Here is a 72,089-nt window from a genome sequence, read left to right as displayed (position 1 = left end):
AAAGCACCGCAACCACGAGGTAAGAACAATGCATTCTCTTAAAAAGATATAAATGGTTATTTCATTTTTCCCGACCAGATCATTGTGGTTTGAAAGCGGCACGCAGACGCGCTATACTCCTTGGAAAAAAATACAAAAGGAACAAAAAAACTCTTGTTGTAAAAAAAAAAACCATTGCTCTGTGGAGATTATGTTTCGAAAATAGCGTACAATCGACACGAAGCGAAATAATGCGATGAAACATTCCGAACAATTGACTTCCCGTTTTGACCGACTATACGAGAAGACCGTTAGAACAATGCGTTGTTTCATCTCGCCAGAGACGGCACTTTTAAAAAGCTTCCTGCTTTTATCTTGAATCTGAAACGACCGTCGACGTGAAAGGAATCTGCGAGCAAATAACCTGCGACGGAATTTTCCACCCGACGAGTTTGTTCCCAAAGGACGTGCTTTGCGGGCGAGGCGGCACTTGTGCGCATGTGCAGCTGCGCCCACTGCAGGACCTGCAATTCGCCCTGTCCCCCGCAAGCTGCGATCCCCGCAAACTTCCTCATCCGATAAATGAATCCACCTGCCGAAACCCGATAGTCGGAGCAAAATTGGACCCGACCCGGTGTTCGGAACCGGGACCACTGTTAGGCCTGAACAGCTGCCTGCACCCACTCAGCTCGCTCAGCAAGACCGCTAGCAGCAGGCAAGAGGCCGGAGCGATCAATTCGAAGCAGACGTGATGTTTGGTCGATAGTACTAAAGGGGGAATTCCTCCAATGTGTAGTGTAATCCAAATGACAATTTCACAATCGCTACACACGACATCTATCAATACGAAAGTCGTCCTAAGTGTGTACTGTGCAATGTCAGTGCACGTAAAAGAACACCAGGTGGTCAAAATTTCCGGAGCCTTTCACTACGGCGTCCCCCATAGCCTGAGTCGCCTCGGGACGTTAAGCCCCCATAAACCACAAACCAAGTCGTTTTAACTGGCAATTAATCCGTAGTTTGAGTTCCACTGCACATACCCTGAATTATAACGTTCAGCCCTGCAGGAACCGGCGCAATAGTCCCCGGCGATCATGTCCCAGCTTGTGTTCCTCATGGCACAAGCTCCTCTCCCCTTCCCCTGCACCCCTGAGCCGTGGAACAAACGAGCCAGAGATGGAAGTGAACGAAGCCAGGGAGCAAAGAGAGCGGAAGTGGCGTGGAAACGGAAGCGGAACTACGATAAAAAATAAGACGAGAGCAGAGGCAGAAAGCAAGGACACGGTGACAAAGTCCACTGGCAATTCGAGGCACAAAAGAGAGGAGAGGAAAAAGGAAAACCCACGCGGACTCTATGCCGAGCCGACAAACCAAACAGGAGAGCTGAACCAAGCGGAAGTGGAGGAAGAGGAGGAGGAGGAGGACGAGGAGGAGGAGGAGAGAGAGAGAGAGTGAGGGGGGTAGAAAGAGAACCAGCCTTCACGTAAACCAGATGACGGATGGAAAGGTGGGGGGGGGGGGGGGGGGGGGGGGGGGGCTGCAAAATAAAGGAAGCTCCCGAAATTCAGCGGAAATTTAATCGTACCTATCAGGAAATGGAAGGCGGGGAGACGAATCTGTTTGGAAAAAAAGGAGAAAGAAGATGCGCTGGTAGAAATTGAAGAGCAGGTAGGATAGCCAAGGGCTGCGTAATTGGGGCTCACGGCAAACGACAAAGCAAAAGGGGTCAAGTAAGAACCAGAGGGAAAGAATGAATGCCCGCGGCTGCTTGCATGGCTTTTCTTTTTGTCGTTTCTTTCTTTCCTTCTTTGTCTCTTTCTTTCTCCCTTTCTTCCTTCCTTTCTTTCTTCCTTCCTTTCTTTCTATCCCGGCGTCGTCAAGAAAAGAAAAACAACAGGCAATTGGGCGGTAGTTTCGTCACACCCGCGCGGAGAGGTGACGGGGATAAACGGATTAAAGCAGAGCTGCAACAAAGCTTCCGCCAGAGGGATATCTCTAAAGCAGACACGATGAGAAAACGCAGCTTATTACACACGACAACCGAGTTAACCCCCGTCCTCCCTCTTTCCCCGCCCTTCCCAACCCGCTTCCCGCTCCCTTCATTTTTCTTGGCTCGGGATAACCCTACCTTGGAAAGCGAGCTAACAAGACGAGGCACCCAAACGGCGGGACGCCAGTGTCCGCAGTTTCTCTCGATGGTGCTTTCCAGCCAGGAAATGCGCTCGAAGAAAAAAAACATAATAAAATAATAATCACTCAGAACTTGCGATAGCAGACGCGCACGTAAGCACGGTCTGGAACGAATTTAGACCGAAATAACCCGCCACGGGCGAAGGAAGAATGGACACGGCGAGGAGAAGTGCTCAAACATAAGTGCGAGAAAAAACAATAAAAAGGCGGCACCAGTTCTATGCCAAGCGCGGCACACTTGGCACAACGCGGAGCACGTCAGCAGATATATAGAGCAGGCCAGCCCCGCAGCGTCGACGTGGTGGGAAGGAATTCAGACTTGAGCGGGAATGAAATTGCGCTCTGCGCGAGGCTGCGGATGGACATATATTCTCGGCGGAATGCGAGCGCCCTCTTTGTTTTCTCACTATACCGCACGAGCTTTCATTAAATAAAAAGGGGGGGGGGGGGGGGGTGAGGAAAAGACTTCTCTCTTCTAAGTTTCGACAGAGTGCCTCACTCGGCTAAACCAGCCGTCCTGGTTCGAAACAATCTCACAGTATAGACAGCCTTGCGTACTTAAGAAACCTCGCAACGCCATGGAGGCTGTGAGCTGTGACCTCAGGTATTGAGAGGCCAAACACAACAAGGTTGTGCAGTCTCTTTCAAAAATATACAGCCCAAGGGGTATTATGATTTATTATCTCAGAATACTGCAGGCCACTGCTTGGTCCAAGCAGGAATGAATTTACATTGTTACATAACCAAAAGAATAAAATTTACAATGTTAGCAGCACGTGGATACCAAAAGAATAAATTTATACAATATTAGCAACACACGGGTACAAAAAATACATAAAACAATATTAGCAAGTAAGTAGACGATGTAACGCATCTGAAAAATTTTGTGAGGAAAAAACAGATGCCGGTAACGAATTCCAATCTTGCACTGTTCTAGGGAAAAAACTGTATTTAAAACTGTTAGTTTTGGCGAAAAGGGGAGCAAGTGGATGCTCATGAACGCCCCGAGTCCTTCTCACTAGAGGACGCCTAATGAACTCTGGAAGCTTGAGTTTATTTTTTCGTGTTAAACTATTATACAAGAATATGAATCTATTACTCTTTCTGCGTCATGTAGCGGGGCTCTTATTAAGCAAATCTGACAGTCATAAGATTGGGAGGGTTGGGGACTTAAGTTTCTCCCGCCTTCGTGCGATTAGGGTCCCTGAGTATGCAAGATGAGTCGCACTGCAGGGCTCAGAAGCAGACCCCTGGACTGTATAGTTTTGGCAAAGGCTGTACAGTAGAGCGTGAGCATTCCTACGCGCAACTGGCCTGTGCAGTCCAATACACTCTCACCAATCACAGCAGCAGATGGAGACCCTGCAACCAGCTCGTCAGCCAATCACAAGAGGGTTTATTTATACCAAAAAATAAATACGGAGCGAGGACGGTATGGTCCAACATTTCACTCTGAAAGACGGCTAGGGTTAGATTGAAAAGAAGTTGCTGATACGCTGAAACGAGGTTGTGCACAAGACAGAGGTGACGATATAAGGAGCCATTCCAGACCACAGAACCCACCTAGAGTCATGAGCCGCAGAATATCGCAAGCACTCGAAAGTAGTTTAGTCATTAGTGACAAAAACAATGTTAATGGTTCGTAATACAAAAAGCAAGCTACACCACCCATAACAAAAAAGATATGCTTTACCAAGACCGAATGCTGGCAATCCGGTCAGACGTGAAGGAATCAGCGCAGATGTGAACGGGAGCAAAAGGGAAGGAGTTCTAAGGCGAAAGACTGAAACTCATTACAGAACCCACCTAGAGTCATGAGCCGCAGAATATCGCAAGCACTCGAAAGTAGTTTTAGTCATTAGTGACAAAAACAATGTTAATGGTTCGTAATACAAAAAGCCAGCTACACCACCCATAACAAAAAAGATATGCTTTACCAAGACCGAATGCTGGCAATCCGGTCAGACGTGAAGGAATCAGCGCAGATGTGAACGGGAGCAAAAGGGAAGGAGTTCTAAGGCGAAAGACTGAAACTCATTACAGTTATTGAAGAGTTAGACATTAAGTGGCGCGCTGTTGTTGCCAACAGCGGTCCAGAACGTATCGAGCAAGGCCAACTCGCGAAACGTCATTAGCAACCAACCGCTTCGTCCATTCGGTCCCCAAGTCAGCCGGCGCCGAATTTAGGTCCGATGTTGCAGCCCGGTTTCAGCAGGAACGTTAGTAACCGCCTCCGCTACGAAATTTCCAGCAGCCCAGTTCCATTGCAGTAAAGCGGTTTTCATTTTTGATTTCCCCCGGTCAGCTTAAGGCGGTTATACCGGTGCCTGTGCATTGCAGAAACCGAGCGAGACCTGTAATCGGAATAAGGCGGTGGTCAGACGGAGAGGAAATAAGGTTGGGGCCGTATAATTAAATGCGCTGGCGAAGGCCGCTCACGCGCGAGATGCGGAGGCGGAACCCCCCCCCCCCCCTTCTACCAGACAGCGGGGAAATTGAAGAGAGAATACTTTACACTGGAACTGCAGCGGCTGTGGCAATGTGAAAGGGGGCTTTTCAGTCATTCTATTGCTTTCTCTTTTCTTTTTGTTCAACAAAGCTGATTCTTGGTCATTTCGTCGAAGCTTATTTTTTGTGCATTCTTTTAAAAAAAATGCAGTTGGTTCACTGCTTCGCTTTTTCTGCGAGACTTTTCTGGTGCATTTCTTTATGTAGACGATTGGTGAAGGATTAGTTAGATAAACAAAACTAGCTGTATATATGTATACAAATATAAGTTGTTATACGAATATATAAATCTTGCCCCCTGACTGCGTCGGTAGGAACAAACCAATGCATAAGTTAACTATAACTACTCCATTTTATTTTATCATTGTCTTGTTTACTCATGACCCTCGCGCAGTGCGCGTATTAAAAGCAAGGCCAGCGACATATATTACAGCGGTAAAAACCAAGTGTAACCTCCCTTACCGTCCCGCAGAGTGACACCTGTGTACCCGCACTGATATACGAAGTATTTACAGGTATGTTTAGCAGCGAATTGTGAAGATTTACGCGGATTTAGCGGAAATGTTTTCACAAGCAGTAGCATCGGTCGTTTCTGCGAAGTGCTTCTCGTAGGAAGGTCGCAGTGTTGAAATAAATTTACGAACACGTGAATGGTGCCCCGTATGAACGTAGAACTTTTCACTTGCGATAGTAGCCGTATTTTCTTTTTTATCAGAAACTTCCGACAGTTAGGAGGCACACTCTTCTCACACTTACGCGTGCATATGCCATAGATGAATTACACTTACTGAGAGCCTCTGTTCAACTATACGGCTGTATTCTTACACCTCAAAGAAGATCACTTCATTTTTCATTAAGCGCCGATTCAGTGGCACAGCTATTTTCCAAGAGATGCACGTCACGGATAGCATTATACAAGCAAAGAAAATTAAACCATTCTAAAACTCATTTTACTCAATGAGGGAGTACACAGACGGCTGTACTCCCTCTACTACCCTCTAAAAAGGCATTTCACTCCTTAGGCCACTTTGGCAGAGTAAACAGCTGCTAAAGAGAGTACAGCAGCCGGTTTACACCTTTCATGAGAGAGTGCGCGCCAGTTATTAAGAGTGTACGTGAAGTCACAAAATGCCTACTGATGCAACAGAGGCCCCAGCGGATGGCACGGGAGTGAGGAAAGCCCGCCAGAAAGCCGGCGTAGAAATGTTCCATGACACCCCTACCCCTCTTCCTTCCACCCTTCTTGAGAAGGTGGCGAAACACCCTTCCTGGCCCAAAACGCGCTCTCCTTCTCACTGCTCGCATTGCTCCCCTGGCCGTTCTGTGGCGTCACTGACAAACCCTATACTGCCTCGTTCCCGCGTAAAAGTGGATATGCATAGAGAGCGGAACATACACAAACAATAGATAGCAAAAACAAAACTTAGTGCATGGATAACTGACACGCTCGATGATCGCGGGCTTTGCCCACACTGAGCCCGGCCAGTGATGGTCACGCCGCAACCGAAAATTCTAACAAATGAATAATAATAATAATAATAATAATAATAATAATAATAATAATAATAATTAGTTTTTGGGCAAAGGAAATGGCGCAGTATCTGTCTCATATATCGTGGACACCTGAACCACGCCGTAAGGGAAGGGATAAGGGAGGGAGTGAAAGAAGAAAGGAAGAAGGAGATGCCGTAGTGGAGGGCTAAGGAATAATTTCGACCACCTGGGGATCTTTAACGTGCACTGACGTCGCACAGCACACGGCGCCTTAGCGTTTCGCCTCCATAAAAACGCCGCCGCCGCGGTCGGGTTCGAACCCGGGAACTCCGGATCAGTAGTCGAGCGCCGTAACCATTGAGCCATCGCGGCGGGGAACAAATGAACCCAAAGTCCCTATTTCAGACCCTTAATTTTCTTCCCTGCCGCACCCTGGCGACTCGGTCAATCTGAAAAAAAAAGTGAGGCAATTTCGGTTGTAAAAGTTCCCTGAAACTGCGTAAAAATACCCTTTCCTCGAAATTTGGCCCTCAAGTTCCCCGTCAGCCATGGGTTGATGGCCATCTAGCACGGAATCGTCCGCACACGTGTTCCGACGAAAATAAAGTTTTCCCATCCATCGATCCATCCCTGAAGACGGAAAAATTCCTCGAATGAAACATCACTGAGCCTGGCCCATGACTGTATAACGGAGAGGGGGCTGCTATACGTAAAGAAAAGGGGAAAAGACCCCGGCACAGTGAAACTGCGCCACTGTTTTAAAAAAGAACGACTATTACGCATTCTTTTAATCTCACAACCAGGGCTGCGACACATGTTCTGGACGGCTATTAAGACAACCGCGACTTACACGCACGATAAACCCAACGCTGCCGGCGTCGGGCCAAAAATCAGAACGCGCCGTGCTTCTACACGGGTACGGAGGGGGGGGGGGGGGGGGCGGTTCCCGGCGCCCACGGCTTCCCTGTTGATGTTATTTCGGCGAGAGAGCGCGTGGCGAGGCAGATGCGGGCTGTGCCAGACCGCGCGGGACGTCCCGCTGACGTCGCTCAACCACACGCTCGCCGCGCCCGGCTTCACGTGAGCGCGCGCCCCGTCATCGTGGCTGAAGGGCTGCCATCCACCTCGGCACATACCCACGTTGGCCCATCCCCCAGTGTGGGTATGTGCCATCTTTTGATAGGCTAACAACAACAGCAACCTCGGTTGAGAAGCGGTAGCAGTGGGACGGCGGCCACTGGGACGCGTATCCGTCTCGTTGTGGACAAGCGGGCGCCAGTCGGCTTTGACACCGGCGCCAGCCAGCGCTGATGGAAGAGCGGAGGAGGAAGGGAAAGGGGTATGCGAGGAGAACGAGAGAGACTGAGTGACACACTCTCAACCTTTCGAAAGCCTCGTCACCGAGGGCCCGGAAAAATAGACCGGAAAGTAAAACGGGACACGCTGTTTTGCACAATATTCCTGCACATCACCTGTTTACACTTACAGGAGGGGGGGGGGGGGGGGGGGGGGGGGGTTGATGTCCCGAAGCGACTCAGGCTATGAGACACGCCGTAGTGAACGGCTCCGGAAATTTCGACTACCTGGGGTTCTTTAACGTGCACTGACATCGCACAGTACACGGGCCTCTATAATTTCGCTTCCACCGAAATTCGACCGCTGCGGCCGGGATCGAACCCGCGTCTTTCGGGTCAGCAGCCGACCGCCGTAATCACTGAGCCACCGCGGAGGCTTTAATTCCAGCGCATCATCATCACCATGCCTTACTACATGTACTGTATTGCAGGACAAAGACTTCTCCCATATCCGTTCCTTTAACCCGGTCCTGTAGCTGCACCAGCATAAAAACCAGTAGTATACCTCTCTGCCAAGATTACAGTTATTGTGCTCCATGTTATAACTCTCTAACGGACATTTTTAATGCATTAAAAGCCACATTTGGAAAAAAAATGTGGCGATCATAAAATTCGGCCACTGGCTGGAGAGCAGTGACGTCACCATAGCGGATAGTTCCCATTGGCTGGAGGGAGGTAACGTCACTTACGGAGATGGCATCAACATATAAGTATTTATATGTCCCTTTCAATGTTTACTGATTGATCGATCGATCGATTGTTTAATTAATCGATAGATCGATCGATTGTTTTGATTGATCGATCGATCGATTTAAAGGGTGTGTTCGCCCTACAGCAAAGCGCTAAGGCTTCACTGGCAGAGAGCTGCTGGGATACATGCGCACCACCAGCCTTCTTCCAAGCCGCGGCACACCCTGCAAAACGATGTGGCCGCGGAAGCTGTTACGAGGCTTGCGGCTGCCCGCAGGCGAGATGAACGGGCAAAGCCGGCTGCCAGTCTAGGCCCACCACCGCCGTAGCCAACCAAGAACACCATTAAAAGGGGCCCTGGAGCGATAATACGACATCGCAAAAAAAAAGGAGGGCAGCCTCCCTCCCCTTCGCCTGTCTTCTCCGGGATAATTTTCCTTCATTATTTCTTCCTGCCAGAACAAGAAATGGGAACACCGTTATACACACATAGCACACGTAAACCCTTTCGGGAATGGTCCCTCGGATACAGGGTATTTACATGCAATGTGCGAAAAAGTTCGGAGGACACCAAACGGCGAGTTGGCTACCACAGAGACAGAAAAAAATGGTAAAGTGGTTGGCATACGTAACTAGGAGACGGGAAAGCACTAAGTGAAAGAAGAAATGCAATTATAACTAGAAAAAAATTGCGGAAGTTTACGAGCTTTGGGTGCGAGCTATACGCCGGGAACAACAAAAAGGTGCGTGGTTATGCGTGACCGACGACCGTTACTAACGCACTAATAATATGACTGAAAAAAGGCCGCTTATATCCGCTATTCTATGCTGGGAAGAAAAAAACTGCAACGGCCATGTCCTGGACATAATGCAGGGACGCCCACCGCGTGTTGCCTAAGAGTGGCTAGCCACTGAATGACAGCGTCGCAACGCCTATCATGGAAGGCCGACCAGAGATGATGCAGGCACCAATGAGCGTCACGGAGTTGTGTCCCGAAGCGAAGGCGTCACCGTGCGACGGAGTTTAGAAGTTACAAGCGGTATCGACACAATGTAGGCAACACACAGGCCTAACAACCAACAGGCCGCTCGAAGGACGTGTCCACAAAGGCGCTATAAACCATAAACGCCAATAATGGAACGGTTATAGAAGGCAATCGCTTCATTCGTGATCTACGACCGGTGGCACTAAACATCGCTGAATGGCCACTTATATCCGTAGTTTTATGGCGAAACGAAAGCGCAGGCATACTATGTTATGCCCAAATGAAAGGCGTATACGCAAACTTGCCGCTCATAACTCTATATTTATTCCCAAACTAAAGCGTGCACAAACTGGCGGATTATAACCCTGCATTTATGCCCGAACTAAAGCGTACAGAAAATGGCACCTTATAACCTAGTTTTTTCGCCCGAACGAAAGCGTAGAAAAACATGCCGCTTATAACCCTAGTTTTTTTGCCCAAACTAAAGCGCAGGCGTACCATGTTATGCCCCAACGAAAGCGTACCAAAAATTGGCCGCTTATATCCCACGTTTTTCTCCGAAAGGAGGACGTATACTGGCAATGCTCGTTCCTGCACACAGAAGCGGCAAAATAGATCATGTCTGCCCGTTCGTGAACGATCGCCCGGGGACCGGGCAGCGACGACGCGAATGCTATAAAGGACCGAAGACGAGGGCAAAAAATCCGTTTTGATGATCGTCCTCTGGCCGGCCACGCAGAAAGGGTGACGACGAGGGAGGACCATTAAATGACATTCCGCCGAGAATTGGCGAGACAGGCAGGAAGCCCGTTAAACGAAGCCTCCGACGACAAAAGCAGAAAAAAAGAATAAAATAAAGAAATCTGGTCTGCGTGTATTTGCCGACGCGCGTCAAGCTAAGGCGATGACGGCGAGAAGGATCTGAAAAGCATGCCGCGGAGCATGACGCGACCCTGTTCCGAAAGGATGTACGCATTAGTGACGGTAGAGGAATGGCAGTATGCCTCTTTCATGTGGGAGCAGTTCGCTATAAGTTTATAACCTGTTGTTACGTGTTGATGCGAATGGCCATGAGCTGCCCAGCCACGCACACTCGTGAGAGATGCGAGACAGAGCATTCTTTGCACAAAATTGCGAATTCCCTGTTTATTTCTTCATTAAATTTGAGAACGACTTCTGGATGTCCTTCTCCACAAGGAAATGGCTTATAGGGGTTTAACGTCCCAAAGCAACTCAGGCTGAGAGACGCCGTAGTGAAGGGCTCCTGAAATTTCGACCACCTGGGGTTCTTTAACGTGCACTGACATCGCACAGTACACGGGCCTCTAGAATTTCGACTCCATCGAAATTCGACCGCCGCGGCCGGGTTCGAACCCGCGTCATTCGGGCCGGCAACCGAGCGCCATAACCGCTCAGCCACAGCGGCGGCGCTCCACAAGGAAAACTAGTTAGAAAACAGGTGGAATAAACTGCGCTTGTCAGACATAATTACGGAGTAATCAATAAATGCATCCTGAAATTTTGTCCCCTTTCATATTTCTCATGATTGTACGTAGCTGCGAGGTCGCGAGCTTAGGAAAGTAAACGCGCGAACGACACACGTCCGCTCCCTCCGGAGTCCCCAGCGAGAATCTCATACAATCTGCAGAACGCGGCCGCAGCTGTGATACAGCCGCTCTCTCATTGGCTGCAGCTTTGCGACCACGCCGCCTCCTCATTGGCTAAGCCGCGTGACGCGCGCGTCACACCATATGCTTATTTCTCGCGCTTCAAGGTCACAGCGCGGCTTCGGACAGACACCGGCGAGATCCGTGACTGTGGACAGTGGTGTAAAAAAAGGCGGGGCTGCTAAGCTCGATCCGGTCTCCTCTGCAAAAACGCATTCGGGACTTTAAACTAAGCAGAGGCGACTGTATGGACCCACGGAGAGAGAATTAAATACGGTTAACCACGCTAACAGCCGTGAACCGCACCAGGGACACTGCGTCACTCTGTTCCCTGCACTAAGCGTAACACATTAGCAGGAATGGCGCCCGGCCGGTGCCGCTAAGCCTAGTTGATCTCGTTCTGATCTGCAGCCACTTCGTCATTCTCTTTGTTTCTTCAGTGACGGGCGATTTTTGAACGTTCAAAACCATGCGCCACATGGTGGCAGCCGAGGAAACTAGAAGCGCCTGTCCCACCCTTATGAAAACGGTCTCTAGACAATCTATAAGAGTTCTTAGACTTTATTGCCTTTCTGTAGATATGTCTTTGTGCATTCATAGTCTATAGACTGTCTATAGACAAAAGTGTACTAGGGTATATGGCCATAAATCTGTCTATAGCACTGTCTATAGCATTTGTACTATCCATAGACTACTGTCCAAGATTTGTCTGTAGACTTTATAGACACAAGTCTATGAACAGTACGTAGACTACCTAACCAGATTTTTGTAAGGGCAAATTCCTGGTAATGGATAGCCCCGAAGAGGACGCAAGCTAACAATTTACGGCGTAATAATATTTTCCCACGGACCAGTGCTGCCACCTGCTGAAACTTGGCAAAAGCGAGGCGAGCTGGTTAGTAGGATTAAAACTTGCGCAAGTCGACGCCGTTTTTCTCAAACGCAGTGCGGTAAAAGCTGTAACCATGTTTAACGCCGCTTGCGAACCAACAGCAGACAAAAGTTCGGCTTCAAAGATCAATTGGCCTCATCACTTGAAATTGAGAAACCTGGTCATCACATTCATCATCAACCCATAACCATGTCCACTGCAGCACAAAGGACGCTCCCATACCTTTCTAATAAACCCTGTCCTGCGCCTGCTGTGGCAACTTCACCCCCACAACCTTCCTAATCTCATCCACCTAAATGACTCTCTGCCGTCCCCTGGTAGTCGATCTCTTCTTAGAATCAACTCCGTTATCCTTAACGAACATCGGTTCTCTTGCCTTCCTACTTCATGTTCTTTTAGACTTCAACGAGGATATCATTCACTCGCGTTTGTTCCCTGACCCGCTCAACTATCTCCCGTCTGTTAGCGTCACCCCTTCGCTATGCTGCCCTCAATTGAAAAGTCAGGCCTTTTCTTTAGGCCTCGCAGTGTCTGCCCTGTAGGAGAGTAATGGAAACTTTTGGTTTGGTTTATGGTTTATGGGGCTTCAACGTCCCAAAGCGACTCAGGCTATGAGGGACGCCGTAGTGAAGGGCTCCGGAAATTTCGACCACCTGCGGTTCTTTAACGTGCACTGACATCGCACAGTACACGGGCCTCTAGAATTTCGCCTCCATCGAAATTCGACCGCCGCGGCCGGGATCGAACCCGCGTCTTTCGGGCCAGCAACCGAGCGCCATAACCACTCAGCCACCGCGGCGGCTAATCGCGACTTTTGGAGCGAAAAGCTCCCCTACGCTAGGTAAAGCAGTCTTCGGGTAGGCAGCACACCGACGTTCAGCCCAACCAAGGATAGCCATGGATGACCACATATGGTACTGTTATGGTGTCGAACCCTTCACCCATGACCTTTAACTGACCTTTGACATTGGGTGACCTTCGGGTTGACCTTTGACCTTAAGAACATCAGATGGGGTGATGTGAAGCCAAGTGATGAAATTCGATGGGGGTGTCGCAAGACCATCTGATACCACGTCATAGCCACGTGGTCGTGCGGGTATAGTATATAGAACGGCTGTCGCGAGCGTGTAGCGGAGCTGCCATCAGACGCTTAGCAAGGGCGCTTGCTTTTCGCTGAATTCCAGGGTTAGCCAGGTCAAGCCACTGCCAATTTTCCCGCCGACTCACACTGCGGTGAAAATGGGCCAACCTCCCCTCCGAAAGAGACCGACGCACCGCGGATATCCCTCTCTTCGCGCACAAAGGAATCCCACCCGGTTCCCGGGATCACAAAGCGATGAAGCCCCGAATGCGCGTACATCCCATTAGAGAGAGGCGGTCTCCAGGGGGAAGGCGAGGGAGAGATCGTGATACGAAAACAACAAACGAACACAAACAATTCTCCTCGACGAAGGCACCGGAATTATCTCACAGGAACAGGCCAAAGAGCCCCGTCAGCAGAGGGGCGAGACAGGCAGTATTCGTAAAGCAGCAGTGGAGAAGGAAATGAAGGAACGGGGGCGTGGATTAGACCATGGCGATTAGTTCACCATTCGGTCATCAGAGGTCACTAACAGCAGCGCCAACCCCCAGTACACACGTCACAAAGGTTAAACGCCTAATACACGAAACAGAAGACGAAGAAAGCATTTTTTTTAATCCTGTCTTGTTTCCTCCACGTTTCTTGCATATTATACAGGGCTTCTCATTTAATTCACTGTAGGCTTCAAAAACAGAGCTCTAATTTTTAATGAGCATCGATTTGAAGTCGGATACCTGGACGGGCTGACACTTCAGTTAGCCAAATTTGTGAGTCAACAAATTAATTGCCCGTCACATTCCAAGTGAAAATTTTTTTCTTACGTATCAAGTAAAACGCAACACCCTGTACATATTTTCACCACACTGTCCGCACACAACTTCCGATTCCAGCCCATGCATATCACCGAGCCTACCGCTAAGCGAGGGCGACGAGGACGGCGGAGAGAGGGGGAGAGGTGGCGCCATGTGGCGCCACCTACCTTCGATTCGGTGGCACCGGAAAAAAGGCGGCAGGAGTAACGCCGGCGGCGCCCCCTCCCGATCGGCGCACTCACCACACGGCCACAACACAAAGCCCGCGCCACGCGCCACAGCACCGGAGCGTTGTAGCAGACGAGGCTGGCTCTGCGAGGAAAGGGATCGCGAGGCTCTCGTTCGCTCGGAGGAGGACGCGGCGGCGGTGCGGGCGACCGGAACACCGCGCGCGCTGCGCGGGAACGCAGACGGACGGCGCCGGAGAGCTCGCGGGCCGCATACGTGACGACGGCCGGCGCGTTGCAGACGGCAGCGACTCGACAGTACGGGCATCGCGACACGACGCAGACAAGGTGAGACACGCGAAAGAAGAAACTTTCTACGCGTGCACCCTTCCTCTACCTTCCCCCCTCTCTCAATCTCTTTCCTCTCATTCTTCTTGCCTTCATTCTTTCCTTCTTTCTTTACTTCCTCTCCCTCTGTCTCCCCTCTCGTTCTCTGCCACCTCCATCCCTCTTCTCGCAGTGACTGCTTCACTCCTCTGGTTTCAGTTTTTTTACTTTATTAACCCTTTCTTTCGCTCTGCCCTTCCCAGAAGAGGAGGAGGAGGAGGAGGAGTGTGTATCCTTTACTCTTCTCCACCTCCTACAAATCCTCGCCCTCATCTATTCTTTTTTTTCTTTCTTCCGTTCGGTGACGCAAGAGAGTGGCCTGAATGCAACTGGAGACGGAAAGAGACGCGTAGCTATGGCGCTACACATGTACAGTATTTCCGCTCTCTTCTGTGAGGACGTCCGTGGAAAGTGCGGCGCGGCTGGCAAGTTTACTCCAAGGTAACATTTTCTTTCATTCTGTTAAGATAAGTGAACAGACACCTTTCGCGTAACTTGTCAGGTTACTGGAAAATTTCCATAATTCTTCTCCTCTTTCGGCGCCAGCACAAGTGACTGCGTCACAATCGTGGTTGTATGACGTTTAGGTCCACACAGTTTTGGTGCTCTCTGTCGCTTCGGTTACGGCTTCGGCATATTTTTTCTTTTCTTTTTTTTTCATGGTTCCTGTCGACGTCTTGATGAACCTCACAACGATGAATTTCCTGACAGAATCATCACGATGACTAATTCGATAAAACGGAAAACCTGCTGATAGGAAATTATTGTTTTCTTGACATAGCTCGTTTGCTATTGTTGTTTATTTGTTGTTCTTGTCAGAAAGAGAAGGTCCATAACACCCTCCATTGTCCTGTGCCAATTATATTTGCTCAGGTTGATTTTAGAATGTTAAATCGCCCAAAGACTAACAAATGAGAAACAAATGCGGATTACATAGAAAAATTAGCGATATTTTCAAGTTCTCCTTTTTTTTTTTACTCTCCCCGGTGCATCGACTCTCCTCCCTGAGACTATCGTTCCGTAAACTTTCGCAGACGACTGTACAGTGTCTCTGTCGTCGTTCCCTTTTTACTTGTTTTACCGGCGCAAAGATGCAATACTACCACTCAGTGTTGTTCAAGTCGATTTGACTGATCCGTCGACTTATGCAACATCTTTTCCCCGATAAACGCGTCGATGCGACAAAGCGCCCCACGGAATTAAGTACGCACATCCTCTGCTTCACCCGCACGTGAAGTTCTCCGTTCTTTACTTTCAAGAACATGGAGGAAAAAAGAAAGGATTGGTTTCATTCTGTGCGCTACATTTATCGGTGAAAAATGAGCCTGTTTACACGAGTTTTGTTTTTTCCGCCTCCTGAGGTATCCTCTTGAAGATTTCCGTGTCGCTTAATCGAACACTGCTGCCTTATTTCCTTTTCGAAAGGAGCACCATCAGACACCAAATGTTACTCAAGACGCACGTGAAGGCTTTTAATGAAAAAAAAAAGCGTTCCCGGGTGGTACCTCGAGAATAAATTAAAAGGGTTGATCTAAGGAGCGTCCGCATCGCAGTAAAAGTATTTATTTATTTATTTATTTATTTATTTATTTATTTATTTATTTATTGTACCTACAAACCTACCTAAACTGAGCGTATTCCGCATTTGGAACACTACCCCGCCCTTCATCAAAATACCTAATGCACATCAACCTTGTCCCAATCTCCGGCGATGGTTCTCCTCCTCTGTTCCGCAAATATAGATCTGGTCGCAGAGGCCGTTACGGCAATACGCAGCCGGAACCCATACCCGGTGTCAGCACTTCGCTCGGCTGTGGTCTTAACCGCGCATGCTCACAAACTTTTCCGCAGTGAGCGCCTCTTTCTGTCTCGTTGGTCCGTGAGTGTGTGTGCAAGCGCGAGCCAATAAATGCCGACAAAAAGCGAGGAGTAAGTACGCTTCCTACGGAATCTCGCCATCGTCTTCGTCACCAAAATCACGACACGTGACACGGCAACCGGGATAAGCACGGGCTCTCTGCCACGAGTCACGGACGCTGCACGGATAGGAGTAGGAACGCTCTAGTGTCCACAATAATAATAATAATTGGTTTTTGGGGAAAGGAAATGGCGCAGTATCTGTCTCACTGTATCGGCGGACACCTGAACCGCGCCGTAAGGGAAGGGATAAGGGAGGGAGTGAAAGAAGAAAGGAAGAAAGAGGTGCCGTAGTGGAGGGCTCCGGAATAATTTCGACCACCTGGGGATCTTTAACGTGCACTGACATCGCACAGCACACGGGCGCCTTTTGAATTTCGCCTCCGTGGAAACGCGGGTCGGGTTCGAACCCGGAAACTCCGGATCAGTAGTCGAGCGCCCTAACCACTGAGCCACCGCGGCGGGTCTAGTGTCCACAGCAGAGATTACTTTTTCGCGCAGGGTATACCCCTCTCCAAGGCCCCGCAGTAGTAGGGCGCATGCTACAAACATGCGCGCAACATCCGGCGAACGCAGCTATGCATCCATTCTGCTTTCTATATTTCTTTCCTTCCTTCTCTCTTTCTTTTTTCCTTCTTTTCTTCCTTTCCTTCCTTCTTTCTTTCCTTCTTTCTTTCTTTCTTTCCTTCCTTCCTTCTTTCCTTCTTTATTTCTTTCTTTCTCAACGGAGGTGAGAAGCAGTACCGCTGTCACGTTGGTGTCTATGCGAGCACGGAAAGAAACTAAATTACTGTTTTCGGGAAAGGAAATGGCGCAGTATCCGTCTCACACAACGTTCTCTCCCTTTTTTTCTCTCCTCTATGTTTATTGGTTCGGACAGCAACCGCTCCCCTGTATAGGAGCGAGCACGGGGTCAGCCGCCGGCACCCGCTAGTACGCGGACCCGTGCAGTCGACGCGCCCGATAAGCGAGCCATTTCATTCGCGCCAATGCTCGGCTTATCGGCCGCGACGTCAAGCGTCGCCGTTAATGTGACTCCCCTTACCGTCACTCTCCCCCACCGGCACTGCGCCCAGCGGTCAAGACCCGTGACGCGGCCGTGGGCTTCATGAGGGAAGGAACGCGTCGCTGCCTCCTCTGTTCGCTCGCTGGCACGACTCTCTTTAGCTTTGCCGAGCAGATACGACTACTAGACAGAAGCCACTGTTCTTTTCTTTCTTCGTTTCTTCCTTTCTTTCTTTCCTTCTTTCTTTCTTCTCTTCCTTTCCTTTCTTTTTTCTTTCTCTCATTCTTCCTTTCGTGCAAGCTGTTGACGCAGGGAGCCTAGATGTTCAGCTTGATCGCTTAAGGTGACAACAACCTGTCCATTTTGTTTCGCGCGCTATTTTCCTTTCCTTTTTATTTTTATTTTTACCGTCGCGCTGCGGTGGCTTTTTTCCCTAAGTACCGGGTCGTTATCAAATTTCCAATCTCCCGTGTGTAAATCTCCCGCTGGGCACAGACATCTTTTTTTTTTTATGGTAAAGGTATTAACAATCACTGAGACCCAAAATGGCGTCTCCCAAGGGAACAACGGTTGTCGCCACCCTAAACGAATGCGCCTACATGGTGAACCAACAAGGGGTCGAGGTAGAGAGAAGACTGAACCGGATCACCGTTTTCATTAAATACTTGCAATAAAAGAGACGCCTTTCACAGTACCGTAAACGGTGTACAGAGTTTCCCACTTATGAAGTATACTGTAATACACTGGGATAGCTGTTTGGGCTAGTAGCTCGAAGATAACAATGGGCGCACAGGGCACAGGACCAGTAGTATAACAGCGACACAGGACCGTGCGAGCTGAAACACCTCAACTACGCTTTTGAAATTCTATGCACCTAGAATTTTCCGAAGTGCTGCTGGGAACTATACTGCATAAAAAGTTACCCGTTGGCGGCAGTAGAGGGCGCCACTTACGTTTTGCGCGCGGTAGTTTCTTCAACTGAAACCCACCAAAATATTGATTCTACGACATCCTTCTCCCCCCCCCCCCCTTTTCGCCCGGACATTCTGTTTATTTGATTTTGGTTTGTTTCCTATGTAGTGACCCCTGACACACTAAAAGCCGACAGTCGTTAATGACGAAATAATTCTTCGGTGATCACCTGGCGCAAACATAAAATGCAGATACACTTCTTGAGCACTACCACCCCACCTTGAGAAATGTAAAATACCTCGTGTCATGGCGCTCTTCGGCCGTAGATGCCCTTGCGCCATAAAAATCCATAATCATCATCATCACTAGCAATAGCCGTTTTGTTGTCGACTCGCACTCTCAACCACTCTTCTCCTATCAAAAAAAAAAACAGCAACGATAGACAAAGAATTTAGACTATTGTTTTTAGTCGCGATTTCAGTGCCTTCGTCTAGCACCAGTATACCAGCTCGCACAAAGGTGGCGCCTAGAGTGTGTGTTCGCTTGTTATGTGGGAATGCCAGGAAAAGTTTCTGTAGGAGAAAGGCTTAATGCGCGGAAGCCGAAGAGATCGGCCAGCGGGACGTGTCTTGCCCTGCTACTCCCCACCTGACGTGTTCGATGCGATATGACAGCACATTCGTTCTCTAGCTTGATAATGGATGAGCTACGTTTGTCACATTAATAAATAAGGCGAATTAGAAGCTGCGAAAGTTAAAATCACGTCGACGTTAAACTCCTTGTTTCCTTAACTATTTTCAGACATTGTCGCAAAACAGGAATATTATCATTTCTTACGTTGCTTAAAGCAAAGTACTTCGTGAAAGTACTTCGGACAGAGAACAAGCTAGAGCTATATACTTGACAGTAATAGCTCGGGTCAGTTTGGCAACCAGGGCTTGCCATGTAGATAGCGAATAAGCGGGAAAACACGGCCTCGCAGAACAAGAAAACTAGGTTACTAAGGTCACCTGCAATAAGACGCTAGTAAAATAGCCGATCAATCATCAGTTGAACTAAGCAATTTACTTCTGGCAATAGTTCACCTATCCTTATACAGTATAAACGTCAATAATTTAATAAGCGTAGGCGAGTATCTCAACACCAAAACAAAATTAAACAGAAAAAAATGAATCATCAATGAATAGATAAAATAATTGCAGCGTTAGAGTCTAAGCCGCTAGAAAGCTAAAGGTGGTTCACAATTGAGGTGTCAATACAGAACTCATTCGGAGTAAAAAAAAAAGGGGGGGGGGGGGGGGCAATTCCGCCGCGCTATATCGGCCAAACCTTTGCCTTCGTTCTTCTATCACGGTGCAATGAAAAAGAAAGCGGGGTGGATTGCCTCATTCCACAGAGAGATGTTCAAGCACTCCGACGCATAAACACGGTAAACGCGCACAGGGTGACCCCGCCGCGGTGGCTCAGTGGTTAGGGCGCTCGACTACTGATCCGGAGTTCCCGGGTTCGAACCCGACCGCGGCGGGCTGCGTTTTTATGGAGGAAAAACGCTAAGGCGCCCGTGTGCTGTGCGATGTCGGTGCACGTTAAAGATCCCCAGGTGGTCGAAATTATTCCGGAGCCCTCCACTACGGACCTATTCGTTCCTATCTTCTTTCACTCCCTCCTTTATCCCTTCCCTTACGGCGCGGTTCAGGTGTCCAACGATATATGAGACAGATACTGCGCCATTTCCATTCCACCAAAAACCAATTATTATTATTATCACAGGGTGAGGCACCCTAGCACAAAGTTGTTCTGTCGCGCCATCTAGTGGCCACCACTAGAAACCACTGTCGTTTTGTCCAATGGCCTCCGAAATTATTTTCCGGAGGCATGGCCTTGAGTAAGACCAAAAGTGAATAGCGGATTTCAGAAGTAAGCACGGCGCAGTTTTACTCCCAGCAGTGTGTGTGTGTGTGTGTGTGTGTGTGTGTGTGTGTGTGTGTGTGTGTGTGTGTGTGTGTGTGTGTGTGTGTGTGTGTGTGTGTGTGTGTGTGTGTGTGTGTGTGTGTGTGTGTGTGTGCGCGTGCGTGTGTGTGTGCGCGTGTGTGTGTGTGTGTGTGTGACGAGCGTCCGCTCGCATTCAAAACAGCCTTAGGGACTTAAGAAAATGTCCAAGCAAACAAATAAAGCAAACAATGAAACAACTTAAGCAATGCTAAAATAAAAGCGCCGTAAAATTTATGCGGGCATAATATTTTTACGTGGGTCAAACACTGCGTGCGACAGGCTATAAAATTCCGGGCGAAGGAAGCTTGAAATAAGTAAAATGACCAAAGAAAAATATCCGCTCTACTAGCTCCACGCACAGGACGAATGGCTAGCCGGCATCGCTGAAAAGGCGGGAACGACACGGTGGCGCCGTCTCTCGGCGGCGAGAGACACTAACCGCGCTCCTCCGCGTCCTCCTTTCCTCTGGTTTTTTCTTGCGTGCTCCTTTTTTCCGTTCCTGTTCGTGCTTCACGGAATCAGCGACAGGCGGCGCCCTTGTTACCACATCCACCCTGCTCTGCCGCCGCCGCGGTTTAAACCGTAACGCACGATAGAAGCAGTATGCTAACATCCATACCGTCACGTTTGAGCTCCAACGCCAGTCACGGAAGCAACAAGCACAGCGCCATGCGACAATAGTCACACACATGTGACGTGCTTACAGCGTTACTGCCGAGGGTCGCACTCATCATCTTCCACTGTCACGGAAAACTAATATGACAGGAGCTATGGGAACGTCTCCCGCGACAAGAACTCCATACGGTCGTAGTAACGCATATTCGCCAATGCACTTTTGCACAGTACCGCGTTGGTCCCGAAGTATTACAGAAACAACGAAATAACAAAATAAGAGCCGCTCGTCTCAGCAAGTGACAAAATCAATTACCGCGGACTTGTAACAACGGGAAAATGAAAAACGGCATCGATATTTTAATCCAAAAAAAGGCTTAAACGTCTGATGAAGTAGTCTTCACCGAAGTATTTCTGCAGCAGAAACGGGGCGTCCGATTCGCGCCGCAATGCGAGCTTGGACTACCAGCAATGGTCCCGATGCAGCAGAGACATTGATTTCAACAACGCCCGCAAACGTAGTAAGCCCTGCCTATTTAGAGGGGTATTTTTAGCGCAAGCATCGTTAAAGCATGGCATAAATGTGAGGTATTTCATTGTTCCGCGGTTTAGGCGATTAAATCATCGCATCAAACCAACGGGCTCGCTGTGATTCTCTCCTTCCACACAGACATATCTATATTCTTCTTTCGTGCACACTACTAATCCCAGTTTTAGCACGTGCCTACAGTCTAAACATGAATACGCACTTGTAGGGGAATAAAAAGGGAGTAAACTGCCCTCTAAGCGCCCACCCTTTTTACCCCTTTCTGTTTAGAGTGTAGATTACTTGACAGCGACACATCACCGATTCTGCTGGGGCCATTACCGTGTAATCACTGGAGGATCGCTTGGGGAACGGTACTATAGCGACAACGAAGAGAGCACACGTTGTAGTTAAGCTGCAACGCTAACGTGTTCATGGAAGTTTCGTGCATAGCCACGTTATTCTTCATTGGCACAGAACATATGAGAAGTTTGTTCACCCAGTGTAGTAACTACCCCTTTTGTAATACCCCAGAAAGAGGCATCTAAGAAAACAAAGATGAAATGGACGCTGTGCATGACCAGGCTTGCGACTGTGGCCGTGCTACTCAGATCGTGACATCGACTCTTCTTGTTAAAACGGTCCCGCTTTTTTGTTTTGTTTTTTTTTCAAACACGACGTCGACATATTCAAGATGATTTTCTCGCAGACGGATGTTACCCAGCTACGCGCAAATGTGACATCGCGGTAACCCAGGACTAAGAGAGTAAGTTCTCGATGCAGGCAAGACTCGCGGGTGGCGAGACAGCTGTAAAGAAAAATAATGGCGAAAAAAAGAGGGGGGGGGGAGGCTCGCCCAACTCACCCGAGCTGTAGCTGTCGGTGGAAGAGGCCGAGAGGGACCGGCTGCGGTAACGGCTGCGCGAGGCTTGATCCCTCCGACCAGCTTGGACTCCTGGAAATCACAGAAAGAGGGAAGTTCTGTACTACTCAGCACCCTGAGCGACACGTATGGCCACCGCTGTAACGTCACCACCATGCACCTTTAGATGTGCACATCGTATTCGGGCAGGGGAAAAAGGGGAATGGATGAGCGCCCATTCATCCTCATCATCATCATCAGCCTCACTACATGCACTGCAGTACAAATGCCTCTCCCATGTGCCTCCAAGCAACCCTCTCCTGTGCCTGTCGCGTACACATGATCCCCGCATACTTCCCAATCACGCCCGCCCACCTGCTGCGTTCGTCCATTACACCCAAACAGCTCCCATTTTCTACGAGCGGTTGCAAAGGAAGATTGCGGCGAAAGACGGAAACCAAAAATTGCTGGCGGTTTACCATTGATAAGTACGAAATATTGTCACCAAGTGGTGACTGCAATCCGGGGAGCAGAACGACAGCGAAAGTGTCGTCTAAACAAAACTCTTTATTCGGGCTGACTTGCAACCACAATGGACTGAGTCACTCGGCGGCGGCATAGCAACAAGCGTGCTCGGTGGTCGTCGAACAGAATGCCCGCCGCTGTCGGCCGTGCTCGATTGAAAGCTGATAGCGAGCTTTCGAGATAAAGTGCGCGAAGTTACTAGAACATTCCGCAACAACGTAAATCGAATCAGCTCTGTCTGGATGCGATCAATCGAGATAAGGTCTGGTGGCGTCTTGCATCGCAAACAAAGCGATAAAGCGGCGTTCCGGCGGCTTTGAAGAATGAACAAACAAACACTGCAAAGATTCGCGGCAATATTGCGCGAAAGCATTTTCCACGTGGACACCACCACGCGCGGACACCACCTGAAAGCGCGGTTTAGGTGTCCACTGACCCCGCGGTGCCAGTTTTGCGCGCATTCAACTTTTTCATCGTCAATGCCAATTTACCCAATGTACGCCGGAGGCCTATGCTACAGTGCCGCGTTTCTGCAGCAATGTCAACGCCACCTCATGCAGCGCACATCTCTCTCACTACCGGCACATAGTTCTAAGTGCGAATATTAGTTTCATAGCAGTATTAGTGGGCGAAGATTATGATTTACAATGAACAGCACAAGAGTGTGTTGCAGTTTAACACGAGGCGTGTTCGGCGCGCTGCGGCGTGCGAAGCTGATCTGGGTCCGTATTCAGAGTCTGTGTCATAATAAAAAAGCGTCATAATCTGCCGCAGCGGACACACCTGATTGGTCGAAACGCCGGAAGCGGAGGATGTGGTGGTTCGGATGCAGCGAAACGGGTCGAAGAAACCGGACGGTGACGTCAAAAATATAGCGTACGCAGCAGATGCTCGACAGCCAACATGGCAGCGCGGTCTGAAGTGGAACCTCTCGCTTCGAAGTGAACTCGTCGATGTTACTGCGTTTTTCGACCTGTGAACTGGCTATAAACTGGGCACGAGACTTTCGCTTCGTTTTGTCTTGCCTATAAAAAATTGGGGTGGACCATAAATTTGGCCCTGTTTTTCATTTCGTTGGACGATTATTTCGGTAGCTCCTATAGGCCTAACGAGTACCGGTTTGTTGCAGAAATTCTCTCCATTCAAACCGGATGGGGCGCCACTGTCACCGGAGTTATCTCGTCTGCGTACATTGAGTGATGTAGCATAAATCATAATGGCCCGCAAAATGTTTGCGTTTACTGCGCGCAGTCATGTATTTCCTATTCTAGAACTCTTTATTAGGTGTTGAAGCGTCCTGCGACATGGCCGTATGTAATGCCTTGGCAGCGTGAAACCGCTCATGTGCACAGATAGTCAGTCGCCAACGACGCCTACTACACTGCCGCGTTTGACATGCCAGAGGTGGTTTTTCGGCATTTCTTACGGTGTTCGATAGCCACGGTGGTGTGGCTATGCATTGAGCTCGCGAGTTAGCTGGCAAGTTAGTTTTAAGGCGTCAATGGGCATGCGTGCGCTTCGTACCATGGCGAACCAATGAAAACTTCGTCTGCGAAGTCTCCCAACGCATATATCGAGAGAACCACAGTAGGAAGATTTTTTTAGCTCATCCCTTGTAATTATTTGCAGTGCCTGCATAAAATGAATGAAAAAACGTAAATTACCGTCTGCACAACCGCCCGATCACAGCACCAACTTACATTCAGCGATGTTACAGACGGCAAGTTGTCACGGCGTCTTGGTTCAGCCCGGAACGAAGCGCGCATTGTGCAGCGAGTGAGTGCATGCCACAAATTTTGCTCTCCGTTCCATTTTTTCCTCAAGATAAATGTAAAAAGCCGTGTTGTGCGAACAAGCCAGCTGCCTTTTATTCACCATAGGCGATCGACGGCTGTAGGGGCCGGGCCGCCTTCTGTCACTGAAAAGCCATGCGTGGCTGCGTACAATACTTCCCTCTTTAAGTACACCTTCGGCCTTTACGGTGCAGAAAAGAGTACCTGAACTATTGTTTGTATTTGCTGAAGTCAATTGGGTACATAAAGCAGCTTTGGTATTACTCATTTGCAATGGAATCCGATGCGCAACCAAACTTGCGGCTGAATGTTTCTACTGTCGCATTGGTGGCGTTCCATTTCTCGGAAAAGAGCAAAAGCACCGCTGGACGTTTCGCTACGGCAACCACAATGCAGTGACATCACGCCGCCGCTCACAGTCGTAACCGAACCGATATCCGCTTCTGGTGTTTTGACCAATCAGGTGTGGCCGCTGCGGCAGATTATGACGCTTTTTGCTACGATACAAACTCTGAATACGGCCCCTGTTCGCGCCGCCGCGGGTTCAAATCCCAGTCATGGATATTTATTTGATTTCTTTTTAGTCATTACTTTCACTAGGCACAAACCCACAAACACCGCATACAAGCATCCCCAAGATCTTCCGCGGAGTTGACCCATCGGAATAATGCTCTCGCACTAATATCAGACTAATTTACGAAATCGAAATCTCGTTCCACAATGAAACGGAAACTGCGCCATGCTCAAAACCTGATTTGAGTAGTTGAAGTATGCGTTAATTCGGAAAGGGTGTGGTGGCTTCATCTCTCTGGAATATACATGCTGCATCAAGTGCCGGTTACGAAGCTTGCGTCGAAACCCTGCAAAACTCTTGAACTACTCTTCAAAAGATTCTGGACGCGAGCGCTACCTGTTTCCAGTAAATGAACAAATATATCCACTTGGATGTGGCATTACCCACAGACGAATAACAGTTCGCATGAATGTGTATAGGTGGCGTGGCAATCCGGAGGCCCCGTTAGAGCTGGGGCTAGGTATCTGAGAAAAAAATATTACTGGTCAAAAAATTACGCCGCAGACGATACACGTTTATTCCTGCCGTATGCAAGACAGGGAAACGATGGCGCATATTCTAAGCTAGTCCAAGGTAGCAAACGAACCCGCCACAAGATCCGAGATGCTTTGGGGTTCGAAAACAGCAAAACTAAAAATTCAGAAAGTGAAAGCAAGCAAGGAAAAATTACAAAGACGGTGGAGGACAGCGGGAAAGTAATTCTGCTAGCGAAAAAGCGTAGATGGCAATAGGGATTTGAAGAAACGAGTTAGGATGCAGGCTATGACAGCTGCCACCATCGCTGCTTAAACGGGTTGATACTAATCATCCATCTATAAATGTTGAAAAACTTTTGGTGTTTTTACATATTTTTTCAAGCAAGTCCCCGGGACTTTCAAAGTTCAATGCATGAAAGAGCACTGTATTGTTACTTCGGGTGAGCACTGTATTGTTACTTCGGGTGTCTTAAATACACAATATTATGGTTTGAATAACGCGCTACACACTAACAAAACGACACCGGAACGAAGGACACAGGACAAGTGCGCTTGGTGACACTCCGTGACTCCGGTGACACAATATTAATACCTAATGTTATTGCAGAAAAAGGATCTCAGAGAGAGCGTAAGTGTAACTAGCAAGACAAGACAGAAACGAGGGCGGACACGAATAAATAATGATCAACCACGTGCCGTGTATGGGATGCACTGTCAAAAAGTCACGGAGAGGTGACGTAACTCTCCTCTTGGATATGTCAAGTGCCACTGTGCAAATGTTTTTGTTGCGATTTCAAACGTTAAGAATTCTTCGCTTTCACAAATTAAACGCCGTTTACGCCTAAAGGTTTTCCATATTCTGCTTACATAGCTTCTTACATCGGTATTTTTATCTGTGCAGGTACACCCCCCGTCAAAAGTATACAGCCCAAACGGTTTGCTCGTGAGGCCTGCTGTACGCCTCTTTATGCATGCTCAGCAAGCGTAATTTCTCGAAAGACGAATGGCTTCGCGTCCTCAATTGGCCCAAGCCATGGATAGCTAGATGTGCTAGAAAGCTCCGCTCAAAACAGCTTAGAAGCAAACCCCTTGGTCTGTATACCTTTGACGAGGGCTGTACTCCCTTCCGAGCAGTTCTGTAATTATGATCATTAATCAAGCAATATGCACGCATAGGATTTGGACAGACATCCTGTAATAGTCACTCAGAATAACGCAGTATAAAAAATAAGGCCTACTGAGTGGCTGCATTGCAAGACGATTTGTCACAACCCGGAACAATGAAAAATTTGCACCACTGAGCACTAACGATCTTCGATACAATAATCAAATCGAAATCCGCAGCCTTACAGACATTAACCTGACAAAATCATAACACGCCGTATTTCATTGTCCCCCAGGGCTCTCTGCAATGGTCAGCGTATCGGACCTCGCCGGGGATGCCTGCTATGCCCTCCGCGGCCAGCACAGGACGCATGTGTACATGGTAAGTCTGATTCTAAACATGCACGAATATCCTCTCTTGCTTTTCCTTTTTTTTCAAGGATTAGTTTTCTTTGTATTACGTATCCTTCGCGGATGCCTGATAGCGCGGATGCGTTGCGGGAGGTTGAGTGTCATTTGCCATCATTTAACACTGGCGCCCGATTCTACTGCGCCACCTCCGATTCTATTTCTTCACGCACCCTCTCCCTTAAGCGAATAGCGTGAGTGATACTGTAGGGAGTGACGCAAGTCTTCTCACTGCAAAAGGTCCCCACACTTTCTCACCTTCCGCTCCACTCTAAATGCACGCCGCCACTTACAACCCCCAAGGATGCTTTGCCGCATAGCGACCATGCTTGCGGCGAAACCAACTTGCACAAAGTGAATCGGGATTGACACCAGCTGATAATGCGCAATAAACGAAAGGCGCAGTAACAGTCTCAGTTTTCGGTGGACGCCTAATCCGCGTCATGGCAGGAAGGGAGGAAGGAGGGAAAGAAAGAAAAGAGAAGAAAGAGTCACCGCAGTGAAGGGCTACATACTAATTTCGACCACCTCAGGATCTTTAACGTGCATCGACATTGCACAGCACACAGGCGTTTTGTCCGCTTCGCATTTTTCCAACATCGGAATGCAGCTTCCGCTACCTGGATTCGAACCCGCGACCTCGGGCTCAATTGCAGTACGCCGAATCCGCCGAGCCCATTGCGACGGGGAATAAAAAGGAGAGGACTGGTAGTGTTTTAAAGGGCACTATACAAATACCGATATTCACATAGTTCTGAGTAGCCATTTTCTTAAAAAGCTGACGACATCATGTATGCTAGAATAGTGAGGTCACTCAGAAAATTTTACTTTGAACAGTTGGGTAGATGACATAATTTATGTCTGCAGCAATAAGCGACCTCAAATATATTAACGCTGCAGCTGATAAGGAAACGCCCATGCACGTAAAAACTTCAGCTGCCGTGTTTTCCGTGCTTTTCAATCCGCTTGTTTTCACTTTACTGTTTTTTATCTTATCCGTTTCCTTAAGATGAATTTTCCAACAAATGACAATTCCTCACGCGCTTATAACAATGGGTTTTGTTTTTGAGCCCTCACAGCACGAATAGAGGGTGCTTTATCGGATTCGATCACGTATGGTGCAAAGCAATGCTTTTCTTTTTAATTTTAATGCATAAATGCGTACTGGGATTCGCAAGCCAGATTTTCAAAGACCCAATTCTGTGTCCGCAATTAACGACAACACCTTTGCATCTGCACTGCACAGCTCAACTGGATAACCATACATGTCCAAGACCACCTCTATAGAAACAAAAAGTACTCATGCATTTATAAGTGCACACTGCACTGGCACGTACAGCGTACGCTGAATGCATGGCCTTGTATAATAACCTGGGGATAACATATGCATAGGTCACAACTTATACACAGGACATACCAGGTGTTTCAGGGAAGGTGACCACAATTTTTTTCTAAATAGGGTTTTTGAGGTAAAGAGAAGCTTTTTACGGCATAGCAATACCAGTGTTGGCAGACGTCAAAAAAGAGGTGAATCATTTTAGTTAGTAAAGTGATTACCTAAATTGTAACAGTTAACTTTTTAACTATTATCGATAGGCCCCTGATTGCAATTAGAGACTTGTACCCGGCCGTTAATAACAGCCATATCAGTTTTTAAAATTTCGAAAACGGTAATACCCCCGCCGCTGTGCCTCTAAAAAATTTGACTACATCGTGCCAAAATACATGCGCTTTCGAAGAGCGTAGAGCCAAGCAAACCCTCCAGCGCACGTAACTTTTTTTTTGTCTTTGTTCATGAGGAAAAGAGATGGCTCAGTAACTGTCTCGCATATCTCGGTGGACACCCAAACCACGCCGTAAGAGAAGTGATAAAGGAGGGAGTGAAAGAAGAAAGGAAGAAAGGTGCCAAAGTGGAGGGCTCCCGAATAATTTTAAGCCAACTGGGGATCTTTAACGTTCACTGACGTCGCACAGCACACGGGCGCCTTTTGCGGCCGCCGCGGTCGGGTTCGAACCCGGGAACTCCGGATCAGTAGCCGAGCGCCCTAACCACTCAGCCACCGCGGCGGGTGCGCGTAACTAGTCGAAATAGCCAAATTTTGTCGACCCATAGCGCCGAGGGTGATCGCGTTTTCGAAATTCTAAAAACTGGCATGGTTATAACCAACCGCCGGCTACAAATGTCAAAATGCAATCAGGTGTCTATCTGTAATAGCTGAAAAATTAACAATTCGATTTTAGTTAATCCCCTCAATAGTTAACATGATTAGCCTGTTTTCTGACATCCGCCAACACAGGTATTACTATGCCGCGAAAAATTTCTCTTTGCCTCAAAAACCATACTTTTTAAAAATTAGTGATTACCTTCCCTTTGTCCGTAAAGTTTCGAGACTGATTTATTTTCTTCCCTAGAAATGATTCCCCAAAACAAATGTTGGTGCATATGTGTAGCGCCACCTTTTAGGACTAACCTGAGCTGGTTATGTTAATTGCTGTGGCAACCGCTAGATGGCACCGCATGCAGAAAAATATGTTGATACGAAATGGAGAAAGCGAACTAGAAAATTGACAAGCAAATATCTGGACAGCAATAGGGGGCAAATCAGCAATTATCGGTTAAGAAAAAGGTTAAAGAAACAGAGAGAGCTCTGTGGAAAACAGGGATGCTGACAAAATCAGCACTGGGAACATACAGGATTTTTAAGCAGGAAATTGCCAAAGAAAATATCTATGATAACTGTAGGGGAAGCTCTGTTGTTTGAGGCCAGTACGGGAGTTTTGCGGACTAAGACATATAGAGTCAGATACCACGAGGTAGACACGTTGTGCGTTGCGTGCGGAGAGGAGGAGGAAACGGCTGAACACTTGATACTTTTCTGTAAAAAGCTTCACCCTACAGTGGAAACCAGCGGGGCTGATTTATCCAAGGCATTGGGGTTTAAGGACAGTGAAGAGAAAGTAGATTTTAAGCGGATAGAAATAACCAAGCGAAGGTTATCCGATTGGTGGCTAAAATCAAGAGAAGAGTAAAATTTCATAAGTCATGGCTAGGTGGCTTGAGCCACCGCCAGATTTAAAGGGTTCAGCTGTATCCATCCATTCATCCATCCATTATGCTGCCATTAGTTGTCTGCGCATTCTACTGTGAGTGAATGTGGAGAGATGGACGTCCACCTCCAACAGCGTGTAAACATGAAATTCTGTGTGAAGCTTGGCAAGACAGCCACACAGACGTGTGAGCTCCTTCGTGACGCTTTTGGCAACGAGACATTATCGCGGGCGCGAGTTTTCGAGTGGCACAAGAGGTTCGTCTCGGGGAGAACGTCGGTGGAAGACGACACAAAGCAGGGACGCTCTTCAACCTCACGGAATGAAAACAACGTGGCTCGGATCAGGGAAATCGTACAGCAAGACCGCACCATTACAGTCCGCATGCTATCAGATACTCTCAATATTAGTAAGACAACATGCCACCAAATTTTGCGTGAGAACTTGGGGAAGCGAAAGCTGAATGCCAGACTTGTGCCGCACTCCCTCACACAGGACCAGAGGGACACGCGGGAATCAGTGAGCGCTGATTTGCTCTCCGAGGCAGAGAAGGATGCTGAATTTAAAAACATCATTGCTGAAGACGAAACACGGTGTTTTCAACAAAAACTCTCCGGCGTCGAGAAAAGTGCAGCGAGAGAAGACCAAAACAAAGACGATGCTGATAGTTTTTTTTTTCGACGCCAGATCTGTCATACACCACGCGTTCGTCCCACAAGGGCAGACGATGAATCAGGAGTTTTATATCCGCGTGCTCCAACGCATGCGTGATACACTGCGACGCCGTCGCCCTGAATAACCTGGGCATCTGGACAGTGCAGCCTTCTCCACGATAACGCAAGGTCGCACACTGCTCTCAGCGTGACAAAATTTCTCGCCAAGCACAGCATTACCGTGCTTCCCCATCCGCCATACTCGACTGACCTCTCCCCATGCGATTTTTTTCCTGTTTCTTCGTGTGAAGAGAGCCCTAAAGGTCGCTGGATGGGGAGCGTGGAGGCCATCTAAGCGCCACGGCAAGAGCTGACAGCCCTGCCAAAAGACGCGTTTTCCAACTGTTTCCATGGCCTCAAGAAGCGTTGGAAGCTGTGTATAGACTGCAAGGGAGACTATTTCGAAGGGGTGCTGCACAAATGATTTCAATGTTAAGCGGATTTTTTTTAATGGACTCAGTCTCGGAACATTACGGACAAAGGTTGTATGTGTCTGTCGTATACATATTACATATACGTACATAACCGGTACATAAAACCCTGGTAATCTATATACAGGGGGTAACATATACATAGGGTAAAGTGTTATACATGTTGGCTTCAAAGGAGATGACACGTGAAAGAAGTAGTAGAAAGAGAAGAAGAGAGCCTCGACAGAATACGAAAGTCAGTGGCAAGGCCTTCCTGCTGAAATTCTGTCCAGTATCTTGCACGTGCGTCTTCATTTTCTGCTCGATTTCTTATGTACGTTTTAATTTTCCTCTTGTCGTTATGAAAATCGCCCTGTTACCCTCCCTACGTTTTCGCCCTGTTTTCTTTTCCCTTTAATCTCGTTTCTGGCGCTAGAGCCGCTGACGCAGGCAACATTACCCGTTATTTACGGTAACTAGGGGGCACACATCGCGCGAAAGCAAACCCAGGGGACAGCGTAGAGCGAATCCCCGCAGGACTTACAATGGTTCACATTCTGGGCCATCCGAGGCAGCGTTATTTCAGCTCATTTCTAAAGCTCGCCGCTATACGTCACTTCCGGCCGCTTCCTCGGTTAAGTTTTTCCCTCTTCTGAGGTGCACCCCATCAAGTTTTATAGCGGAGATTGGGTTTTACTCACTCGTTCGTCCTCAACGCACGATATTCGCGCGACATTTATTTAAAAAGGCGCTGTATAGCACGGCCAGCGTGCGGGTCTGACGGAAGCGTTCACGGGAGTTAACCTCGAAGGCTGTCGATAAATTGGCGCTGACGTTAATTCAGCGCTCGCGTCGTTCTGACTAAACACGGGCGCTTCGTCATTCAGCGTTTCGGCTCTTCAATCATGCAAGCGTCTTGAGTTTAGGAAATTCCAAGTCTCCAGCCGTTCTTTCGCTGTACTTATTCCCCATTGTTTCAGAGTTGCGTAACAATAGCCGTGCTAAATGGTCTTCTTACGTGGCCCCAGGAGACAATCCCTTTCAAGTGGGAATACAGCGTAGACGTAATAGAAAAGAAAGAAAAAGCGGTACTTCTCATCAAATGCGTACAGAAGGTCAGAACAATAAAAAAACAAGAGCCTAAAACACCCGAGAAGACAAAGAGGCCTTTTTTGTTTTGCCGCTCTCTATGTACAATGCTAGCTCTATGTATAAAAGATCCTGACCGATTTCGCAACTTCACTCCGGAGTCAGCACAGGTGCAGAAGGTGCATAGCTGCACCTGTGAACAGGTAAGGACAGGTACAAAACAAAATTGGCGTACCCCCTCTCTATATAATTATAATTGGTTTTTAGGGAAAGGAAATGGCGCAGTATCTGTCTCATATATCGTTGGACACCTGAACCGCGCCGTAAGGGAAGGGATAAAGGAGGGAGTGAAAGAATAAAGGAAGAAAGAGGTGCCGTAGTGGAGGGCTCCGGAATAATTTCGACCACCTGGGGATCTTTAACGTGCACTGACATCGCACAGCACACGGGCGCCTTAGCGTTTTTCCTCCATAAAACGCAGCCGCCGCGGTCGGGTTCGAACCCGGGAACTCCGGATCAGTAGTCGAGCGCCCTAACCACTGAGCCACCGCGGCGGGTTACCCCCTCTCTAGCGGTACCCTGATTTAGCGAAACAATAGCACCCGCTCGCTATAACAACCCTTGTTCTGTCTTGGGTAGTCCGCTCGTTACTATGCCGGCGTAGATGTTTCAGCGCTGAAACTTACAAAAACCTTTATGGATACAACTCAAGAACGAAGCGGCTCGTCTCCGTCAAAGGACCCCCTTCCAGCCAATGGCGTCCGCCGATTCTCACGAACCTGATAGCGTGACTATGCAAGGAGCGGCGTGACAATGCAGGCAGGGGACAATCCCCTTTCATCTGCCACTCCCTGCATTGTCGCGCTGGCAGGCCCTTGAGAATCGACCGACGCCATTGGCTGGAAGCGGGTACCTTTACGGGTAAAGGTCGCTTAGTTATTGAGGTGTATCTGACTATAGTCGGCTGTTTTTCTTTTTTAAGAGGGTTAGCTCTTACTCATTACGTTTCTCGATTTCTTGGGGACTGCTACCAACTCCCTTCGGCGTGAAAATTTCCAAGTCCGAGGAATTCAAGATGGCGGCCCCCATAGTAAATCGATATAGCAACCCAACTGGTGATTGATTGGTTACGCCATTAGTATATAGAATTGGCGATTGATTGGTGGCGTCATTTATAAATCCAAGATGACGGCCAATAATGGTAATTAATTGATGACGTCGTTAATTAATCCAAGATGGCGGCCGACATAGGCCGCCACGCGATTATGACGTCATATTCCAAGATGGCGGTCAAATTCCGGCGCCAATGATGACGTCAAAATCCAATGTGGCGGACAGAAGTGAAACCACGTGATTACGACGTCATATCAATTCCAGTAAACCAAACAGCTAACACTCGTTACTTCAACGTCTTCCAGACGGTGGCGGCAACTTTTTTTTTTCATTCATTCAAGTATTCTTTCTTCGCTCCTTTCCTTCCTCCTCACCCCCCCCCCCCCCTTTTCATCCCTTCATCGTTCTCTCCTCTCACATCGAGAATGACCCTGTAGCACGTACCGAACCAAAACCTTCGCCGATGAAGCGCGAAACAGGCGGCGAACAAAAGGAGTGAACGAGTGTTTTTTTTTTCTTCCTGCGCTTATTCAAGGTCGCCGGCGACGCCGAGACACAGGCTACGTACGGCAGCGGAGACACAACGCGCCGCAACACGAAACCTCGCTTGCTTTCCGCGCGGTGCTATAGTAACAGCAGCAGCAGCAAACCGCGGCACGCGAACAACTCACACGGAGCTTCGGAAAGAACGACACAAGCCGACTCTGAGAGAGACGGCGGGCAAATTATCACCTTTCTAAGGCTTCCTTTCTGCTTTATTATCGTGCCTTTTTGTGTCACCTTTTGTGTCGCAGTTAGAGACTGCTACAAGGCAAAAGTGGGACGAGGCAGGAAACGGAGCGTGCAATGCTTCTCTCGTGTTTTTTTTTTCTTTGTTTTACGCCTTCCTTCACGCGAAGGCTACGCTAATGGGGTGCGAACGTTGCGAATTTGGCGTCCGTAGAAGTGTGTGACAATAGCAAAAGTAAACGAGCTGACACTTGTCGACAACAGCTGCGGAGAAAATGCCGAAAAGGTGACTATATAGGCTTTGCAGAACTTGGTAACGCGTTTCCTATGGGTGAATTTCATTTTTTTTTAATTTTATTTCATTTCTTTCTCTACAGACCAAATGCCGCAGGAGCTAAAGGCACATGGCCTGACAGAGCCTCCTGCCCCGTATAGCAAAATTCACCAAGAAAGGCAGCAGTGAACAGCGTGTTAAAAGTAGTCGAGAATCGGATGTGAACGCGGGACTCGCTACGCATGGCTGATGCCTGCCTCGTTACCATTATGACAGCACTGTGATTGCTGCCACACCAGTGGACCGTGGACCGGCGCTGAACCCTACTTCCCGTTCAGACTATTCGCGGCAACATTCTACGAGGAGTCGAAGCGGGTACTGTTTCTGAAACAGTCGTTGAGGGAAACTACGGCGTCCCTATTTACTTCCTGTCAATTATTCGAAAAATTCAGAACGCACTCAAATTTTTTATAATAATTTTGAACATACACTTCATTCGCTGAGTAAATCAAAGAGCAGGATATTCGATTCAGTGTTAGAAAATTTCGAATATTGGCACACCTCCAGAAAATTCGGTCATGCGTGGAGACATGTTTCAGGTAGCATACGCGCCTATACTATGGCCGCAAAAAAAAAAAAAAACACGCACGTGGAAGTAGAAACAATTTGCACATACAAGCAAGATTTTTCTATCGACTGAGGGTTAATAATAATAACACCCCGCTTCTCCGATTTGGACGTACGATCACCGTTCTTCGGGAACGCAGTGCTACCAGTTCTGACGTCACTCCGTGAGCCAAAATCTCCTTACACGCGCGCAGTACTCATTTGCATAACATCGTTCGTTTTCCCGACGTCCACGTCAGTACACAGTCGTGGACAAGTGAGTGAAAGAACGAATGAATCTAAGTGAGTCCATACAAAAACGTCCTATGGGCGTCTGTGGAAAAAGCCATGTCCGTCTATGGCCTTTTATGAACGTCTATAAGCACCCACAGAGGTGCTTATTGCCAGCTATTGAAAAATCTATGCCACTAAAGCTATAGCTCTGGAACCATACAACTGTCTTAAGCTCTCTATAGAAAAATATATCAGCCTGTATAGACAGCTATAGATATAAATAGGAAAGGCTTATAGCTATTTGGGCCAAATGTCTATAGCCGACCATAGGACATTTCTGTATGGGAGGAAGTGAATGGTTGAATTAATGATTTAATTAAGGGTAGTGAGTAAATTTATTACTGCGTACAACGAAAATGCTAGCAGAGGTTGTGCCTGAATTTATTACTATGTACAGCAAAAATGCTAGAAGATTTTGTGCCTGAATTTATTACTCATTAATTTATTATTACTAATCTATTACTAATTCATTACTAATTTTGCAGCGAGCACAACAGCGCGCCAATGAATTCGCCTACCACCGCCTCCGCGATTTATGGCCTAGGCAGCGACGGCAAGGCTTGGAAGGCAGCTCTTTCAAGAGCGAGCTATAGTCGCCGCCGATAAAACCAGGATATATACGATAAATACGAGGTCGCCATAACTCGTTGCTCAGTACATATGACAAAAGTCATCAAACCTCACCGTATCTGCACACAGCAGCCTCAAGTAATATGCGTAGAACATTTGCGCGGAGACTCCAGTCGCGCGCCGAGTGTTCATCCAACACGGTCGGTGATACCGGCATCTTTAATATAGCTGTGATATTGTGACTGGGCACTGTGATCGGTGACCAATTTAATATTGTTTGAACATATAGCGGTTTCATCGCTGTCACTTCTTTTATGTATTCATCATTTTTCGTGCATTATAAAAGGCAACAATATTATCTTCACTCATACCTTTCTTCTTACTTAGTGTACAGTACTCACGGATTGAAATAGGACATTCGGAGCGCGTGGCCGTCGCTTCATGGAGCGCCGCCCGTAGACGCTCATGGAACCAAGGTGGTGCATTGTGGTATGGCGCGAGAGGGAGAACATCTACAAAGCAGAATTGTTCCTTCCAGTAGCCAATGAGCCGGCCTGTGGCTTACCACATGCCTGCGTGGCACTGCAAGGCTAGCGCTCCGAATGTCCTATTTCAATCCGTGAGTACTGTACATTTGAGCGTGCGATGGGCTGTAATCAAAGTAATTCACTGAAACAGGATACGTTTTTTCCGGGACTTTTAGGCATGCCCGAACACCTTACTGAAAACGGCATGGTCTAAACCATCATTGCGAGCGCGCCATTGTTGGTGTTTTAGTGTTGTTTAAAAGCATACTACTATGGATCACAAGGGCTTTTCATCAGTAAACCTGATAACTGACTGTTGCGGAGAAGCCGGCAACAATCTCTGGTAGCATTTTCATTTTACGTAGTAATAAATTCAGGCACAAAATCTTCTAGCATTTTTGTTTTACATAGTAATAAATTCAGGCACGAAATCTTCTAGCATTTTTGTTGTACATAAATTCAGGCACAACCTCTGCTAGCATTTTCGTTGTACACAGTAATAAATTTACTCACTACCCTTAATTAAATCATTAATTCAACCATTCACTTCCTCACTTACAGATTCATTCGTTTTTTCACTCACTTGTCCACGACTTCAATGAGAGACGTCAAGGGTATAGCGTAATCTTTATTGTCCTTCTGATTATAGTTACCGCGATCCATACACTTTCCCAAACTCGCCGTAGAAACGAGTCCTCTTTTTTTATTTTGCCGGCACGCTTTTGTCCACGCGTTGGATGTTTATCGACGGCCCCGTTTCGACCGCTGGCCATCGATGGCGAAGAATTCGCCGCCGGTGCAGTTTGCAGCGAGCACAACAGCGGGCCAATGCATTCGCCTACCACCGCCTTCGCGATTTATGACCTACGCAGCGACGGCGAGGCTTGGAAGGCAGCTCCGCCAAGAGCGAGTTATAGTCGCCGCCGATAAAACCAGGATATCCGTGGCTGCAGAGGTAGCCCACTGCAAAATAACCAAGGCGATCTCGCCAATTACGAAAGCGGTAGTTTAGGCATGCAAATTACGCCGGCCAACTTCCGTGGTGTGCGACTGAGCTGTCCTATGCCGAGGGATTAGTACTTTCCGAAAGAAGCCAGCAGTCTCTGAGGCCAAGGAAATTTACATTGGGGAACGTGATAAGTGTGACAGCGCAACCGTTATTCGCTAGTTTAGCGGCGACAAAAGTGGTAGTTCCAGAGTAGCGTATTTCCATTCCGTCAACGATACAGCGCACCGGCTCCTGGCTTTGGCCTCCTGGGTGGTCTGAAATTTTTTTAAACGAAAACCCCTCAAAATGCAACATGTATACAATGTAACACACACCGCGACGGAAAACAGTAAATTATTTGCGGGGTGCGGTATGCTTGTTCAAATAAAGAAGACGAGTAATAATAATAATAATAATAATAATAATAATAATAATAATAATAATAATAATAATAATAATAATAATTGGTTTTTGGGGAAAGGAAATGGCGCAGTATCTGTCTCATATATCGTTGGACACCTGAACCGCCCCGTAAGGGAAGAGATAAATGAGGGAGTGAAAGAAGAAAGGAAGAATAAGGTGCCGTAGTGGAGGGCTCCGGAATAATTTCGACAACCTGAGGGTTTTTAACGTCCACTGACATCGCACAGCACACGGGCGCCTTAGCGTTTTTCCTCCATAAAAACGAGTAAAAAAATGGTCTGTATGTGAGTGGCTTAAACATTGATTTTTGCTCGCATCTCAGAATGGGACGAAAAAAGTCAACATCCCCCCCCCCCCCCCCCCGGGGAAAATGACAAAATGGTTTGCGTGGTGGGAACACTGAAAAAAAAAGCCATAAGAAGTTTTCCAAGCAAAAATGGGATTCTAACTCTTATCTTACGCGTTCTAAAGCAGTGCTCTTAACAATTGCGGCAGTTTTTTTTTTTAATGGTATATAATTACAGTAGCAGCGATGATATGCGGCGTTAACTGTGCAGTTAACCCTTCTCCGAAATATTCTATATTCCGCTAGGTGGTGCAGCTGAGTTGTCGCGCTGTACCGCTGACCATAGAGTTTCTTACTATTAAATAGAAAGAAAGCTGGCGCCCCGCCTATCGCAGTTTGCATGGAGCTTTCTCCAGACCACCTCAGCCACCATGGGCGCTCTAAGCATCATGGGGCGGAGAGCTACCGAGTGCAGAACCATGACTTTTGGCCAAAAAAATAATTAAAAAAACAAACGTTGTTCGCTGATCAAGAATGTACTAACATTCAATATCCTGTCTATAAATTGCAACAAACGAGCAGAAAAGCATGTGAATGTAAAGTATGCCCAAAATAAGCCATGGCTTGCTCTCCTATTGGCCGAGTACTGCAGACTATAAAAGGGAATGGTTCGTGCTTAACAGGCGGATTTTTAAAAAGAAATATGTTTTCAAAAAAAAAAATGTCGCTTAAACACTTTAAGATGTTTTTTTTTTTTTTAATGGAACTTCTGAAAACAGAAACATTTCATTGGCGTCGTACGCTGTTGCGTTTTCGCTACTACGGCTTTTGCGCACTACGTTTGCGCCAAGGTCGTCTGCGCGCGGGGTGCGCCGTGGACGGGACGGGACATCTCAGTAACGCCACTCTTGTGTTCCTGCAAAAAAAAACCTACTGTCCCGCACCAAGTAGCTCACCGGCCCATGATGCTTTGCGCGCCCATGGTGGCTGAGGTGCAGCGCCGCCAGCTTTCCCTCTAGTTAGTAGTAAGAAGCTCTATGCCGCTGACGGCTCAGAAACACGCTTCGGGGCAACCCGATCGCGTGACAGCAGGGAAAGACGAAACTGCTCAGCGCCGAACAATGCGCTCGATTGTGGAGGAGAGAAGGACGAAAGCGCCCTCTCTCAACACGCGCCGTCCCTATTAAACGCAAAACAAGGGGCACAACAGCCTGCCTGAGCGCTTTGAACCACTTGACGTTTGAACGTCAAGTGGTTTGCACACACGAAGACTGCGATGCTCGGCAGTGAGTACTGACAGCGGGGCTGATTTTCGAAAAAAAAAAACAAAATAAAATAAAAACAAAGCGTAAGTGCCGCCAGGACTCCGCCGCTCCAGCCACCGAGGCTGAAGGTGTGCGGCGCAGGCGTCGCGACGGTCGAAGAAATACCGCATCAATTAAAACAAATAAATGACAAAAACCTGCGCGCGCTGTAATTACGCATTACCGAGTTCGTCCCGTGTGTTTTTCTTGTGACGTTTTTGTTAATTAGAAAAATAAATTCAGGAAGTATTTTAAATTATATAATTATTTTAATCAGTGAACACTTAGTACGCGAGCAAAGCCATGCATACGGCTACAAAGCAGCAAAGCCGCATACCTGCGCATCGGTGGATGTCACTGACTGTCTTGAGTGAAAATACAGCACTTCCCGGAATCTCCCTAAAAATACTCCTGATGCATATCGATTCTCTTCGGGAATGTGTACAGTCGAGCCCACTGAGAACGAACCTGAGGGTAGCGCGGATTGCGTTCGTTGTACCCGAAGTTAGTTGTTACTGGAGTTCCCACATAAAAGCAAAATATACAAAGTCATGCAAAAGCGGCGTTTTTGTCTTACGCCTTTACGACTTTATGCCCGCCCGCTTCTTCAAAGCTGGTCTCGTCACGGCACATTTAAACCTCGACAACGCGATCATGCGCTACTCTTGGAGATCCGCGTTGCCCACAAAATACCTGATTTAATATCTGCTGCGGGTTCCTGGACCCAAGATATTAAACTTATTTTTGGAATATGGCGGGATGCTCGGCTTGGGGCACTCTGGCAAGGGTCGGCCCGGTATTGCACTGCCTCCGGGATCGGCCCGCGGCATGTTAGCGCGCGCCTTTTCTTTATATCTTTGCTCTCCTATCCTTACTCCTACTTTCCGCACGCGGCAGCGAGCGTTGCTCGGCTTGAGCCAGTAGGCAGGCCCGTGCACTTTCCTTTTCTTTCCTCCTATCAGCAACATGAGCAGTAGCAGCTCAAGAGACACGATATAACAAATTGCGGCCAAAGTTGTTTTGGCAACTGCTGATAGATCGCCGCCCTCGATCGCCACAAGTTTTATCAAATTTCTGGGAGTAAGATAGCTCTCGTATATAATTCACGTAATACGGCTTCTGCAGTTGGTGGCTCAGTGATGTCCGCGTTATCATCCGCACCAACTGTCTTCCCGGGGGACATCAGGTCCGGTCAGCTATGCATCAGCGACATTTCGCCACAAATCAACAAGCGCCCGATAGACATCTCCAGCCGATCGGGCAGATGACACACGTCACGTGACCGCTGGGCCAACACGGTCTATCAAGTATCTGGTATCCAAACTTCTCAAATTGGTGCTACCGGTCGATCACCGACCTTGCGTTGTAGTATCTCTTGCAAAGCTGTCCCTCTCACGTACCCACTACGCTTCGCCTTCCACTAAAGGCACTTTGCACAGCCGGCATACACACACACGCACGCACTGTTAGATCTTGTGTGCCTTGTATCTCCTTGTTTGATTGTTTGATCCTTGTTGTTTGATCCTAGTTGTATCACCTTGTTTGATCTTGTATGTCGGAGTGCGTTTGGCCGGCGGTTAGTTTCAAGGCCGCATTCTTCATTGCTTTTTACGTCGCCACGTTCTAATCGTGAGGTGGCGCGGTGACTAGGAGACGCTTTCCACATCCTGCGCTCGCGGGAAGCGGGGGTTTCTCACCTTCCGGAGATTAGTTATGGCGCATCCTCGTTCGTTATAAACGAGTCGTTCAGCCACGATTGTTCGTTATAACTCAGGCGAAGGCCATTGTTCTAATACATATTTTGATGCTAGCACCGCCCTGGTTCGTAATAAGCGGCTGTTCGTTATAACTGCGGCAGTTATAAGTGTGCTCTACTGCATTTGAACAGTATACAGAGCTGTTCTCGATCTCGGTGGCTCTAAAGGTTTCAATGGTCATTCGCGAACCTCCATACAATCGTTGAGCATTGAGATGTCCCAGTCGGCACGGGTATATCGAACAGAATCGGTACGCGTGCAAGTATTGCCAGTGGAACCAGGCATCAACCTTCGCGGTGTGGCCATTCAAAAACCGGCGCCATGCCGACTGATTCACGGGTTGTTCGAAAAACCAGCGCTCACCTCGAGCAACTTATCCTGCCGGCAGACCGCGAAGTGCGAATGTGCCATAGGACCAAGGAGGATGTATACCACGGTGTTTCAGCGAACACTTTCAAGAATTCCTAAAAATACAGTCTAATATAGGAAGTAAATCTGTTCAGGAACAAAGTCTCAGCCACGGCTGAAGTCATTTACCATAAAAAAAGCGCTGATTAAGTACGTCATTAATTAAAATAGTTAATTAGCTGACTTTTTAAATACCGTAGTGTGGTGATCGGTGCCCACCGAAAGTTCGTAGGCGCGCGGTCAAGAGGATGCAATATAAATTTTTGAAAAGAAGAAAAATCGATTCTCTAGGCTCTTCAGCGCGAGGAAATCCAGCGCATTATATCCCATGCAAAACCGCAACTGAGCGCATGCGGTGCGCAGGAAATTCGATGCAACGCGACGTCTTCGCATGGCGCGCTGCGCTTTCTACGTAGTCCAATTTGAACTAATAATAATAATAAACAAACAAACTGTTCGCTCGATACTTCCGAGGGCGACGTGACCGCACTGCACGAGATCTCTTAAAAAAGACTCTTTAACAAGGTGCATCGAGCAGCACTCGGCTGATTGACAGCTCTCAACTAGAGATTTACGTAGGTGCCTGAAAAAAAAATGTAAAAAATAGGGGAAATTTTTTGTCAATGCCCAGCAGAAGAAAAGAAAACGCGAAAATTTCCAAACTCGGTTTTTTGCACAGCATCATCTCCATGCGCGCTGCAAAAAATAGTTTAAAGTAGATGTTTGGGAGTCTGCTAAGCTTCTGGAGCCGTCCACATGGTGGCAAGGTCTTTGTAGCAACCAAGCGCCTCACGTCAGTTGCATGTCGGCTACTCTGAATTCCTCCATCGTCTCCGTCACGTGAAAGGAACTGGCTGCCGTTCGGTAATGCGCACGCGAAGCTGCGCAACAGGCTTGCGGTTGAGTGCGCGTGCAAAAACTTGGGAACCTGCAATTGAACCTTAGCGTGGGCGGGAATGAAAGAAGGAAGGAAGAAAGAAATGCCGTACTAGAGGGCTCCGGAATAATTTCGACCACCTGGGGATCTTTACGTGCACTGACATCGCACAACACACGGGCTAAGGTGCCCGTGTGCTGGCGTCCGTGTGCTGTGCGATGTCAGCTCCCTCCTTTATCCCTTCCCTTACGGCGCAGTTCAGGTGTCCAATGATATATGAGACAGATACTGTTCCATTTCCTTTCTCCAGGTGCTGAAATTATTCCGGAGCCCTCCACTACGGCACCTCCCTATTTCTTTCTTCTTTCACTCCCTCCTTTATCCCTTCCCTTACTGCGCGGTTCAGGTGTCCAACGATATATGAGACAGATACTGCGCCATTTCCTTTCCCCCAAAACACCAATTATTATTAATTATTACGGCGCGGTTCAAGTGTACAACGATATATAAGACAAATACTGCGCCATTTCCTTTCCCCCAAAACCAATTATTCTTATTAAACTTAGCGTGGGAAAAAGAGCACCAGCAAGCATTACCCTGCCCAGCTGTGACCAGTCAGACTGATGCAATGCTTTGCGTCGAGTAATACTGTACGCAATATGTAAACATCTTTTCAAGAAAAAGGATTTGCAGAAACTTGTGTTGGCGCAGAAATATAACTCTTTATTTATTTCTCTGTTACAAAGAAAATTTGCTTAATGAAACTTTGCGTCCTCGTTTTTACCAAACTTTTAAGATACTTCCGAAGAAGAAAACTGAAAAAAACGGTTCTTTATTTCCCGAGCTTTCAATGTTTCTTCAAATTTTACATCTCTACTCTCAAGCGTCAGCCAGCAGTGACATTTTACTTAAACTCACGGTACGAGTACATCGTGCCGTCACTCACACTGTCAGGTCAAGCAAAAAGCTCCTTTAAGAGCTTTGTCAAGCGGAGATCAGTTTTCCGACAGCTCTCAACCATTCTAAGTGGCCACCCGGCAAACTAATACAAATTATCAGCGAAGTAACACAACTAGTGAAAACTTCAATAAAGGAGGAACGCACAAAGCAGCGAAAATTAAAAATCTGAGCTCAGTCTTACGCAAGTTGTAGCAACGGGGCGCTTTTACGTAGAATGCTAGGTTACGCAGGAACGTGGCTACGTAACATGGCTCTCAGCTGTGTTACGTAACACAGGTCCCACGTTACGTAGCAGCAGGGCCTTACGTTACGAAGGGTGGATCTATACATTCCGAGATGCCCGGTGAGCAGCCGGGCGTGGATTATATCGGCCGGATTTTCCGGAAATCCTTCCGTCGTCGCTGTTTCGGCAAAGGCTCGGGGAGATAGCAACGCTCCCGCAACCGACAATAACTTCGAGCTCGCGCAAGCGTCCGTATTGGGTCAGGGACGCCTCCAATTTCACGCATCGCTCCCAAATGCCCGGCCGAATTGCTTCCTTCAGTCCTCCTCTTACGTGCTTCTACAGATTTTCCCCGATCCTGATGTAACCCTGGAGTACCTACCCGATGTTCTCATCGATGTACATGCAACTGAACCTCGGCGATGTCGCGGTTTTCAGCGCCAGTCTCTCAGAAAAGCAAGCGGCTGGTAGACGTGGAAAAGCTGTGGTCTTGTGTCATAGCGTCGGCAGTTCCGCGCATTTGACAACGAACCGCACACCGCCATGCACTTCCATCAAGCATGTCATCGTCAGGAAACTCCGAGAAATCTGGCCTGAAATACTGCCGGCAAGAACTGAGCGAAACTTAACCAACGATGCTACAGCAGACACCAAATGGTTCATAAAGCGAAAAGCGAAGGACATTGTTGGCGGTATTATTGGTAAAAAAAAATAGCTCGACACAAGAAGAGAAGAGACGAAAAGAACGATCGTGTAAGACTGAACCGCCGGTAAGAATTTCATCTCTTGTTTGGCGCTCTCTGACGGGAACTTCAAAGAGCGTCAGGCCGACCTGTACCACAATCGAAACTGGGTCGCTTCAGAGACAAGGCCAAACACACGCGCTACATTAAACGAGACAGGCGAACCCGTCACCACCGCAAACCACCACCTATACGTACCACCGCGTATAGTGCGGCGCAAAAATTACCTACGCTGCTTGAATGCGCAGTTCTTCGCGCCATACCACGGGCTACCAAAGTTGGCGCTCAACTTACGGAGATACGGGCCTGCAGTCTTGACGGCACGCCGTTGGCAACGACGCCACCAATTGAGCGGGCTACCACCACGACATCGCCGACGCTGCTTTCTTGAGCCCAGCCAGCGGGGGCGTTGACGGGCATCAAGTCCGTCCGGAACCAACGCTGTCGCAGGAACAGGGACATGATGGTGCTAAGCGCCGGTCAGATCTGCTCCGCTAAGCCGACGGTGCAGACCGCAGAAGGAGCACGGGACTCGCATCGCATCGCACAACACGCCAAACACGAGCTCCCAGCCATCGCGCCACGGCGCAGGGACAAACTGAAGCCAAGACGACAGCACGACATCCTACCTCAATGCAACAGTCTCTTGCAAGCACGGCAGTATGAGCTGGACGAACATCGATGTAGCTCCAGGCCGCTTCTTCAAGGAGGAACTGTATATGGCGCAAGGCGCGACAGGTTTCCTTTTCAATCCATCGGCAGAAGGTCACGGACGTCGGAAGCGGCTTCGCGTACCGCCGGGCTAAACGACCTGGTACAATACACCACCTCCACAAATGATTCACGAAATCCAAGGGTCCAAGTTTCGGGGGCGAAACTTACGAAATCAACCGTCGCGGCCAATAATGTTCGTTGCCCAGAAAACGAACCAAACCATCTTCCACAAGGGTGGCACGAGGTCCCTCATCGGGAATCAAGGTTTCCTCAGCAGGTTTCAGGAGATATCAGCCACATTATACTGTCGCAAGTCCCCACGATTCCCTAGCGATGTATCTGCTCGGAGAATCCTGCGCGGACAAGCGACTCTTCACACGGTTTCGACCAAGTCGACATTCGTCAGGCGGGGACCGACGCACACGCACGGGGCACGGTCGAGCCACGTCTGCAGAGGCGACACTCCAGCTGCACGGCGTCTCCCAGTGACGAAAGGGACAACGAGGCCAGCAGGCGTGACAGTCCGCGTGTTGCTGCTTTGTCCGCCCGCGGCTTTTCTTGCGGGGCAGGAGGGGAGGGGGGTAGCTGCGGGACCAGCGATCCGTTTATGCGGTGGGCACGCGCTTTCCTCGACGCGGCTAGCTCACGCATCAGGACTACACGAAATACACGGCGGCCGACATGCGCGACGCACGCCATCGCAGTTGCCGCAAGGCCCTCCGCGAAGAGGAGGAGCGTCTTCAGGCTCACGTGAAAACGAAAGCCCTGCGGCCGACCGACCCATAAACTTCAGCACTCGGGCACATTCACTATCTATACCGGCCAGCGGAGCGGCCAGGACAATTTTTATTCTTCACTATATTCGGGGGCACTTCTAAAGCATGTCTACTGGCTAAGACGCGCCCAGTGGACCGTTGATCGCGTTGCATATTATCCATAACTTGGGCGGACAAAACTTCGCTCCGCGTCCATGCCATCTAAGGCTAAGAATTGTGATTAATGGAGATTCTGCGCGAGGAAGTTACACGTAGCCCTCGGTTTGAGGCGCGCCAGAGAGGAACCTCCGAGATTGATTTCCATCCTAAAATTCGCCTGGTCCGAGTTTGTCACATTCGTTTCCTTCAACTACGTTACGAAGCCGTCTTTGTTGTTGTTGTTGTTGTTGTTGTTGTTGTTGGTGTTGTTGTTGTTGTTGTTGTTGTTGTTGTTGTTGTTGTTGTTGTTGTTGTTGTTGTTGCTGTTGTTGTTGTTGATGTTGTTGTTGTTGTTGTTGTTGCTGCTGCTGCTGTTGTTGTTGTTGTTGTTGTTGTTGTTGTTGTTGTTGTTGTTGTTGTTGTTGTTGTTGTTGTTGTTGTTGTTGTTGTTGTTGTTGTTGTTGTTGTTGTTGTTGTTGTTGTTGTTGAAGAAGAAGAAGAAATGGCACATACCCACGGTTGGGGATTAGCAGGAGAAAAATTCACCCAGACTTATCTCAAACGGTTCGTAAATGAAGACTGAAGAATCGGGGAAAGTGAATAACGAATTTTGAAAGATTCTGAGGAGGCAGGAATGAAAATCGAGAAAACGAAGTGAGCCTTAAATTAAATAAATAAATAAATAAATAACAATACTAAATTAATCAAACCGTTCCTGTCATATTCGTTCATCTCCCTTCTTTTGATACCTTCGGGCAGAATTCTGAAAAAATCTGCCCTTGTTACTGGCGTATTTACACAGCTCGTACGACACGGCTGCTTTGCACAAAACTACCACTCCTTTCGCAGGCTGGCAAAGAAACGAGGGATCGCTGTCATCGCTATATACTCGGAAAGCAGACAACGGCGGCTAGTTTTAGCAAACTCCAAAAACTAGGTCGATTGAGGGAAAAAAAAAAGACAGATGATGGCACTCCGGCACTAACAAACAGCGTCAATGTGAACAAAACCGAACTACGTGAAAGTAAAAACACTTTATGTTATATGTTCCCTAAATTTAATAAAAAAAGACGTGTTTCCGGATCTTTTTGTTTTGTTCTGTTTTGAAGCGCAAAAAACAGCTATACGCGAACGATGCCTCCCTCGCGTCGCACCCCATTAAAAAAGCGAGTCCGTACAGCGGGCAATATTTTAAATATCTTGCAGCGCTGAGACGAGCGCGCCGATCGGAGGATATACGGTCCACAGGGATCCTGGATTTTTTTTTTCTAAGTGCAAAATCAAAAATTTCAAAAAGTCGGGAGTGTGACGGCATCCCTTCTGGCCGGGGGGATACATTTCAAAAAAACAGAGACGCCGACCAGTAAAATGCAATTTGACGTTGACGTTTCGGCGGTGGGCTTGTTTACAATGAAATCGCACCAAAAAGGTTCGCCTTTAAAAGCTAGAGTAATCGCCGCAAATATCGCGCGTAAATCGGGTTCATGATTACACTCGTTGCCATTAAGCGTGTGTGACGCTGTCACCAGAGATTCGAGATGACAATCAAAAAATCACTTCTGCGATCAATTCTATCGACCACGCTCCCTTAATAAACAGCGATCCTGCTATGCTATCCTGTGTTAAGCATGCACCTTCTGGGACAGACGCTGTGTATTGTGCCGAGTGATGTTGCACATAAGTTTCCTTTACGGGTTCTCTATTCAACATCGTTCGAAGGTCTCCAATTACCCAGCGCACACTTCCCGTCCATCTTCAATTAACTTCCTTCATTTAATATTTCTTAATTTGAGTCTTTGCCGATTAGTGATGGCAGATGCCGGGGTGAGCAAACATCTTTTACCTTCCTTTTTGTTATTTTAAATAAATAATCCCTTAATAATAGTAATAATCTTGACGAAGCACGAGATTGTCACGGTCGAATTAGTGTACACCGACTGAAATGCTCCGAATCGCACAGTTCAAGACATACGAGTTCAACATATATCACTTCGCCCGATATGACCCGCGTTGCGACTGTGAAAAACAAATTAAAGAGAAAGGACTGTAAAGAGGTTTTACGAGCATGTTGCGAAATCACCATAATTTCCTCCAAATCATAAAAGGCAGACCGCGCTCAGCGCACAATGCAACCACTGATTCGTTTCGTAGACAGATTCATCTACTGCAAATTGTTAATAATAATAATAATAATAATAATAATAATAATAATAATAATAATAATAATAATAATAATTGGTTTTTGGTGGAATGGAAATGGCGCAGTATCTGTCTCATATATCTTTGGACACCTGAACCGCGCCGTAAGGGAAGGGATAAAGGAGGGAGTGAAAGAAGATAAGAACGAATAGGTCCGTAGTGGAGGGCTCCGGAATAATTTCGACCACCTGGGGGTCTTTAACGTGAAAAAAAAAGAAAAAGTCCATCCGACAAGTTGCCAGTTACAACCATGGATGGACACCACTCCAAGCGCATAGTAGCAAGCTTTCTAAAGCTTGCTAACACAAAAACAAAATCAGCAAAATCCCTAAGGAGAGTAAAAAAAACAAAAAGCTCAACGTCTACGATGAGCCGTCACATACCGTTCGATGGCCGGTTCATCTATCGATCACCGCGCGTCCCCATCAACACTTACGCTAAGACACTGGGCGCAGAGGCCATTGCGAGGCTTCGCCTTGTTGTCCCTGTTGACCAGGATGCTGACGGGCTGCTTGGGCACCACGTCGGGGGCGCCCGGGGCCTTCAGTATGACGTCGGGCGCAACCGTCACCTGCCAGTTCCTCTTCCAGTTGACGCACGACACCTGGCTGTACGGCATGTCCGCCAGCACTCGCTTCACCTGCAGCATTGGCATGATCCTGGCGCTGTCCCGGTGCTGTCCCAACGGCGATCACGGGCAGAACTGGTGGCACACTACCGAGGTCATCGAACGACGATGCACCACAAGCACACGCGTTTGGGTCCTCGTTGAACGGTTCACGGAGGCAGGCTCAAAAAAAAAAAATTCACAACACCGTTGTGGTTGAACTATCACAAGGAACACCGTTTTGCTGACAGAACTGTCTTCAGAATCCTGGTATCGTAGACACTGTGACCAAGCAAGGAGGTCTCCGGGATAGAGATATAGGCGACCTTCAAAAAAAATCCGCTCTTCGAGAGCGGAAAAAAACGGGGGGGGGGGGGGGGGAGAGACTCGGGAAGCTTGCCAAAAGATTTGCTCCTACTCTGAATACCTACGTACTACTGAATCACCGTACTCAACCGACACGGAAGCGTCAAATGCCCTCACTCACGGCGGACTCCTTCCGGAAGCTCGCTGCAGTGTCGACGAAGAGAACCTTCCGGAAAATAAGCTGTCATTATAATACGGCCCGAACAAGGTTTCTTCATTGGTCCAACGTCACGCCGATATCAGGGGGCTTTTTAGAACTCGGCGAAAAAGAAAGGTTCGCAGTAATCACAGTCCAGTCGGGAACCGGCAAGTGTGACAAGTCGAGAGCACTCACAAACTTGCAGGGATCACGAGAAGTGCAAAACGGAAGTCCTCCCTTGTGTAATCCAAGCGCCTTGGCGACGACTGGAGGATCGGTACAGGCTCAGAAAAAAAAAAAAGCCCGCGAAATGACCAGAAAACGGCGCGCAAATTCCGCGCGGAAACGCTGGTATGCGGAAGAGCGCAGGAGCTCAAGTAGCCCCGCGCTAAAGCACTGCACAAGCCCCGCTATCAAAATGCCCCCGCCAACTGTCGTGTTGCCCCCCGTCGACTACGAGCAATTCCCGAGGGAGAAAGAGAGAATACAAAAAGAAAGAAAAGAACGAACGGCAAATAGAAAGCGCCCGGAGAGACAACCGCCGGAAGGGGTTTGGTTGCTTGCCCGGTCTCTCTCGCGCCAAAGCAGCCGAAGGTGGTGGAAGCAGGAAGGGGGGGGGGGGGGGGGGGAAGAAACAAACATAAACACCTCACACCCCCGCCCAAATAGTGCAACGAAACGAACGCCCGAAATGAATTGGTTTCCAAGGTCGACCGTTGGCTCTCACCAGGCGGCAGCCCTCTCCGCATATAACGGCTGTGACAACCAAACCCGCTCGCCGACCACTTCCAGAAGAGAGAGATACGGAGGGATTTAAAGACGAGGGCAAAATTGACGGCGTCTATCGCCTCCTGGAACGGAGCGCCACTGAATGATAGCAACAAAGCCAAAAAAGCCGGGAAATTCCGACGTTTCTTTTCCCCTGATTTGTCCTCCTCCTCCTCAGTTCTGCTAATTAGCGGCGCGAGGCAGCGAGCCGAGTGCTAAACAAACCAAAGAAGGAAAAAAAGGAATTGGAACTGAAGAAACCCAAGTTAACTTTGGAACGCTCCCACACCAACTCGTGCGCACACACAAACTGAGAAGCGCCTCACCAACAAGTTGTTGTGCGGAGGAGAGAGAGCGTCTAAAAAACAAAACAAAAATAAATAACTCACTCGCGCAGCGATTTCCAGGACGCGGCCGAACCTCTCGCTTCTCGAGCAGCCGTCGTCTCTGGCTGTTGCTGCCGCTACTTTACCACGACCCTTGCGGCGAGCGAAAAAAAAAAAAAAACCACGTGAGCGCCTCGTCGCCGACGTCGCCCTAGCTAAGCACGCCGTTCAACAGCCACCGGCTTCGTCCGTACCTTTTTTTTCTTTTCTTTCTTACTCGGTAACCGCTTTCGCATTCAAATTGCAAGACCGAGCGACCGCAGGATTGCGTCCGCGAATACGACGCCTCCCCCTCTTTCTCGCACGCTCACTCTCTCCGCCTCCACGATAACGAGGAACGCCCAGACGACGATGCCCGTACGAGGCAACAAAACAAGACAATGCCTTCGTTTTCTTTCCCCCCCCCCCCTCTCTCACTCGAATTCGCAGAAGAACTAGAAAGTTGCGCAAATGGCTACCGGCTTGGCTTCAAGGCTGCGGCTTCTTCCTAAGCTATATAATACTATCTCCGAGGTACTGAAGCGATAAAGTAATTATATATAAAAAAAGAAAGATAGCCACCTACGTCACTGGACACTGGCAGAACGTGTCTTGGAATTCTCCAGCAGCGCTGCTTCTGATTACCCGGTATAAACCGAAACCAAACACGCTAAGCGATATGCGAGGAGTAACGGAATGTTTTCAGGTAGCTCTTCTTGGCGAATAAAATTAATAGCAGAGCGATGACCAGCGAAGACTACCTTTCCACTGACATCCACTTTGTTTGGAGTTATGTAAACCCGATATATATCATCAAGGACACTACGCAACTGACGCTGAAAAAAAAAAAGGCAAGAAAACTTAACAATCCACGAGTGAGAAATGGAACGTGTGAACAAGCCGGTAGATTATCTCTCCCTGTACACAGGGGCTACGCGCGCGAATGGCAGGTACAAACAGCACCGCTTGTTTTTTTGTTTTCGTTTTTAACCGCGGCAGGGTGTACAGGTAAAGAAAGAAAAACGCATATAAACGGCTGACAACTGCGACACCACGGCTGTTATCAGTAGTCGCGCTGTGTGCCGCCAACTTTCTGGGCGTTCCGTTCCCTCGCACTCCGAGCTAAGAAGTCGAGAGAGAAAATACCAGGGAGCCTTTCCTGCCTCTCCCTCTCTCGTTCCTCCGTACAACAACCCTGTAATCCTTTCACCGCACGTGTCCGGCGGCAATTAACCGCAACGACGACAATCTGTGACCCTAATGACGCGACGACAAAACGACGACACAGTGTCGCTCCTTTCGCTCGAGCTGCAGGATAACGCGAGGAAATATACGGCCGTGGCGACGACGATGGACAAGGCGCGTGTTTTTCCGAGAACTTTGCGCTCGTTGCAACGTCGTCGGGCTGTCAGCCGAAGAGGTGGGTTCTCGGGTATGAAAAATAAGTGCCTTTCGTTCAGCACCTGGCAGACGGCTAATACCTCGACGCTGCCTGCAGTCGACTTAATAATAAAGATTGGAATCGCTTCGACTAAAATACAATGGTTAGTGTTGACGAGCGATGTCGCAATATCTCTTGAAAAGCAAACAAGATAAATTGTTCCTGGACATTCAATACACCTTGTAAGCAGAGTCGGTTTAAGCCGGTGGAGAGTCGATGGAAAGTAGTCTAAATGGCAACGAAGATTTCAATGCCGGTGCCGTAGGCGGCTGCGAAACATCTTGACTGTAGCCGTGGTAGAAACAATGGACCATCAAAAATTGAAAGCGTTCACCACCTCAGAAGCGTCACCTAGGAACGATTCTTCATGGAAAGCAACACAGGCTTTCAACGGCGCTTCCGTATCGGCCAAACTTCTTGTGGATAACTTTTGGAACGTTCCTTTGTACTGTTCCACAAGGTAGCAACTCAGCAAGACTGTGCTGTCCAGTGAAGTCACTATGGGTGTAAGAGCATGAAAAGACGCAGTCGAAGAAGGTCCAGAGGCTGTCGCAAGAGAAGCCAAGTCGCGATTCCAAGCCAAGACAAGCCTGCCAACTAATCTGCACTGCGCAGCTGTTCGCGGATGAACGCAATAAAAAATTTCACGTTCCTCTTCGGCGGCTAATTATGGGTTCTAGAATCCAAAAAATGACGCTTTAAGTGCACCAGAAAATATAAAAAGAAAAGGCGACAGAAATGCCCCAGTATTAAAAGCTTCGCGGTGAATCCGCCGGGAAAGACTGGAGCTCGAAGATCAGCCTTCTGCAAGTTCAGACAGCTGGTCACTCAGCATACAGGAACTGACACAGGATCTGTGATCGTCGCAAATCACACTCCTTAACAGAAGAGTGACAGAAGCGCGAAACAAAACACGCAGTTCGCTGCGGTGTATGCGCTCCGCGCGTGTTGTAGAGCTCTGTCACAGCACGTCTTGCGCAGCCAACCGAAATGAGCGCAGACGGATTTCACACGCCTACTCAGAAGAGACTCTACAATCAAAAAACACTCACAGCGAGGGAGCGACACGTCTCGTTGAAAACAAGGGAACAAAACGAAACTTCGCACGCGGGCAAAGCAGACGAACGAGTGGTCAGTGAGTCGTCGTCTGCTGCAATACCTCGAGGAGAGAACCAGCCACCACAGTTTCGCACACACAAGACCAGACAGGTCGGCGCCTGTCCAGAGAGGTAGGTAGTAGGCAAACCGAAGGAACGTGCAAAAAAAGAAAATGACTCCTCGTTACGAAAAGGAGCGTCGCGTTCAGAACTCCGCAGAAAAAAAGAAACGCAGATTTTCACGACGAAGCAGACGATATAGTGGACACAGCGTCGTCGTCTGCTACGCGGTGCCGGTGCCCAGAAGAACCGCAGTTTCGTAGCCCCTACAGACAGCCGATGCGAAATAAGGAAAGGCAAGGGCGCACAGAAAGACAAATAGAGAGACACAAGCAGTCTTTCTTTCCTTCTCACTATAGACTGAAGAGAGTGAAGAGGAATTCTAGTGTTCCCGGCGGATGCGCAAGGTCGACTCCAAAGGGGCAATTACGAGCACCCGACGCCCACTTCTCTCTCCTATTCTCCCCTCTCCTGCGGTCCCGGTGTATTATATATCTATGCACGTCAGTCAGTCACGCGGAGCCCTGGCGGAAAATTGCACGATTGCGCAGGCCAGCCCGGCGTGGAGCTCTCCGCCCCCGCCGCTAGATGGATGATCACTCAATCGAACCACTGCCCCTCCCTCCCGTGTTTGCTCCAAACCGGGGAAACACGGAAGACGGAGCACTCTGTACACACACGCGCGAAGACTACGTAATAGAACTAACGCACTACTGCCGTTCCTGCTGCTGTATTATAGTGAGCTGGCAGGTATCGTAGGGTTCTCAGCGATTGCCTCTATACTTGGTACCGGGTGGTAATCCAAACGGGTGCGTTGTATAATAGACAGACAGCCGTCGTTCCTACGCGGCGCCTTATTCTTGGAACGAGTGAAAAATTACTTTCGCAATCGGCAGAAGATCGTCGCTTTGCTGTAAAGGCTCGCGAGCTCCGTGGGTTCGGCGGGGACAATTTGGAGAGACTGAGTAATCTGCTTAGTCAGTCCCTTTTGTCCATAGTCATTCTGCCGTGAAATAAATGAATGGGAGGCGCCTGACTCGAGGGAGATGATCAAGGGGCTTGGCGGAAACGATTCACCTAGACACACTATACGTACACGTGATGGTTGAATCCAACGAGGCGCTTTTCCTCAACCGGCCGTCTTGCGACGGTTCTCACGCACTCGTGGAAGAGGCGTTGCTTAACCGGAGTCTTTGCGTCACGGCATGCGACAACGGATCGAAGGCGGCCAAGATCACGAGAAAAATGAACCAATAGCGATAGCTTCCCTTGCCAACTGCGGACACGATGTTCTGAGAGAAAATCGTAGGGACCCTTTCGGACCGGCTAAAAATCGTTGAAGTCTAGCTGTGAGTCCAGGGGGCGTTTCAGTAAATAAAAAAAAAAGATTCGCTTCTATTTCCAATCCGCCAATTGGAACCGCTTCGATTGATGCTACATGAGAGCGCAGATCATAACCAGCCGCGAAACCAGTAAATGTTTACGAGCGCTAACCAGTCCGTCGTTACGTTCGAGAAGACGTGAACACACCTCGATCTCGAAAACAAGCCTTCAAAAACGACACCATGCGCAACAAGGATCTAGCCAATCTCACCTGTCAGCTGCGCACGTGACCTAATTGGTTCGCAAACAAAATTACAAGGTGAAGAAGAAGGTCTCGGATGGGATTTCCTATCGTCAGAGTGTTTACGGACTTCGCGGACGGGGGACGCTCGATGGCAGACGCTTGACAGCCAAAACGACAACTCACGTTTCTCAATATTCAGAAGAAAAAAAAAAGACGTTCACAAAGAATTAACCAGACAAAACACGTTGTTGACGCACCAAGCTGCTAAGCGAGCTTGTTGGCAACGCTGTAGTATACAACCAGACGAAAGTAGGTGTTATTCAAGACGTCACCCAATGGGCTTTCCCATACGACGAATGTTCGTAAGCAGAAGTGACTACAACGAAATTGAAACTACGCGGTCCCTTGAAAGCGGAAACACCGAATATGTTCAGCGCAGCCAGAACACAATACCTTCCTTGGCGCTCTCTCTTCTGTGTACAAGCATCGCGGATGCACAGGCGTGTGGACAGGACAGCAGATAGGAAGCAATCACATTAGCAACGAACACACGCACGCACGTACACGCATACACAGGCGTAACCACCACACCCAATCAAGAGGCGGAGCCGCAGACGTTACCGTGCCAGCACCGTTAGCGGTGGTAGCGACGGAAGAAGCCTTCAGCGCTTCGCGCCAGACTTGGAAGCGCCGGCAAAATTTCTTCACTTTGGCAACAGGTAGCACCCGTTGCCGATGCGACGACGGTGGAAGTTGTCGAAGCGTCTTGCGCAAGAACCGTTCGTTAACCGCAGACAAGAGTCGCTCTTGTACACTTGCACAGTTGGCGCGCGTAGTGGTTGTAGCCGCCGGACTTCCTGGTGTCGTCTGCTACGCCGAACGCCAGTCCGTCTGCGTCGCGTGCGCTGCTGTTGCTGTCGCCAGAGACGCTCGCTTCTGCGAACTAGCTCGAGCGCGACTGTGCAGAGGGGAAATGGCACGAAAAAAAAAAATGAATGCGGCACGGTAGAAAAAAAAAATAATTTCCGCAGAGTGAGCTATATAGATGTTGTTGGGGGACGCAAACGCTACCACCACCCCCAGAGACAGCATATACCAGCGTCGATTACGACTGAACCGACAGAGTGCCCTTGAAAGCTGGCTTTGGAGACGGCGTTCTCTTTCTTTTGTGTTTGCTTTCTTCTGCCTTCGTTCCTTCTCGTTCAAGGTGGACTGCAGACGCCCTATAAGCTTGCTTTCTATATATAGTTTCTAGCGCCTGCCAAGCAGTGCTACCACCTGTATAATTTTTTTTCGCCCCAAAGAATCGGTTTTGTACGGCACGTTTCTCCGAACCCCCCCTTTTTTTCTTTTTTTTATCTGCTGTAAGCTATAAGGTATTCTCGTCTCGTCACGCGAGCGAACGCGAGAAATCCAGTTCTGCCGCAGATAACGGCTCTTCACCTTGACACGGCCGGCTGAAGCCAACCTCTTTGCATGTGTAAGGACGCATTTGTCAGCGTCAGGTATACTATTTGCCGAGGATACTGAGACTCGACTGCACTCATCGAGACGTTGCGAAGCCTAGTTCGGAATCCAGGCACGACAACTTCACGAACGGCGTGCAGTCGCTCAGTCTCCTCGAGGTTTCGTGTTTTTGTCAGTACGTAAGTCATATATCGCCGGTCACAAACAACTTTTCGTAAACATGTCAGCGAACCAAGCCTGTGGGGTCGCCGGTCTTATAGTCAAAGGCTCGGAGCAAAGTTTCTTAGGCAGGTTTAAACGAGTCCGATATATGCAGGAGTTCCATTCATCTACTCGCCGTCACTACCTCGTTCCTTGGTATCGAGCTGGCGAAAAGTTCATGTCCGCTCATAATGTCAACAGAAAACTTGTGAGCACTTTCCAAGTGGAAGTTCCATGCAATGACGTGTCCACTGGCTCTTTGCATTAGTTCATTAACACCGAGCTTTGAAAAGCAACAGCCTTGATAAACTTGCATGAGGGCCTGCTATTCTAAGATGAAGCCATGAACCCATTCTAATACTGTCTGCAAGAGTGGTAATGCTGATGTCTCATACCCACGTTATGCGAAGCTATGTCTCACGTGACGGATCTTAGCGGCATGCGGCAGTTTCTTGAAGGCACTCTTCAAATTCACGCGACCATTTTTTATCTCTCTTTCTCCGTCACAGGAACACGTCCACAAGGCAGCAATGGAAGGAAGCAAACGCCACCTATCGAGTGCAACAAGAACAAAGAACGGTACGGTGCCAAATGGCTTACGACATCATTGGGGCTCACAACTAGGCGACGACCAGAGGCAAGACTGTCCGGGGACAGGGATCGCGTGAAAAGCTCCAGAATCCACAGGACACCCAAGTGAGATGCCTTGAACTTCCTGAACGAGTCAAGTGGCAGTGTCTGCGTGGTCTGCAATACTTACTAATTGCCCAGAGAAACATCGAGACATAGTCTCGAATCACAACATCTGAGGTTTCCTTAAGACATCCGCCGGGATACATCGGATGCCTTTCTATTCTCAAGACGTCAAGTCCATGAGCCATCAACGAAATGACACCGAGAAGGAGCTATTCGTTAAGCACGACGTGCCACAGAAAGGCGCAAATAGTCCAGGTACCGTGCTTCCCGAAACACACACGGCAACGTTCAGCCACGACGGTCGTGAGAAGAGTTTAAAAAAAACTATGGTCCTCGCGACCCACCTGGTCACTTCGCAAGACCCACAGCATATACCTCCAGAGGAACTATGGTAGAACAATGACGAGGTTTCCACAAGCACCACGAAACAAGCAACGCTGCTTTGAAGGGACGCTGTCGCACGACTACACAGCCCCACTCATCAACGGGACGTCGCAAGAGTTTACAAGGTCGCGCCTACGTGCCTGCGGAATCACAGCTAGCCAGAGCTCATAAAGGAAACACTGTTGCCAACAAAATCGCCGAAGATCACGGCAGCAGATCACGGAGCTGTTTCAGCGAGTCATGGGGTGTCTTCTGCAAGACGTCTTGTCAAGAACTTCAACGCGACAGGTTCCGTAGAATCACATGTCCATAGAAAACAGCAGAGTCGGAGCATGCGGAGAGCGTAAGTCCCTGTCGTAAAAAGCATTAGACACTTGGAGAGCCCAGCAGGAGCCAGTCGTCGTTGCCGCGGCTTTTCCGCAGTCTTGTGCAAGCCGCCTTTGAAGGCATGCCATTGAACACCTCGATATTGAGGATGCACAGTGTTTACATACCTGCTTAGCCTGAGAGCAAACTCTGTACAGGAGCACGTCACTGCCGAAAAACCAGACACTACAGTTCTCCTGTGGTAGTTCCACTGGCTCTTCCAGTCTTCCTCAAAGACCTGTCCAAGGAACGTCAACGTGAAGGCAGGGAGAGCAAAGACAAGTGCAACCACACACCTCAAAACACACAACCAGAGCCAGTTGTCACCCGTGCTCCACTACACACCCGAGTTTCCGCGCACCGCCCGGCGTACAAGGAGACGCAAGGCATCCAGGACATGTTCGTAGCCACTGCCTACATGTCCCGAGGCACGTGACCTGTCGGTGACCTCTCTCGACCTCCTCCACCAGCAGGCAACCCTGGCAGCTGGTTACGAACGTCCCGGCACAACCTCCAGCATCTACCGGTGAAGAGGGACGACGTTTCGGCTCTCAAGACCGTTCTTCGTGGCCCCGCCGCACAGGTACGTGAAAAAGAAAGGTCGTAGAAAGGCGCTTGCGACGCCCTGGGCACTATAGGACGCCATGACACAACCGAGCACGTATAATACGCGCCTGGAAAAGCGACGTACACGCTATACGCGCATTTTTGAGTTAACTATCCGCACAACCTTGTCCTAACACGGAGGAACGCGTTCTTCTTGTGTAGAGTCACATGCAAGCGAGGTCTCGGCGTCCCGACACAGAAAAAAAAAAAAGGGGGGGGGGGGGGGGGGAGCGCCACAGCAACGGATCGCTGCACAGGGACGCCTAGTAGGGACACTGGAAACCCGCCTAGCTTTGGCCGCTCGCTGCTTTTCTGTCGTTTTGCTTGTTTGCTGTTGCAGTTGTCGTGCTTCCAGTTGTTGTTGTTTGGTTTCTGTTAGGCCCCTTGCTCTTTCGACAGCGCCCTCTGCGCATGCCATGAGACACGTATTACGTCTCCTCCGTTTCTTCCTACTTTTATTCGTTACCGCCTCGTTCGTGAAGTGTCTCGCGTACGTGTGGCCCCGTTCTCGCGAGATGTGATTGCACTTACAGGATAGTGTCGTGCCGACGATGCGCAACGGCCAACCCAGTCGCTCCTGGCCCTTAAGAAGAGAAAGAAGGAAAAGGAGGAGGGAAAGAAAGAAGACAAGAGGATATGTGGAAGCAGTAGAAAGCTGTGCGGATGCGGATTTAACCGGTCGGCTGCCGCTTTCGCCGTACAGCAACCGAGTGTTGTCAGTGTAGGCGAGTGGCTTGACACGTCCATTGTTCGCGTCTTGCGCGTCAAGCGGTGTCCAGAAACGCGGGCTCTTCTATACTGCCGTCTCCTGGGACCAGCATTCGATTCGGACAGATCGTAAGTGCCTCCGATAGGTGCAGACTACTTCCAAAACTTCAAAGCGTACAATACGTATACAACCTAGCGGGAGTACGTATGACTGACACTGTTAAAAACGGCTGCGATTAGAAACACTCCCCAGACTGTTTCGCACTGGTTTGGCATTTGGCGGTCAGCTTTGTTTTATATTAAGTTTGGGTGGGATACTTGCCTGATTCTGCCAGCATTAATCGTAAATCCCCATCGTCTGCGGCGACATCGAACCAGAACGGCAAGCTTTCGCTGTAGTGTTGCCGGTAGCGCCATCTCGCGCTCACCAAAGGAAGGAGCGCCCTACTGTCGAGGTTGTGGAGAAAGGTAATCCAGTAATATACGTTGTGGGGCTAGTTGGTTCATACTCAGACTTCTTTTATGCGCACAGAAAGACGACACAAAAAGGCAAGGTAGACAGGACGTGCGCTCCGTCCTGTCTACCTGGCCTTTTTGTGTCGTCTTTCTGTGCGCATAAAAGAAGTCTGAGTTGTGGAGAATGGTTGCACTTCTGGTTTTCAAGTGCTTCACCGACTAGTTTACGAATATCGGGCACACAAAAACGTTGTTTGTACGCAACGGCCCCTCCAGACTCTGCGCTTATGCGCAGCCTCCACCGCAGCATGACCGTAGAGCACTTGTTCCTCCGGTAGACGTGGGATGGCGCCACCAACAACATTGCTGCGAAAGGTGGTGGTGGTGGTAGTGGTTTTATTAAAAAAATAATAGTAAAAAGGAAGGAAAAGATTTTTGCTAGCCCCGGCATCTGCCATCAATACTGAAGCAGCTGAGCTGGGGCAGCGGAAATAAAGGATAGCAGGCAGAATGGAGAAATGAAATGAAAGAGGTGAGGGGCAGGAAGAGAGGATAGGGGAGCAGTAATATGTACAAACTATTTACACAATAAGAAATGTGTCCAGGTTGTGCGCGTGATTAGTTCATTTTAGAGGAATTAAATCACACACACGCACAGCACTGTGTTGGTTACAACTGGAGTGGGGCGTCCAGTTATTAATCGTTCAAGGTAGAACTCGCGGAGCGTTCGGTCACTGCGTGTAACTACCTGACGGAGAACAGACGGGACGTCAAGCCCGTGTGTTCGAGGAATGCACAGAGGCTCACCATACTTCGCTCACGAGTGCGCGCACTTCCCTGCGGCCACAATAGCGTCTTGATGGAGTCTGGTAGTATGCCCTGCGCCCTATAGGCCGCGAGCATATCGCGACGAGCATCGGCGAACGCGGCACAGTGAAGGAGCAGGTGTTCTAGTGGTGCCACTGCACCGAATCCGACGTTTCGTTATAGTGCACTATAGTTTCGGTTCGTCGTCGCCGCAGACAGTTGGTATTTATGGTTAATTATGACCGAATCAGGCAAGTTCCCCACCAAGTATAAAGCAAAACTGACCGCCAAATTCCACCTCTATGGGAAATATGGGCCCGAACAACGGAGCGGTTAAGCCGCTCTCTGAGTGGCGCAAGTCATTATGCCTTCTGTACCCACTGTTGTCGTGCGAGTAATGACAGTGGTGTCACCATGCGGGCATTCTTGGAAACAGCATCAGCGTTGAAAGGTGTCCATTCAGTATTCACTGAAAAATTGCAACGCGGTTTCAGTGTTACCGTCTGCATGGCCGCACTTGATGGGCTTGTCGGAGCCTATCTTAGTCGTCACATCCGTTCAGGAGGCGCGCTGTACAGCCTAACGAAAGATGCAAATGGTCCTGGAAGGTCTATTATTACCTTCCGTGGTGAGCTGTAAACGGCCACGCCTACCACTGCCTTTCAAAAACCAGTTTAGCTTCCAGCAACACCGAGACTTCCACAACGCAGATTAACCCACCAGCTTTATTCAGGCGCTTTTACCGCCGATGTGAGTGTACCTTAATTATGACCGCTGTATTTCAGGAAAAACTGAATAAAAACCAGAGGCTCCCTGATTAAACATTTCAGTCCTGGTGATGCAAGAAAAAGCAGGAGAAAACGATGGGTCCCATTCATGGGAAACCTCGCGCAGCCGGAGGGGAGAAGCGGCTGTCGGTAATCAGTGTGGGCGGAGCCTAATAGTAGCGACCGTGTTGTGGGTTGTGTAATGGTCACGAATGCGTAATCTTCTCCCTGCTGCCGTCACCGGTGACTCACAAAAAAGGGGCGAGAACACGATTGCGGTACAGAATGCAAGAAACGATGGCTCACCGCGACACGACGCACAATGTGCGGGCACGTTCCATCATTGCCTAATGAAAGTATACTCTATGTCACAAGTAGTTTGCGGCGCCGTAAAAGCTCCGGCAGTCTGAGCCAATCACAACGGCGTGCGCCGGAAAACGCGCCCCTCACCCTCTGCCGACTAGTGGCTCCATCTCTGGGAAGGAATGAGTACCTGTGCCCAGTTGCTGCGCGGAGCACACTCGGCCGACTCGGCGGACGCCATGTTTACAAAGGAGGGCGCATCACTTCGCATCAGGCCTCCGCAGTGCTGTGTTCGTGTGCACTTTCTCTGCTAATTAAACCTGTGAATGAAACGCTCGCTGTACTTCCAAAACGCCACCCAGAACCACTTTTTCAATTACTGCAATGTTTCTTTAAAAATGGTCACAACACTGCTAAAATATTTGAAGGCCTATTTGTTGTCTTCCTTGGCACTGATTAATTTTTTTTTTATAGGCAGCACGGTATGCTTCTCACTCGTACATTGGTGCCCTTTTGGTTATCCTAACCTTACAGAGATTAGAGCTTGGAGGCTGATATAAGTGCTCCACTGCAGTGCTCCACCCCAGTGCTCCGCTCCATAAGTGCCCCACAACGCATGCAGCCTGGTTCCGACATGGTAGTTGCGCGAAACACACACAAACACATGCGCACGCGCGCGCACGCCCCCCCCCCCCCCCCCCCCACACACACACAAGACAGTGTACGGGACGAGCGCTTGTCCCGTACCGTCGCGCGTGCGTGCGTGCGTGCGTGCGTGCGTGCGTGCGTGTGTGTGTGTGTGTGTGTGTGTGTGTGTGTGTGTGTGTGTGTGTGTGTGTGTGTGTGTGTGTGTGTGTGTGTGTGTGTGTGTGTGTGCGTGCGTGCGTGCGTGCGTGCGTGCGTGCGTGCGTGCGTGCGTGCGTGTGTGTGTGTGTGTGTGTGTGTGTGTGTGTGTGTGTGTGTGTGTGTGTGTGTGTGTGTGTGTGTGTGTGTGTGTGTGTGTGTGTGTGTGTGTGTGTGTGTGTGTGTGTGTGTGTGTGTGTGTGTGTGTGTGTGTGTGTGTGTGTGTGTGTTTCGAGCAACTACCATGTCTGAAGTATTGAACCAACTAGCCCGGCAACACGTTCTACGCAGCGTGGTTACTTTAGACAAAGACGGTACGTTACTTTGTAGGCTCTATTACCATCGCGCTTACCTACCGGATTATCTACCGCACCACATTGTGCACGACTTCACCTTGTCCTTATCCGTGAAATGCGACACTTGAGCAATAGCAGGTAGAGTGGCAGATTACTGGCAGATTACTTTGTAGGCTCTGTTAACAATCATCGCGCTTACCTTCCGGATTATCTACCGCACCATATGGTGCACGACTTAAACCTTGTCCTTATCCGTGAAATGCGACACTTGAGCAATATAGCAGGTGGAGTGGCAGAAAATGTGGAAGAACTCCCAGACTTCTCCTTCCATCCCCCTACTGGCACCCGCTGTGGAAGACTGACATGGGTTCTTCACTTACGGGTGTTGCGTGGCCTACATGCGGCCCGTGTAGGCTACACGTAAACTATACGTGGTCTATATATATGCTCCCGAGACCCGGCAACTGGAAATTTGGCCAGAATATTGGAGAACGGTATCGCAGTCTCGCGGAAGTCGTGGAAGGAGGTTTAGCACCGTAAGAATCTCTTTCTCAGCTATACTTGTAATGTCGAGGTCCCGGTCGTATGATTTCCTTCCTCCTCGGGAACTCTCACAGAAATGGGAGTTAATGCGAACACACTTTACCGAGGTGGTCAAAACAAAACAAAAAAGCAGATCCACGTGAATTTTAACAGACGTCAAAGCACACTTTTAAGTACTTCTCAGTGCTCAGGAACACACATCTGAGCAAATAGGAGGCTGTAGTTTTTCTCTGTACTTGAAGAATTTTGTAATTTTCTCCACATTGTACATTTCCAAGCACACGTACAAAGGTTCGAAACATATCAAAAGATGTTTCAGTCACGTTTTGGAACCCAAATTATGGCATCCTAAGCGTCTGAAACAAGTCGGTGACAATTTTCACTGCATAGTGAACGTTGGCCACAAGGCGACCAGGTGATCCTGTAAGGCTGACGTCATTGTTATCTCCGTCGACAGGTATAAACTACGTCTACGGGTGGAATGGCGGCCGTAAGCTCATAAAAATTGCAGAAGCCCGGCCCAACACATTATCTTCTCACGTGATAGCGCGGAGCGAAGAGTATAGAAGGCGCCTCTACCGAAATCTAATTGCGGAATTCACGCGGTAACAGGTCGGCTGAGAGCATAATTTGGACCGAGTTTGTCGGCGCGATAGAAAATTTGGTGGCGCCTCCGCCTCCCCTTTTGTGCGGTGACGCTCGCGCCATCTATCCATCTAGTCATAGGAAAAGAAAAGGTATGGACGAAGCTTCGCTTGCGAACACGTCTAAACAGTAGCGCAGAAAACACACGGACGGAGTAGACTGCGTAAAAACGTTTGAGGTCACTGCGGTAACGCGCATTGGAGGAACGCGAAAGCATTGCCGCCTCCTCGTTTCTCTTTGCCTCTCTCTGCTTCACTCGTCGCCTCTCTTTGCTTCACTTGTCCCTTCTCCTAAGCACTAAAGTAAACTCATCCAATTTCCCAATTAACACAATTAATTGTCTTACTTAATCAAGTTCCATCAATTGCTCATTTTGAGTTTTCAAACTTGGCGCCACGCGCTGGCTCCACCCACATTTCCGACTTTTCAAATTTGGGCGCTCACGTTGCCCTGGCTCCGCCCACTTTTTTGGTCATTTTTGGTTCTAATTAACTAAACTTATCGGCATCATTTTTATTTTTGCGCAGCGTCCTCACATCCTCTTTCGATTACAACCATTCGTTTGGCGCTACCTCTTCGAAGTTCCTCTCAACCGCTGCGGACACGACTTTGTCCACGTGGCCTAGTAATGCTTTCGCATTCAAAATTTCAAATTCAACTCCCATCCAGTCTACCTTCCACCACTTGACTGTCCCCGTCAGAGCTCAACCTGTCGTCTTACCAACTCGTTCATTGCCTTCCGAAAGCAAGACACGTATCTCTTTTAGGGAGGGCAACTCCTCCAAAAATCCTACCAAGCCTCGGCGACAGAAAACAAAGTAACATGGCTCGCAATTACATCCAGGCAGCGATAGAGTTCCACCTTCCCGTGTCGACGAATGCGACGAGCCAGCGCTGACCACTTCCAGCGCACGTACGTTGTCGTCTGGGGGAGCCCTCGTGAAGCTAAGCGACTTCGCCGTTTTCCGATATTTGATGTACCGGCTTATACATCATCATCATCAGCCTGACTACGCCCACTGCAGGGCAAAGGCCTCTCCCGAATCTATTAACCCTGTCCTGTGTCAGCTGCTACCACCCTATCCCAGCAAACTTCTTAATCTTATCCCCACATTTAACTTTTCTGCCGTCCCCTGCTACGCTTGCCTTCTCTTGGAATATCCACTCCATTAGCCTTAGGGCCAGGACCAGCGGTTATCTTGCCTTCGCGTTACATGCCCTGCCCACGACCATTTCTTCCTCTTCCGCGTTTGTTCCTTGACCCACTCTGCCCTCTTCCTGTCTCTTAACTTTACACCTATCATACATTAGTACACTTACGCTCATCCAAAGTAAAAACGCATGAGCGTCGACTTCGTTCCTTAAAGCATGTGTGGTCGCCACAGTCACGGACCTGCTCAGACTTCTACTTGAAGCCCTCGCACCACTAACATGAGCGCAAATACAGCGCGAATACGCTTGTCTCGCCATTTGTTCGATGCTTCAGTTATTTCTCCAATCGCATTTAATTCGGTGCAACACTTTAGCGACAAACCTGCAGTCCCACGCTGGCAAGATTAGGCAACACCAGCACCTGAAATCGTCACCATCGTCGTTTCGTATACACAGCTCCAAGCTACGCGAGCGGGCGTTTGGGTAAACAAAAGAAACCACTCCAAGCAACGCACGTAATCGGGCCAATATTGGAAATATATTGGCAAAGACTGGTACTAAAAAGAACCAGTGTGAAACCATCCCTTCCCAATATTGGGCCAATCGCCTGTGCTGCTTGCGAAGGCTCTCCGCGCTTTGTCCGCCGTAATACACAAAGTCCGCTTCGCTGCTTTTAATACGAACGCACAACGCACGTGGGAAAGTCACAGACAATTAAGCTCTGCTGTGGCACTACAGAGCCAGAGAGCAAGCCTGTCTCGTCCCGAGTCAGTATAGTATACGAGACACCCAGACTGCAGTGGAAAGCGCCCAGACGGCCGGCACGTCGGCAGTGCTTTGACTGCAGGAGGTGCGCTGACGTCAAAGGCGCGGAAAAACGACACCCCGTTTAGAGCGTACTCCCCTCCCTCCCACACACACGCAAAGGCGTCAGGTGCGGCCAGTGCGTTACTGTACACGTGCGTGACCCCTTAAAGGTCAGCCCCAAAGGCGGCTCCATCGCCGATGTTGTTGCGTTAAGCGCACCGTCGTTAGTACGTCTGTGTCACTCGTGGAAAAAATCACGCGCCCGTAGCAGGCCACGAGGTGCGATGTACATACGCCAGCAAGAAGGCATCATGAATCACGTGCCCTTTTCTATATACCGGATCGACTACGCAGAAAGGCAAACAAAAAATATGACAGGCGACAATCCGAGATATTCAGGTGACCTGACGGGCGCCATTTTGTGGTACAGCGCCCGTGGTTACTGTGTGACTCAACACTGAGCGATTGCTGCTTGTGATGGTGATTACAATAGTATACTGGTCCAATGTTTAGGGCAATCGCCCAAGGTGGAGATTGTAACACAGATGTAACACAGATGTAACACATTTGTAACACAGATGTCCAGTTTTCCTTTGCAGCCGTATGGCTGCGCTTGGGTGTACGCTGAGTAATTACTCCCTTATTATAATAGTACACTGTTTGGTTATCATCATCTGTCTTCTCCTCTAGCAGTGTTCAAATATCTCAGCATGGCACGTTTCCACAAAGCGTTGCAGTGACGTCACTGCGTGCTGACCAGTTCAGCGTGGCGCTGTGTTACGCCGCGGAACCGAGAAACGTGCCGTTAACAGCTGTCGCTGTAAAACACAAGTACCCAAATAAATATAAGTTTAAGGGGGAGAGGGAGGTTACCCACCGGAGCTCCACCCTACCCCATTCACTCATTCATAGCAAACTACGCTAGAAAATAAAGGATAACGGCAAACGTGGGGGCGCTGCAAGCCAACCACCAGGAAGGGAGGAGGAGGTTACGTAGGAAGTAAAGGCGAGGTAACCCCCCCCCCCCCCACAGCAAATTCGCCCCCTCAACTACTTGGTACACTCCACGAGAAGCATGCCGGATGAATAAAAAAAAGCAGTTGTTTCATCTGACATTAGCATGGAGCACAACTTGGCTGCCACAACTTACCAATCATGTGTCCAGTTGCTAGTACATGTTGTGCTGCAAGCTGTTCATTAATTACATGATCGAGCTGAACGTTTGCGGAAAACGCTGTCGTTTTTTTCCGAAACATTTAAAGAGCGCAATCTCTGCAAAGGAGCAAAATACCACAAAGGTATTTGAAGGCAAGAGTGAAATGAAAAGTCACGTACCTTAGGTGTCACAAATCCAACTTAAATTTGTGTAAACTACCCCACCCTCCCCCCGTGATTGTGCAGACTAGAGGCCGCTTCCAGTAGTCGGTTGAACGCCAACGTTCCGCTTTGAAAACAGAAGCACATGGATATCCAGCACTGTTAGCCCGAGATAGAGAGTTTTAACACGGAGGCACCCTATAAGGCGGATGCACGCCGGACGAACTTATTGCGCATGCGCTGTGACCGGTGCCCGCCCCACATGATCCCTCGGGGAAACAGTTTGCGAACGGCAGTGTGCAACCGTATCTGGGTTTCTGTTTGAACTGAAACTCTCTAATATTATGTTCGCGTTATAGTGCAGCAACAGCCACCAGCCTTAAACGTTACACTATTCGGCGTTAAATTGCAAAAGCTAGAAGAGAAGACAACAATTAAAGCGCAGCAATTAAACGGACAATTACCACCGTGCAGTGATGAAGCCCACAGTCCTCATTTATCAAAGAACAGAAAGTGCCTTTACAAGTGACCAGTGCTTGCTTTTTTTTTAATTTTTGGGACTGGTGATTGCGACATCTTGAACGTGGCGACAGGTGGTGACTTCATGCAGTGATGAGGTGCTCGACAGCGGCCTCATCAGTGAGCCACTGATATTCCCGCCATGTGTGTGATGACGAACTTCCAGAACGTAGTGGCAGGGGTGAAAACGAGGTGACTCTAGGTGACCAGAGTGCTATACCATCGCTTAAAAAAAAACACTGCTCGAGGGTGCACTCGGGTGCTTGACCGCAGTCCTGCAGCCCGATGTTTTCATCGGGCGCGAATAATCGTGCGGGCAACCAGATGGATGTGGTCCGAATTATCGTGCGGGTAATCTGAACAATGCGGTCCGAATAATCGTGCGGTGACTCAGCTGCACGCTGTTTGCCGTGTTTACTATTACACGTCGAGCAAGGCGCCACAAGAAACTTTTGAAACGCACAGTGCAAGGGGAGGGACGTGACGATGCAAGAATGTTTGTTTGCTCGTGCATGAATGTGTCTCTTTTTTGTACTTTTTTCGTCGTGCGAAGCATACGTACGCGGTCGTTTCTGGGTGTCCATTCACTCCCTGATGAGGAAGCCGTGCGAGTGTTCGTGTTTGTGTTCGGTCCGCTTAGGCCTGACATGGCTTGTCCCACGGGTGGACACTTTTCCTGGTCGTCCTCCTACGGGCAGACAGGGAATGAATTACAGAACATTGCGTCCATAGTTGAGCGTTGCACGTGGGAAATAGTAACATTGTTATAACCCAAAAAGGAGGGATCAAGTTGCGCCTATCCTAAGAATATGTGCTGAAATTGAGCATACATTTTAAAAGGTTATCCATGGTGATTATACTGAAAGCAAATGCGAGAGTTTCCTAATTCTGAAGTTGGCTGGCAGGAAATATAAGAGCACCTCGTGCGTATTTTGACGTGGTTTCTCTATTACAGCGTCGCCACAACCTACGCCGAGAAAAGCACGAACTGTGCTCACACATCTTTTGTTAAGGAAAGCTGCCAGTTCCGCCATTAGTTTGGCAATTCGCATTGCGGAGAAGCTAAATTAGGAATTAGAAACTCTCCTATTCTTTACAACAATTTTTTAGAAACTCCGCAGACAGACAGACTGAAATTTTTGTAAGAGATGCTACATGTGGCTGGAAACGTAACAGGTGACAAATAGAGATATTTTATTATGGCAATAAGTAACATGAGAAATGCGAAACAGATCAAATCAAATCAGTTTATTCAAACATCCTGAGATGCTTAGGGGCACGGACAAAAAGCCAAAGATGGCTTGACGAGGTCCGTGCTCCGTACAAGGCACACAGTGTAAAATGCGGAATGTATGAAATACAGGCAGTGAATTAGCAAAATTAGATTATTTCTATTATCTGTTATATAAAATTAGAATATAATTAGAATAATAAAATATAATAAAATTAGAAATACAAAATTAGAATTAAATGCTTGAGGAAGGAGGCAAAAATGAGAGGAAACAACGTGAACGCAAACTTAGTTAACTGTCGATGAAATGTTAACAATATTACAAAAGAGACACCGTATTTAACTAGACTTCTCTACTCTAGAGAATAGAGCACTTTGCAACGTATTTCGAAAAGCTGGATGAACAAATACAAATACTTAACTTTTGTGCTTGTACAAAAAGAGAACAGGCGAAAAATAATGACAGTCATTTTAGTTAACCTTGCATGAGAATAATAACTTATTACACAGGAGTGAGCGCCACTTCAATTTACATACATTTGCAAAGATTTACGCTCATTGACTTTGAAGTGAGCAAAGTGCTGAAATAAACAGAAGACCTACGACTCGCGGTAAATTTTTTCTTAAAACCAATGCTAAGGCTGGAGTAAAAAATAATTTAAACCAGGTTTAAATCTACTATCGCACCAATATTACTTTCAAAACAAGATGTGTAACTGGCGCTCCTCGAGCGAACCGAAGTAGTTTCTTTTAGCGAACCACAAAGCAAGTGGATGATAGATTATAATAATGCAAAATTTTTCTTGTTCACATTAAAACATTGTACGCATGTCTGGCTACCACCGCACGTCCTCATTTACCACTGTAGGTAGTTCAGGGGCTTCCGGCATAGCATGGCTAGCTATGCAAGTCTGTTAAATATACAGAAATATGCTCCATGTTACATAACCTGTACGCTATTTCGGAACATTGCAATTACTTATCTCCTTAAATTAGGAAAAAAAAAGAGGTCCTACATTAGACGTGTTTATCCCTCCTGAAGCTTTGAAGAGGGTCGTTTCTATGTGTACAGTTTTACGGCAGAAAAGCGCGCAAACCACTTTCCCATTGCCGATTGCACCTTACGTGTGTGCACACCGCGTAGCCCTAAGCGCTCAATTTCCGAAGATAAAACGCTGCATTGCACACATTTTCCAAACCGAAGAGGTGACGTTGAAGAGACAGGCATTCCCCACAAGCTCGAACGAATAAAAGCCGACTTGCTAACGAGGCAACGCAGACTAAAGTTTCCACTCGCGATATCGCATCCTGTAAACTCTTATCTTTAACAGTACATTACATTCCCACTGGGCAAAACGCAGTTATAAAGTTGCACGGCTCTGCATAGTGCGGAGCGTTAGAGAAATATCGACTGAATGAATGAATGAATGAATGAATGAATGAATGAATGAATGAATGAATGAATGAATGAACTTTATTCCCGTCACCATGGGAATCAGCTATAGTTAATACGAAATGCATAAAAAAACAGCTCTCGGCATCCCACCTAACCTGTGCGGAGATTTGGAGGCTTAGCTCCTCAATAGCAGGCAGGCAGATCCTCATGGCCTAGGGGAGAGCGAGAGGCAACCCCCGTATACCGCACAGCCGATATACTTAAGAGCATGCACCCGGAGCATAATAAAGAAAGCAGAAGAAAAGTCAAAAACGTGAAGCAATTTCTGAATTCGAATTCTACCGCCCTTTTCTCTGCAGCAGAGGTTGCCAATGTGATCACCGAGTGGCGCCACAGGCAGCGCCTTTGGCGCCACCTCAATGTGGCATCAGCAAACAACCAGTTTTTCGAAGTTTTTTTTTTTTTTCTCTCCTCCGTTCTGTTTCTCCGTTCCCTCCTTGCGTGTCCTTGCTCCCGCGTAACGGAAAGCGGCAACAAACCCGACGCGCGCACTCTGAAGCATACAAAGACAATAATATTTATCAGAAAAAAAATCCAAACCGGCCTGACGCGACTGAATCGCAGCGCTTATTAAATAGGCCCGCATTTGCCCGAAGCGAAGCGAGACCGCTTGAAACAAGAAAAACTCTTTCGCGTATCTTTTGCAACCTCGTTGCAGGCTTGGCCGCCGCCCCACAGCAACGTGCTCATGCAGGACCGGGGTGGCCAGTAATGGGATGAAACTGCTGCCATCGGGGTCATCAGTGCTGCCGCCTGCCGGAAGCAGCCAGATCGTCCACGGCCCCAAAGGAGACGACAGCGATGACGGATGACGTCATCTGCGGCGCTGGCGTCGTTTCAACGCGTGGTAAAATGACGACCGAAAACTGGGCTTGTCCTGATGACCCGTCCGCCCGCCGGCTAGCTGTAAGACTATGCAGCGTAGAGGGAGCTCGAGTTGCGCGCCGTTTCTACAAAAACCAGTACGGACTGTCTTTGCCTTATATAAAGAAGAAAAAAAGATCACGGTTTTCCGACAACTCATACTGTGCAGTGTGAGCACTGCCTTCGCCTTACTGCTAAGATTTCCCTCTGTTATTATATTTATACAAATACCTCACAGGTTCCACACTTGGAACATTGTGTGAGGGGAGGGGTTACAATATTTAGCAGACAAAAGATGGTACAAAGTGGAAAGAACAAAAAATAACCAATATTAAATACATTGGACTGCAAACAATGATTACACCGTACATGAAAAAAAAACCGTAATATATTGACACAGAGGAAAAACAGCAAACAAATAGTGGCACTGCATGGATTTGACAACACATACGAAAACAATTTATGTACAATATCATGGATGCATGAAGGTGGTCAATTCGTTTTTGAAGATTAATGGGTCACGTATGGTAGCAATGCAATCCGGAAGGCCATTCCAACACTTGATAGCACGTGGCAAAGCAGAAGAATTAAACGCGAGTGTTCGGCCGAATAGACGTTGGAAGCTAAGATTATTATGTAGGCGACGTGAAGTGCGCATTGGGCGTGTAAGTGGCAGTGTGGACGCGTGACGACTGTATATTAGTTTCTGTAGTAAGCAAAGAAGTGCGATATCCCTACGTGTCTGTAAACTTGTTAGCGAAAAAGATAACTTGATGCTTGTTACGCTGGAATGACGGTTGTAGTCGTGAGAAATAAAACGCGCTGCACGGTTCTGAATTGTTTCGAGTGAATGGATTAAATAAGCCTGATGTGGTGACCAGATGGCTGATGCATATTCGAGTTGGGGACGGACAAATGTTAAGTATGCTAGCTTGCGGGTAGAAACAGGTGCGCTATGAAGATTTCCTATCAGGTAGCCAAGCGTGCGCGATGCTTTAGCAGTTATGCATTGAATATGTTCCGCCCAAGAAAGATTTGAAGTCAGATAAACGCCAAGGTATTTATAGGAAGACGTGCGGGATAGTGTGACACTGTTAAGGGAATAAGTGAATAGCGAGTTTGAATGCTTCCGGCTAACTGTCATGATTTTACATTTGTCAG

The sequence above is a fragment of the Amblyomma americanum genome, chromosome 10 (assembly GCF_052857255.1).
Source record: "Amblyomma americanum isolate KBUSLIRL-KWMA chromosome 10, ASM5285725v1, whole genome shotgun sequence".
Classification (NCBI taxonomy): domain Eukaryota; kingdom Metazoa; phylum Arthropoda; class Arachnida; order Ixodida; family Ixodidae; genus Amblyomma; species Amblyomma americanum.
The sequence above is the reverse complement of the archived record's forward strand: the minus strand, read 5'-3'. Positions refer to the sequence as shown.